Source organism: Styela clava, chromosome 9 (genome assembly GCF_964204865.1).
Source record: "Styela clava chromosome 9, kaStyClav1.hap1.2, whole genome shotgun sequence".
Taxonomy (NCBI): Eukaryota; Metazoa; Chordata; class Ascidiacea; order Stolidobranchia; family Styelidae; genus Styela; species Styela clava.
Window position 1 is genome coordinate 15,264,073 of NC_135258.1, and position 72,089 is coordinate 15,336,161.

Below are 72,089 nucleotides of genomic sequence, written 5' to 3' on the forward strand. Positions count from 1 at the left end.
TATTCTATCTATAACAAATAAAATATTAAAAAAAAAAAAGCCATGGCAAGCCGTGTTAATACTTTTCTTCTTTTGTTGGTGTCACGATATCGTTTCCAGTTGAAAATATCTCAAAAATAGAAGAGAAAATATTGATTATAACAAATAAAATAGGTAAGTATGGATACAGCATATTACTATAAAAAGCTTTATTAATAAATATTAAATGCCAGCAATAAACATAATACTTGGTGCATTATTGTATCAGTAATAATATAATTAGAAAAATATTATATTGAATTAAAATCAGAATGAACACTAAATGGAAAAAGTCAGCCTGTCTAATGGAACAAATGGAACATATTTACCGGTATTTGTCTCTGGTTTCGTCTTCTTTCAATTTCTTCAGTGCCCTCAAAATTCTGTGCCTAAGAAGCTAAGAAAATATTAACAACATCAAAGCCTAATAAAATTTGTAAAAATATTTACATTTAATTTGTAGATTTTCCTTGTTTCAGTCATTTCCTAATTTCTTCATTGTTTCCTTGTATCAGTCTTTTTTCTTACTTCTTCATAACTCTGTGCCTGAGAAGCTAGAATACCATTAAAAATATCTAAGCCTCATAAAATTCGAAAAATATTTACATGTAATTTGTAGATTTTCCTTCTATTCGTCTTTTCTTGGTTTTTCCAGTGTCTTCATAGTTGTGTGCCTGAGAAACTAGAATAACATTAAAATATCTAAGCCTATTAAAAACCCTATTATTCCTAATGGAGGGATTGGGACTAATCTATCTATAACAAATGAAATATTAAAAACAAAAAATCCATGGCGAGCCCTGTTAATACTTTTCTTCTTTTGTTGGTGTCACGATATCGTTTCCAGTTGAAAATATCTCAAAAATAGAAGAGAAAATATTGGTTATAACAAATAAAATAGGTAAGTATGGATACAGCATATTACTATAAAAAGCTTTATTAATAAATATTAAATGCCAGCAATAAACATAATACTTGGTGCATTATTGTATCAGTAATAATATAATTAGAAAAATATTATATTGAATTAAAATCAAAATGAACACTAAATGGAAAAAGTCAGCCTGTCTAATGGAACAAATGGAACATATTTACCGGTATTTTAGATTTTTCTCTGGTTTCGTCTTCTTTCAATTTCTTCAGTGCCCTCAAAATTCTGTGCCTAAGAAGCTAAGAAAATATTAACAACATCAAAGCCTAATAAAATTTGTAAAAATATTTACATTCAATTTGTAGATTTTCCTTGTTTCAGTCTTTTCCTAATTTCTTCATTGTTTCCTTGTATCAGTATTTTTTCTTACTTCTTCATAATTCTGTGCCTGAGAAGCTAGAATACCATTAAAAATATCTAAGCCTCATAAAATTCGAAAAATATTTACATGTAATTTGTAGATTTTCCTTCTATTCGTCTTTTCTTGGTTTTTCCAGTGTCTTCATAGTTGTGTGCCTGAGAAACTAGAATAACATTAAAAATATCTAAGCCTATTAAAAACCTTATTATTCCTAATGGAGGGATTGGGACCAATCTATCTATAACAAATGAAATATTAAAAACAAAAAATCCATGGCGAGCCCTGTTAATACTTTTCTTCTTTTGTTGGTGTAACGATATCGTTTCCAGTTGAAAATATCTCAAAAACAGAAGAGAAAATAATGATTATAACAAATAAGATAGGCAAGTATGGATACAGCATACTACTAAAAAGCTTTATTAATAAATATTAAATGCCAGCAATAAATATAATACTTGGTGCATTATTGTATCAGTAATAATATAATTAGAAAAATTTTATATCGAAATAAAATCAAAATGAACACTAAATGGAAAAAGTCAGCCTGTCTAATGAAACAAATGTAACATATTTACCGGTATTTTAGATCTGTCTCTGGTTTCGTCCTCTTTCAATTTCTTCAGTGCCTTCAAAATTCTGTGCCTGAGAAGCTAAGAAAATATTAACAACATCAAAGCCTAATAAAATTTGTAAAAATATTTACATTCAATTTGTAGATTTTCCTTGTTTCAGTCTTTTCCTAATTTCTTCATTGTTTCCTTGTATAAGTCTTTTCTTTACTTCTTCATAATTCTGTGCCCGAGAAGCTAGATTACCATTTAAAAGATCTAAGCCTCATACATGCAATTTGTAGATTTTCCTTCTATTCGTCTTTTCTTGATTTTTTCAGTGTCTTCATAGTTGTGTGCCTGAGATGCCAGAATAACATTAAAAATATCTAAGCCTATTAAAAACCCTATTATTCCTAATGGAGGGATTGGGACTATTCTATCTATAACAAATAAAATATTAAAAACAAAAAAGCCATGGCGAGCCGTGTTAATACTTTTCTTCTTTTGTTGGTGTCACGATATCGTTTCCGGTTGAAAATATCTCAAAAATAGAAGAGAAAATATTGATTATAACAAAGAAGATAGGTAAGTATGGATACAGCATATTACCAAAAAAATCTTTCTTAATAAATGGAATGCCAGCAATAAACATAATACTTGGTGCATTATTGTATCAGTAATAATATAATCAAAAAAATATTATATCGAATTAAAATGGAAAAGAACACTAAATGGAAATAGTAAGTCTGCCTAATGAAACAAATGTAACATATTTACCGGTATTTGTCTCTGGTTCCGTCTTCTTTCAATTACTTCAGTACCTTTAAAATTCTGTGCCTGAGAAGCTAAAATATTATTAACAATATCAAAGCCTAATAAAATTTGTAAAAATATTTACATTCAATTTGTAGATTTTCCTAGTTTCAGTTCTTTCCTAATTTCTTCATTGTTTCCTTGTATCAGTCTTTTTTCTTACTGCTTCATAATTCTGTGCCTGAGAAGCTAGATTACCATTAAAATTATCTAAGCCTCATAAAATTCGAAAAATATTTACATGTAATTTGTAGATTTTCCTTCTATTCGTCTTTTCTTGATTTTTCCAGTGTCTTCATAGATGTGTGCCTGAGAAGCTGGAATAACAATAAAAATATCTAAGCCTAAATCTAAGCCCTATCTAAAATATTATATGGAATTAAAATGGAAATGAACACTAAATGGAAATAGTAAGTCTGCCTAATGAAACAAATGTAACATATTTTCCGGTATTTGTCTCTGATTCCGTCTTCTTTCAATTTCTTCAGTACCTTTTAAATTCTGTGTCTGAGAAGCTAAAATATTATTAACAATATCTAAGCCTAATAAAATTTGTAAAAATATTTACATTCAATTTGTAGATTTTCCTTGTTTCAGTTTTTTCCTAATTTCTTCATTGTTTCCTTGTATCAGTCTTTTTTTTTACTTCTTCATAATTCTGTGCCTGAGAATCTAGAATACCATTAAAAATATCTAAGCCTCATAAAATTCGAAAAATATTTACATGTAATTTGTAGATTTTCCTTCTATTCGTCTTTTCTTGATTTTTCCAGTGTCTTCATAGTTGTGTGCCTGAGAAGCTGGAATAACATTAAAAATATCTAAGCCTATTAAAAACCCTATTATTTTTAATGGAGGGATTGGGACTAATCTATCTATAACAAATAAAATATTAAAAACAAAAAAGCCATAGCGAGCCCTGTTAATACTTTTCTTCTTTTGTTGGTGTCACGATATCTTTTCCAGTTGAAAATATCTCAAAAATAGAAGAGAAAATATTGATTATAACAAATAAGATAGGTAAGTATGGATACAGCATATTACTAAAAAAAGCTTCATTAAATAAATATTGAATGCCAGCAATAAACATAATACTTTGTGCATTATTGTGTCAGTAATAATATAATCAGAAAAATATTATATCGAATTAAAATGGAAATGAACACTAAATGGAAATAGTAAGTCTGCCTAATGAAACAAATGTAACATATTTACCAGTATTTGTCTCTGGTTCCGTCTTCTTTCAATTTCTTCAGTACCTTTAAAATTCTGTGCCTGAGAAGCTAAAATAATATTAACAATATCTAAGCCTAATAAAATTTGTAAAAAATATTTACATTCAATTTGTAGATTTTCCTTGTTTCAGTTTTCTCCTAATTTCTTCATTGTTTCCTTGTATCAGTCGTTTTCTTACTTCTTCATAATTCTGGGCCTGAGAAGCTAGAATACCATTAAAAATACCTAAGTCTCCTAAAATTTAAAAAATATTTACATGTAATTTGTAGATTTTCCTTCTATTCGTATTTTCTTGATTTTTCCAGTGTCTTCATAGTTCTGTGCCTGAGAAGCTAGAATAACATTAAAAATATCTAAGCCTAATAAAATCCCTATTATTCCTAAAGGCGGGGATGGGTCTAAATCTATCTACAATGAAAAAATATTCAAAAAAAGCTATGGCAAGCCCTGTTAATACTTTTCTTCCATTGTCGTTGGCACGATATCTTGTTTTCCTGTTGAAAATATCTCAAAAAATACAATAGAAAATAATGACTACAGCAAATAAGATAGATATAAATAAGATATGGAAACTGCATATTACAAAAAAGCTCATTAAAAATATACAATATCAGTAATAAACAATATTATAATTCACAAATCAGTAACATATAATAACAGCAATAAAAATATAAGAATAACGTAAATCGAAAGAATTATTTTAAATTTTTCATAACAGGACATCAAATACAGGATTACATTGCAGGGTGTCAAAATACAAATACCAATTGTATTTAGTTTTCTGAGCTATGATTCAATTCATTGATAAATATACAATCAAGAATCCGTTTGCAATTGTTCAAATTATACAAATAGTTAATTCCTCACGGGTTGACCCATGTTAAACTTCCGCATATAATCCTTTTACATTGTGTATGGCATTTTGGTATAGCTTTAAACAACAGTCTTATTTGATATGAAGGCATTTGTGTGTGCTGCCCAATGCATTTGTTTGCTACCACATATTGGTAATCAGTGCACATGCATACGAGCTTAAAGTACGTATGGCAATGGGATACAGTCTCAAACAAAGGGTGACTTTTTCTATATCAAAGTCTTTTGTGTGGACTCAATGCATTTGTTGGCTAGCACATCTTGATTATCTTTAATAAAACTCTTCTTCATATTTGAATAATTGAGTTCTATTTTTTTTTTTTTGAAAAACAGAAAGAGTCGTCAAGTTCCATAACTGAGGAACCTGTAAAATATATATATACATTGAGTTATCATGTCTTTTTATAATAGAGGAAGTAAATTAAGAGCAACTTATTACGTATGATGAGACTCTACGAGACGCCTATAACGTGTTGGGCGGTGACGTTGCGCGTCATCAACTAACTACCTTAGACTTATAACCTGCCAGTTTTCTCGATATTAACAACTCCACAACTTTGAATATGATTGAAGTCTATCGCTGGCAATGAAATATCCAGTCTACATGAACAAAGTACGAAAAAACAAATAGTATGTGCAAAACGCAATAATGTAGAAGCCAAAACTATTATTGTATAGGGTTGCTAAAGTTTACGACCAACCTAAGTAGGTCGACAACATACTTAATTCCGAAAGATGCAAACAATAGCAACATTAATTTATGCAATATAATTTAACCCATTTAACCAAAATATAATACAAGCCAACAATCAGTTTATTACGGCAATTGAATTGACACTACTTAAACGACAAACTTCTAATGCGAATTAACTCTTAAATAGCCGACTCGCAATGATCCGAAATACCAAAATAATAATAAACAAACAAGAATATGAGAAGACAAGACCGATATAAGATTTTGTTTACGTCAACATGACTATTTTCTTCCCACGAACAGAAGATGAAATTGCCTCAAAGAGAGTAGTCTATGAGCGGTCATTCACCAAAAGTACAATTCCCGATAACTTTCGAAATAACACCGGGTCAAATTCATATACGGAACAAAACAATTAAACTTTGTCTGTAGATGAGAAAATGAATCTTGGTAGTAGTATGTGTATCCAATTACACGCTTAAGATGGCTTAATAAGAGATGCTATTTAATATCATACGAGTTTTAATGTTTGCAGAAAGAGAGTACATTGTTTTACAACGTATCATTTGATACAAAACGCATGCGGTGGATATCAATTTTAAACATTACATTAACGTCCATTACATTATACTAGAGATTCCAACATGAGAGATGTACCAATACTACTTGTCGCCGATACCGATTCGACAACAACGATAAAACGCCGATATCAATATTTTGAAGCAGAAATTGCCGACGTTTACATGCTATGTAAATATTATCTCAAGAGTGCAGTCCAGACTATAGGTAAAGTAACAGTTTGCAAGCATTATTCATGCCACACTTTTTCAGATTGAAAAAACATATTTCAGATAAAAAGATATTAATGTTTTGGGTTCAGATACGTTTTTTAGTTTAAATACATTGCACACTGACGGTAATAATATCGGTGTTTGGTTAGAAAATGCGTTAATGAGCCTTGTTGGCTGTAATTGTGACAAAATTATACTACTTTAAAATTTTGAAAAAATAAAAATAAGGATTCTACTTGCTTTCATGTAGGTACATCCTAAACATCTCATTTGTGGTGCGATGGTTTTGAATTCATATTTTTAAAATATGTTAACGTAACTATAAATATTAGAGAAAACGTATTTTTTTATTTTTATTAATGTGATACGAAATGAATAAAGCAAAGCATTCCAGTAATCTGTCGGCAAAATTTAAATTTAACCAACGCCAAAACTTTGTCTTTCCAAACACAGTTTAACACATAAAAACGTTCTGTCTCATTCTCTGTTTCCTTTCGTGTATATTTTTCAATGCACGCACAAGTTTAACCAGTGCACCGCATTTGTAGCAGAGAAATTATCTAGCCTATTGAGTGAATTTAAGCGCCTTTAGTTGACAGTTAGTTGGACGTGTTTTAACCTAAAATTATTCCAACACTCTCCAACATTAAAATTAGAAACAAGTTAAAGTAATAAAAACGCGGCTATTTGACGAACTACGTATGGTACAACGATATTACAGTGTCATGCCCTTGGCATACCAAAACAAGTTTATAAATGTCCGCTTATCAGCAGTCGATCAGCTATTATAGAAGAACAAATGATTGAGCGAGGGCTTTATTAATATGACTCGGCATGTGTGCAGTGTAAATTGGATATTTTCTGGCTTGCCAGCCTGTTTAGAACTGTTTTCTATGGAACATGGAGGAACAATAATTTTGCAGTTCATTTTCCTCACATCACCACATAGCTTAAGATTTTCGCAAAATATCATTGTGTAATACAGCATTGCTCTGCAAAAGTACTCGCAAGTCCTAATAACGAACAAACTGATCAGTATCGTTACGACAAAATCAGAAAATTCTAAAAAAATTATAAAAAGTCCTCGTGTTACGTGATTTCAAATCTATCAATTTATTACGCTTTATCAGAGAATTATAAGTGACCATTTCATTTCTTTCATAAATTCGTGGAAACGTTCAGCGCTTTTTTGTTGATACGTTTGCTTTAATTTCCCCAATATTTAGCTTAACATACTTACTTTCCATCTTTACCGTTTCACTCAAGTAAAAACAATGAACATCATTTAGCATTTCCCAATGTATTTTTGTACGGATAAGACATTCATGCGACAATGACTAAGAAATGAATTATTGTATATCAGACTTTTTTTTATTTTAATAAAAATTTAAATTTGCCAAACACAAATCTGAGTCGGGCATTTGAGTTAATGACAAATTTAAGTTCAATTCAATTGAAGCATTTTTTTCAAAAAAACAAAAAAAAATGCAGATTTCAAATTTTTAAATCATTCTCAACCCGAACCCGGGGGTGTTTTCCCAAATCTCTCATTTTTCTTAAGAAACATTCTCAATTGTGGTAATATACTTGGAACACAATAAGTTTTTTCAAAAATATTGAACTATTTCAAACTTTTCCGACCTAGCGGGGAAAAATTTGAAAATTCCATTAAATCGAACACTGATATAAAAAACTTATTCAACAAAAAGTTGCGGTGGCACAATGTGGTATTCGAAGACGGTAAATTTTACAAAAATTGATTAATTTCAGAAGAATATTCAATTATTTCGATCTAATTCCGACTTGGGGGTTAAAATTTGAATGTACCAGTAGTTTTTCGAACTATGTCATTATGTGAACTATATGAACTATGTCAAGTTTTGGGTTTATGAATGACAGAAAATATAATTCGATATGAATTGGATATATATTTCATCAAATCTATTTGTACCTGTCTGTCTATACTTTATGGCAACATCGAAAAAAATAATACTACGTAACAATGTGTGATTTTTCAAATTCTAGTTAACCTTAACCTTCTCGATCCTGTCGAACCCCTGCGCTATCATGAAAGCTCTCGCCAAACCCAATCGTACCGAACAGTTGATATTAGGTGCCCAATCCTAACTTTATAAAGGGGAAACCTAATTTCGTGCAAGGTTACAGAAAATGAAAAGATTCATCTCGAAAATCCTAGATTTTCAATAACAACCCAAGATGTTTCAAAGTCATAAGGGCACTATCATATAAGCACAAACACCCAAGCGCGCGACATCCGTGGAGATGACAGGTTAACAAAAACGTACACATGCATCACATAACTTTACAAAATTATATCAATAAAATTGGGCGAAATATTTTGGACATTTTGTGAGAATAATTCAAACATTTGCAGCTCTTCCTGACTAGCGGGATTTAACATGATATATCAGTTTATACCTGACAAAATATAAATTGAAAGATTTATAGGATTACATACTCGCTCTTTACTATGTAGGCTTCCATCTCACTCCGTGATGCACCAGACTATTAACAATGCCGATTCCGTTTGATGCAATGACTCTTTCAAGCAGTGTTTTAGAAAACTGAAAATAAATATATAGTTTCATTATCAAGTATTGGATTATTAAATCAAAGAAAAATACTGAGGTGAAGAAAAGGTAAGCTTATATTAAAAATACATAAAAAAATCAATCTAATGTCATGATTATGTCTATCTAACTTTAGGTGAAACTAAATTTCGTTGCCCTAAGACACTATCAAGTTATTCAAATCACAAAAAATGCTATTTGACAGAAATACAGAGAAGAGATATAGTTGTTCGAACTATGTCATTATCAACCTTTTGAATTGTAATTAACAGAAATACAGCGAAGCTAAGGTTATACTAGAAATTAAAAAAAAAATTATTATTAATTTTTCGTTTATTCTAAAATTATTTTTTTCAATTTTCCAAAATTTCCACGAAAATTACAATTTGTACTTAATTTGAATGATCTGTCAGTGCAATATATTGTATCTCATCATATAAATATTGACCAGTCAATTTTTTACTAGTTCAGTGGTTTCAAACGGTGGGGCGCGCCTCACAAGGAAACGTAAACATTTTAAGGTGACGTGAAGCTGATTGATGAAACTTAAAAAAAGCCTAAAATCTTGTTCGCTTTATTTTCCTAATTTATTTCATTATTTACGTTCCATCCACCTTTTTGCAACGTGCTTCTTGACAAAAACTTCCGCCTTAACTATCTGTGTTTTTGTAGCACATTGTTAACTAGTTATTTTGAGGTGGGGCGCGAGACTTGAGAAATTCCAAACTTGGGCGGCTCAAAATGTTTGTGTACCACAGCCCACAGGCATTGTGCGTTATATTTACCTTAATATTCAGGTCCTCTCTTCTTTTTCTTCCCAACAACTAAAAATATATATTTCATCAATTAATTTTCAATTAAGTTACATTAGCCACAGAGATTGTAGATATTATACATTCATTATAAGAACATAAAATATCAATACTCAAAATAAACTAGGGACTAGAGAATATATTTCTAGAAAACTTATGGACATGAAGGCATGGGGGTATAGAAACACTACCAATGAAGGTCTATACTGGTTATAAGATACTTACGGCTATAGTAAATTATGGGAAATTTAATTTTAGGACACGCACCATATTGTTAAACCAGTACCGATGGGTGTGAGATTCAAGATTATATTAATAAATTTGTATGTTATCGTTATTCGAAACACATTTCACCTTCCAACGCTCAACAGAATATCGATAACGGTATCAACATACAAGGGGTTGTACAACTACATTAACACTTTGTCAGATCCACTTACATAGTATGGTACTTCGCGTGAACTACCATTTGTGGTGAAAACGGGTTTCAAGTTTAATAAAAATGGGTATATGGTATACAGAATGATAAGGACTATGCCTGTAACGAAATTAGACATGTTAGCCTAGGTACCTCATGATAAACAATTTTAGAGTCGTAATATTCGCATTAATACAGCGTCATACATATTACATACACACATGAATATAAGATATGAATACTCGCACATTAGGAATATTGCCAGCTTCGAACACTTATCAACATGAAACATATGATTACAGCGACTACCAAGGATTACTTGCTTCTAACACTTATCAATATGAATAGTAAGGTTACTTGGACTAACAAGAATTGCCAGCTTTAAACACTTATCAATATGAACTGTATGGTTACTTGGACTATCAAGGATTGCCAGCTTCGAACACTTATCAATATGAATCGTATGGTTACTTGGACTACCATGAATTGCCAGCTTCGACCACTTATCAATATGAATTGTATGGTTACTTGGATTACCAAAGATTGCCAGTTTCGAACACTTATTAATATGAACTGTATGGTTACTTGGAATACCAAGGATTGCTAGCTTCGAACACTTATCAATATGAATCGTATGGTTACTTGGACTACCAAGGATTGCCAGCTTCGAACACTTTTCAATATGAATTGTATGGTTACTTGGATTACCAAATATTGCCAGCTTCAAACACCTATCAATATGAATTGTATGATTACTGGGAGTAACAAGGATTGCCAGCTTTGAACACATATCAACATGAAACGTATGGTTATTGATTACTGGGACTACCAACGGAAGTATAAGTCGAATGTAGGGGATTTACGCCTACATTGGTGAAATTGGCCTAATATTATCCCTATTGAAAATTTCAGTTTGGGACACGAAGTACATGATTAACCAGCACCGAAGGTAGTAAGATCCACGGTTATATTAATGTACTAGATTAGACTCACTCCAATATTACCAGTATTGAAAATTTATTGCGATTCTGGATTGGAACATGAATGGCATGGTTATTAACTGTTTACTACCAGGTGGTATAAACCAGTTAATCGTTTAACGAGCCTACAACTTAAATATAATTAGACGAATAATAACACGCAAAAAAGTTGACGCTGAGTCCACTGTGCAGGGGTTCAATACCGCAGAAAATATTTAAATGCTCCTTTACAATGCTTCTTGAAATGCAATGAAATGAGGAAATAAAATTCATATGTTATATTCGAGAGATGCATCAATGCGTGATTTTTATAAAGAAAATTTCTCATAATTTGACAAACCTTGCAAAAAAGGCAGAAGGCAGAAACCTGGATTCCTTTACTTACGACCTGTTTTATGGTGAAGAAGGGGTTTGTAACAAAACAAGTGCTGTCAAAACAAAGAAATCGAATTCGATCAGTAAACGGGGTGATTTGAGATTGTGGCTTACGAAAATGTCACCAAAAATTTAAAAAAAAAACTCGCTGGAAGACCACTAAGCTAATATATCTCATTAAAAACACAATAAACTATGATTTATCTTGTTTATTTGTTCTGTATTATATTCGTTTCTGACCTCAAATGTTTTTGTAAACGGGGAGGCGATGAAATTGTATATTTACCCTATATATTACTGCGACTAAAAAGTTTGGAAACCACTGGTATAGACCATGATAATTTACAATTACATTTCTGATCTTAGTCGGATTCTTTTTTTATAGTATGATATTATTTTGTGGTAAAAACAAGTTTTGCTCATAAGATTAAACAAGTAAATTCTACACAGAATATTAATGACCATTTTATCAATAACGTAATACCTGTATAAATAAAACATAAGAAATATAGACATGCTTGTATCCGTGAAACCCGTGTATTTATTCTATTTTACCATTTATTTAGATGTACTCGTATACCCATAATAACCTAACATATTAGTACCAGCATTCAACGATATAGCAATACGAAATACATTTCTAAATGCAGACAATTATGAACATGAACGGACTATTACCAATAGAATTTATGGCTATATTGATACGTTACAGCAGTGGTTGACAAAGTGGGCGTCGTTTCAATTTTGCTCGGGCATCGCGAAATTTTTTTTCTTTTTTTGCAGAATCTCTTTTGGGCGCATAGAAAAAAGTAATATTACAAGCGTGAAAACGATACTATACAAGAAGTCTAAAAACGCAAGTATGACGTAGGCTACATTGACTTTGAATCGTTCAAGTAAAAAGGCTCCGTGGTTTTTGTTGCATATGGGGATGCATTAGATAACATGTTTCACTGGCCAAAATCTTGCCTCAACAATACCGCTTTCTTCGCCGTTTTTGAACGGAATCGTTTTAAAAAGAAATTTTAATTCTGAAAATGTATTGAGTTATTGGATTTCCTTCAATAAGGATTATCCCTCCTTGGTAGAAAATGCGTTGTGCACTCTGATCCCTTTTGGGACTCCGTATTCATGTAAAGCAGGTTTTTCGACCATGGCTGTAATACACACAAAATATTGATCTCGAGTAAATGTTGAGAGGGAAATGCGTGCGGCTCTCACAATTCTTACCAAAGTTCAGACAGTGACAATTGTAAAAAGACGAAAGTATTCCCATCCCATTGAATGCAATTTTACTGACTTTAAAAACTCATCGCAAAAATGGCACGGTTAACTGGTTAGTACCAACGGCCGGCAACTAACTTGCCTAATGTTAAACAAGTTCATGGACGCCATCTTGTGCCATATTTGGGAAACGCGAAACAATGGAGTCTTATGGGAAATTTTCGTCGTGTTGTTGTACCGAATCGAATAAGTCCGCTGCTATAAGGGCTAGAATGAAACTGAAGGGTGGGCTTTGAACTTTAAGATATATGCTATCTAAATATATAAATAAATTAAGAATAAAAAAACTATCTAATGCGTTAAATTTGACCCCAAACACAGCTTAGATCCATTTTTGGTCATTTTTTCAAAGATTTTATAGTGATACGCTAATTTGAGGCAGTAAAATGTCTCCGCAACAATCCTACAATGTCATTTGTTCTTCTAGCGCAGCTTGGAGCCGAGCAGTAAGGCATTATGTAGCTTGATAGACGAAAAATGTTAACCATAAAATAAAAACGGCCATTGAAGCAAAGTTGGGTCGGCCGGTAATTTCGACGAATAAATACAACTTTTCATCTGTGACATCATAAGGAACGCCATCGTCAAATGGTTAATTATGACGATTAGAATGGCCAATTTACTTCGGAAGCAACTCGGAACCGGTATACCTGTCTTCAAAGACAATTTAATGTACTATAAATGTAATTTGGCCAACATGAAAGGATATAAGCATGTTCGGCTAAGATTCTACTTCAAAACGCGACCTTCACAAAATTTTTCTACCTAAAATATTAGTGAAAATAATAGGTATGTTTCAATAATTGTGTTGGAACTTCTCATAAGGCGCCGTGTTAAATTGCCGAGAACAATAGGCACAAAATGGCGTCCATTGTCTGAGCGTTGCCTCGCTTATATTATAATATTATATACACGCTTTGGTTAGTACCATGATCACACACCATGATAATTTCAAATTACATATATAAGATTATCCAGATTGGCTCATAAAATTAAATCAATAAATCCTATGCAGGATAACAATGACTATGCTATCAATGAAGAAGGCAATATACGTATAAATATGACACAGGATATATAGACATCCTTGTATCTGCAAAACTCAGTGTGTACTCAATTTAATTCATTAATCATAGACATGAGTTGCCATGTTTTAGAATTTATGATTTCTCCTATATATTATTATTGATACAATGCTGTTTTAGCAGTTAGCTAGACGTTAGCTAGAGGATTCAATGGAGAAAACAATAAAGAAGTACTGATACTTATTTCTTAAGAAGAAAAAAAAACATTTCATAAGTATAATATAGCTATGAAAATATTTTTACGAATTGTGGTGATTTCAATGTAACTCTTGTTATGAGAATGCTCGCCACACTTCAAAAATAACGAGCTAGCAATAAGCTACAAATAACAAATAGTATGTTTCATTCAAAAATACCTTAAAAATACGGGGATGGAATATAAATATCCAAAATATCCACGATTAAGTCCAACAAACAAAAAATAGATTTAATTAGCTACATGCTCCCTCAAAAATTGTCCACGCCCCCTTTGCAAGGCGCGCCCCGCCGTTTGAGAACCATTGCCCCAGTGAAGAATTGCTGATACATTTTTAATGCTAAATTACAGTTTTTTGGGTAGAATATTAAATTTCATGCGGACGAAGAAATGAACACGGGTCCGGTTCCAAAAGCTTTGCCATATAAAATTATGAGCGCGCATTGGTGCCTAAACTAACAGCATTACTGCAAACACAAGGGAAAAAGTTCCTTCTCAGGAATGACAAAAATCTAACAGAATTTGGAACAAAGTAATGCAATTTTTAACCCGAATATTGGGCGGTAATATGACAAAAACACGATTTTTTATTGCTAAAATTTATTTTTGTCTTTTTCGCTTATTAGCCAGAAAAAAACGGTAGTGGTGCTCATCATGATATTATAAAGTAATTAAGGGATTTTCCATAGATAATTTCTTATGACCGACAAACCAAAGCTGAGTGTTTACTCAATATGATAAATATAATACTCTGTCTGCAGGTTTCCCGAAAAAATTACAAATAATATTTGTTGATAGATATACATACAACTTACAAGTATAGTTCACACGATTGGAAAAAACAAATTAGTTTCAAATTGCATTTAACAAAATAAATAACATTATATGATTATGCGACACATGCTAATAAATATAGACATAAGCACCCTGTTCATAGATTATATTTTTCCGTCCCATTCTCCTCCCATCCCATAGCAATTATCCTTGTCCCATCCCATCCCATGGAATTCCCATTGTAATAAAATTCAATAAAAATTGTTAGGTTTTGCTTCCAATAAATAGGACTACATGTAAAAAGAGAAAAGCGAAACAACAACATTTACGGACTTTGTTAACTTTATATTCATAACTATTATACATGTGTCCATCAGCCCTTTCACGAGGTATATTGTTAATGCTGAATATGTTTTGCTGTTTATAACTAATAAGAGGGCTATGCTCAAATATAGGGACACGGAATCCATAATGAAATTTTTTACCATCATTTTCCCGAAAATCATACGGATTTCGTGTCCCACGTGTCCCATGGGAAATACAAATGTGTGTTGTCCCATCCCATACCATGGGACGTTCCCATGGACAAGCATGGACATAAGGTAACTATCGCGATAATGCGTATCCATATTAAGTTTTTGGCCATTTGGAAGCGTTGCCACAAAATCTTAATATGGCAAGCTGGAGTGAATATTTAAATATTAGATGCAAACAGCTAATTTTCAAAGAGATGCTAGAATTGTACAATATTCTGCCTAAAACTCAGCTATTAAACATGTACAACGATACTTCAAACACTCTTACAAAAATTTCTCCCTTGGTCTATTTGTGCATAGGTTCTCAAAGTGCTCAGTGAGTAAAACCTATGCGCTTCGTGAGCCATTCGATTACTTATTAAAATAATGGTTTGGCTAATTTTGTGACTGTCAAAAGAAGTAATAACATCAATAATAATATTTGACATCAGTAGCGTCGAAATATGACAACGAGCGTAAATTCAAATGTGACATTATCTATAAGTAGGATCGCAGTGGATAAAAAATTTTTTCTCGAGTAAAATATTCAATTCATAGCCGGTGCAAGCATTTAAAATGTCTTGTCATAGTAATTTCATAGAAATTTAATGGTGTTCTTCGTTACTCGAATTTTAGTCGAGAAAACTTTTACGAATATTAAAATGAAAAATCACTATTTAAAAACTGCATAAAATACGTCCCAAACTGCCAACTACAAGTAGACCGGAATCGTATTTTAAGGTTAGTCAAATTTGATTTGCTTTTTCAGCACTCAAAATTATTTTAAAGATATGGACAAAATACAAACGATTGTAATTTAAAATATTGCAAAAAAAATTGATCGATATATTTTGCATTAATTATCTTATATATCGTCACATACCAAGAAAAAGACGCATTGGGCTCCATCGTTAGTTTTAAAATAGACAAAAGGTACATCGTGCGAACAATTTACTGTGTTTCGATTTTAGTTACTATATTGTATAGTTGTACACATTTTAAAGAAATCCCAACATAACACAAAATTACAATGTCTAAAAACGGGACTGCTAAAACAAAACTTATGGTGAAATCTTCCGTTTTAGATTTTAGTTTTAATATTTTATAATGCCGCTTTTTAACAAGAAATTAAGTTGCGGATTCACCTCTTTATTATTTATTCCTAGCTTCTCTTCACCGATTTTTATAATATAGTATTCTAACTTGTTTCGCACACTGGAATTTTAATTCTGCACAGGAAAAAAAAATTATCGTTGGCTTCGTAGAACAATACAGACAAATGCCAAAAAAAGTTTGTGATTCAGAGAGAATAAATAAGTTGTTTAATAAAAAACACGTCACGATGACAAAAACTATCGGCGATTCTAACAAAATGTCATCGCGTACGTTATTTTTCAGTATTCCAAAAACACCAAAAGGGTTTTCATGTTTTTTGAGTTTACAGCCTTATATTTAATTTATCTATAAAATTTAGATTTATTTATGCCTGGTATTAAGCATGTTAAAAATGTTTAGCATTTAAATTAGGTAAAATAATTTTAACTTAAAAATAGTAATAGATAACAATTTCAAAATTTATTGTGGGGATCCGTGAATAATGGTGATGAGTGTAAATTAGGAAGATTCAAAAGATTTTAATAACATACTTGCTCTTTAGATTCGAAGTAGCCATTTCTCTCAGTGATGCATAATCGGACAAATAACTCCGCATGTCTTTAGATATAATGATAAATTGCCTTTCCCGCTTTCAAGAGGTGTTTCAGAAAGCTGAAATTTATATGAGATAATGAAATGTAGGTAAATTTTGTATCATATGGATTTGAAATAAATAAAGCTGTTTGAACTATGTCATTATTAAGTTTTGAGTTACAGAAAATGTAACTTGACAGGAGCACAGAGAAGCTATGCTTATACTTTAGATCAGTGGTCGGCAACCACCGGGCCGCGGCCCATCGCCGGTCCGCGGAGAGGTTACTGCCGGTCCGCAGAGAGGTGACACAAAAACGGACAAGGCCGAAATAAAACCTCTACAATCTAACCACAAACCCTACAATTAAAAAACAGCATTTAACAGTAAATCAGACAAACACAACACCAGGGGTCGGAAAAAATGCGGCCCGTGAGCTAATTTGTTGCGGCTCATAAACGACTCGACATTTATTAAATAAAACAAAAATTAATCCCAAATTTATTATTGTTTCTACACGGATTTATTTGCGGAGCGACGCGGGTCGAGCATTCCAAAATGCTTGAACGGGAAAATATTTTTCGTTCTTGCGCATTCCAAAACCGGTTTGCTCGATATGCCCAGTCAGCATCGCAGTTGTTAGGTTTCAACGACAAACTTGTTATGAAACGAGTCGTCGAAAGTTCGACCCCGAGACCCGGGACTGCGCCACAGCTCATCTGTGCGACAGTGCAAAAGGTGTAATGTGCACGTTTGGAAGAACATATGGCCTTGAGCAGCTTTATCTAAAATGAATTACACTTAGATTAAATTTCGTATACTCGCTTGTCGAAATATCATCATTGGAACGACGATTTGCCACAAAAACATCAACTTTTACATTGATAATAAGGCCTGGCTTGAGGCCTGGTTTTCAATATTGATACCTACAAAAACGAAATGGGCTGGAAGTAAGAAACACGTTACGTGTGTCAATGTCGACCATATCTCGAATATGGGAACAGTTAATGGCCATCAAACAAATACAGACATCACATTAAATAGCATCACCGACGTTTTTAGTATATTGTCAAAATAAATTTCCTAAAGCGTATAATTTGAGGCATTGGCTTAGTTCGTTTATATAAAGGTTGTCCGCCAAAAGTTTGGTCAAACTTTACCGGTCCATCACTTGAAAAAGGTTGCCAATCACTGCTTTAGATCAGTGTTTCGCAACCCAAGTCCGCGGTTTCAAATGAGTCGGAGCATTGGAATGAGTCCGCAACGAGCCAGAAATTCACTGCGGTCTGCAAACGTTTTCGCGAAACTTAACTGTCAGCCTAGTTACGATTTACGTTAGAGTTTACATAAAACATAAAAGGCAAGTTTATTCACATACCATTATTCGAGTCAATAATTACTGGTTAATGAGTAGAACTTGGCATATATTCGAATATTCAACTATTAGAATAGCAATTTACTATTCGAAAATTTGGTAACAGCTGACGCGTCGCTTAATCAAACGATTGGATTTCCCAACTCACTTGCGGATTTCCAACGAAAACACACGCTTCGAGAGAGTTTGCAGGTTCGAACAACGAGGAATAATTTTTTTTTCTGGTAGGTGTCAATAGTGGCAACTCAAATTTTCTAAATTGAAAAGCGGCAATACAAAATACTAAAAATAAAACGGATTACAACATAAGTTTTGTTTTATGATTGTCCGCGACCGATTAAAAACGCTTTTTTAGACATTACAAATTGCAAAATTTCGGATGCTACCGTAGTGTACGTACCATGGCATCTTTTCTTAGGATTCTTTTCCTTACTGTCTCCACATTGGAACGTACAGTAATGGATCGCCGTAGGTGTTGTACAAACAGCTCAGATTTAACGAATTCACGAAAACACAAATCAAAACAAAATATAATCGGGCACTTGACCACTTTGATATTTTCTGAGTAGTATTATTTCGTCAGCACAATTGCAGATTAAAATCATCACAATTACTTAATAGCAAAGCATGACGATGAATATGTATTTTTGAATTTACTCATAAACTTTAAATATATTTTTAATATGTATCAAAACTAAATATAATCGGGCAATATATTCACACATTATCATGTTCGCAGATTGCCGTGGCATTTTAAAGAAGTAATGCTTTCATCTTGTTGTAAGTCGACGCAACAGCGAGTTACCATGAACACAATTTAATTAAAATAGAAAGACATTTAATTTCTTGTCGTTGTCATGAACTGAATATTGTGCGACAGAAACGGCCATTATACACTATACACTAAAAAATAGGCGGGAAAGATAAAGTCCAACAAATATTTCTATTCCTAATTACCTCTACGCCACTTGAAAAATTGTCCACGCCCTTCTAAAGATACAAAGACGACAACTTGTAGCCTATTGTTATCCATTTACATCCATTCTTAAATTATTTGCAGATTTTCAATATTATAAATATTACTTATTTGGAATCATCTGCCAGTGTGCTATATTTATATCTCATTATCTAAATCGTAACTAGTTAATTACCTATCGATCTTAAGATCGGTAAGTATGTTGATAGGTATTTGTTTGTTTGTCTGTTAGATGCACGCGATATCTCACGAAAGAGAGATTCAATCTGCTCTAAATTTTGCATGTGCTTTCATCGTAGCTCGGATCAGAAGCCTATTTTGAATGGATTATGTCGTATAATTAGCGAGGTATTAATTAATTAATGATGGGACACACGGTGTCACTATGGAGTAAGACCACTGTTTTGGGGGATCCCCTAACCTTCGATCGATAAGTCTTCGGTTTCGAACCGAATTCTAGTTATTTATTAGTGTTTTATATTTTACCTTCAAGTTCTCTATAGTCTTTCCTTCCCAGCGACTTCCTGAAAATATACGTATATAAAAAACTTCAGCTACAGACATTGTAGACATTATATACATATATATATAAATAAGATCATGACAGATCATTACTACGAAATAAACGATAGGGAAATATGGAATATATTTCCAGATTCAAACGTTTATGAACATGGGACGGTATGATTACTGAGGCTACTAGCATATAGGCTGACTATAGTAGATTTACAATTTGGTGGGATCTCATGTATATAGTAACCTTCAAACTGGTTATCAAGCAGCGACGCCCAAGTTTCTAATGTCTAATTAAAAAGCAAGAATTCTGAGTTTTGAAAATACTATATCTTATATTGACGGTGAGTGCCGTCAGTGACACAAGTTCTTCAAGATGTAAGATTAACGGATTTCATACACTTAGTATGACTCACTCTTATAATATCATCACTGGAAATTTGGAGCGTTACCAGTTTGAACTACTTGGTAACATAAAAGGCATGATTATCAACTGTTCATTACCAGAGCGAGCAGGTCACACGATGAGCTACAGTTACACTTGAGGAATCAGCCTGATTAAATTATAATATATAGTATGGTAGTTAGTGTGAACTACGATTTGTGGTAAAAACGCTTATCAGATTAATAAAAAAGACCAGGACAACGATTTCAACAAATTAGGCATATTAGCGTATATATAGGCACTCTATAATAACCAAAAGTTAAACAATAAGTTTTAATATTCGCATGGTTATTAAGTTGGGGTTGTGTTTTAAATGAATTGCACTTAACGAGGCATAGTTCAAATCTTTCAGTATATCTGCAGATATACACTGCTGGATTAACTTAAGTATCACTATGAAAAAAATTCACTGTTTGTCGTAATCACAACCTGACGCCCTATTGCGATGAAACGTCTTTTATTTATGCTGGCCTAATGACCTTCAAATAAACTGACATTACAAGATAGTAGATAATAAACGAAGCACAACTGGTGTTAGCAAAACGCAAATTACATCGTTTTGTTAACACCGGTTGTTGGCTTCATTTATTATCAACATGAGTTTACCTGGTGGCAATCATGCATTACAAGATAGTAATTGGCCTTTCGGTTTGGACGATTGAACGAAACAACAGCAGATGAGCAGTTAGCCCATGAAGGTGCAGCGCTGTACTGACTACGCCATTATTCACCGGATATTGCTACAGTTAATTTGTAGTACAGAATAGTTAATTCCGCGATTCTACGAAATGAACATGGTATGGTTTTAACAGATTTTGCCATACACAATTATGAGCGCGCATCGGTGCCCAAACTGACAAAATGAAGATCAATGTAATGCATTCTTGTGTCTCGAATATTGGGCGGGAACGAAAAAAGTCTAATTATTTTTTCTAAAAAATGACCCCCGCCTTTTATCACTGGGCTGACTCAATAGCCAGAATAAAACGGTAGTTGTGCGAATCATAATATTATGAAATTTTGAGGTTGTAATTTATAGAAAATTTCATTTGACAGACGAAACAAAACTAAGCTTATACTCAATATATATATATATTGAAAGTAATAATTTGTCTGTAGATTTCCCGAAAATAATACAATATATCATTTATCTATAGACATGTAAATTGAAAGATTTCAAATGATTTGGTTACGTACTTGCTCTTCAAACTTGATAGGCCTCCATCTCACTCTCAGTGATGAAAACCTAGCACTTGACGAATTTCTTTTAGTCCAACGATGAATTGTCCCGCCGACTTTCGAGCAGGGCTTTAAAAAGCTGAAAATCAATATATATGTCAGGATTTTGTGTAAGCCAATTCTAAATTTGAATTAAACTAAATTTTGTTGAGCCAACTATGCAATTATTCATCATTTTCAACTATGTCGCTGATTTTCCAAAATTACATCCTTTAGTTAAAATGATATGATAGTGCATTATATTGTACCTCATTTTGTATTCTTAATTAAAGTAAGACTCTTTTCTGAATATTTTCTTCTAAAAATATACGTAAGTTTCAATAAAATACGTAAATACGTAAAATTTATTCAGCTATTGCCATTAAATTTCAAATATATACTTTATAACATATCAGGTGTAGTTTTCAAACTGCACAAATTGCAAATATTACAATAACAATAAAATACCCAATGACGTTTTATACTTGTTTCATGGAGTATATGACTAATTACTTCTGATCAGTAACTTGTAGCATTATCACATTGTTCACGGTTGGGATCGCAAATTGGGGATCGATATCCAGCAGAGGAGCGTGCAACAAATTTTAGGGGTCGCAAAGAGTACACCAATTTGATACAAGGTACTATATTTATAGTACTTTTTTGGACTCTGCTTCGAAACACAATTATTAAAACTTGTGCAAAATCTAAATCTTACAATTTCGATAGAATGCACAGGATCAAATAAGCGTAATAACAATGTTGGCTTGCATCGAACTATTTAGCATTCTAAACGTTAACGGTGGTCTTATATTTTTGAACTTTTGAATCGAAAGACAATTATTGAAACTTATTATTGAAAATATAAGTCTTACAATTTCGAGAGAAAGCACACAATCAAATAAATAAGTGGCATAACAATGCTGACTCTGATCGCAAGACCCGAGACGCGGTGCGCTCGCATCGAATTGTTTAGCATTTTAAACAAAAACAGTGGTATACAGGAATCAATAGGCGTCGAAAGTCAAATAAAATGTTCAAATAATATTTACTTGCAATATTACCCGTTCGTTACTTTGTTGTGTCTTTGAATCTTTAACCTTTAATATTTCTGCACCTGAAAAAAAGTTAAGATATTGATAAATAAACTATCGCAGAACTGTAGCTAGCATATTCAATGGACAGTGGGACTGAATCTATCGGATCTTTTGCACAAAGATCCCGCCACGTTTTAAAATGACATACCGTTAGTAATTATCCATTTGGGGTTAGGAATGATTTAAAAATTTGAATTTCCCGCGCAATCTGCATTCCTAACTTACTAATTCTCTTATTTTGAACGTTGGTAGGGTCTTTGTACAAAGATCCAATCTATACACAATAATATATCAAGGTAAAAAGGCTACGGCGAATCTCTATTAAACCATGGATTTTGCGCTACATTTGCGAAAGTTTTGAAAGTTATGCATTACATTCATGTAAAGCGTACCATGTTGAATGCAGCTTACGTAGTTACGTAAATCAGTGTATTACGTTTAAGTTTCTTATTATGATAAGTTTATGTATTGCCATATAGCATTTAAGTTTGGCCTATTTGTGAGAAAACGATGAAACCCGCTGTTAGTGAGTTCGATACAAGAGAGAATCATCCATCAATCTAGACTTCTGTATTTGGATAATAATTCCAATTCGTAAAGACCCGAAAATCTCTAATTTACCACTTATACAATAGTAAAATGAAATCAATATAATAGCAATGAAAACAATAGGTATAAAGAACATTTAGCTCACCTGAATATTAGTTCGAACTCACTGTCATAATCCACAGTCAGCCTATCCATAAATCCTACACAAAATCATCTTAACACGGACATTTGTGACTGACTAAAAGCGATGTCGCTTGTGGCTTCCCGCGCAAAAATATTTGACGAAAAAAGCTAACTAATTGTTTGATTACATTAATTACTCCAGGTTGTTGTTACGAGGCGATCACGCTTCTGAAGCGTGATCTCAAAGATACAAAATGCAAATGACGGTTGGGATTTGCTTCATACATCGTATAATACCTAGTTCACAGTAATATTCTCAGGATCTTTTGTACCAAGCCCCACCCCAAAACAACACCCCGCCAACGCTCGAATTAAATAGAAATAGTAATTATTCAGTTAAGGTGAGGGATGCAGATTCAGCCGGAAATTCAAATTTTCAAATCGTTCCTAACCCAAAACCCTAACTGCATATTTACTTATTTTTTATTTTAAAACGTGACAGGGGTGTTTATCTCAGATCACACATTTTTGCATCAGTGACGGGAGCTTAGTACAAAGAATCCAGCAATTCCATTATATTTGTCTGTTTATATTTGTAGTGTAAACGCGCACGTGAATACCATCAAAAATGCAACCCTCCCACAACTCAATAAAAGAATAACGGCGTATACAAGTTTAGCGTTATATCAATGCATTCTCTGCATTGGCGTACAAATCTTAGCTCATAAGGTCTAGCGCTTAGGTCATAATGTGACGTTGTTCCGATGCCTACTGTATAGTAATTTCTTCGCCCAAACCAAACGGCGGAGACATAACATCAGCAACAGCATTAATCACGGTTCTATGTGAAGTAATTAATTGACTGCTTAATACAAGAGCATACCGACGACAACAACTGATAACATATAGATCATCTATTCGAGACCATTCAAATATTTGGTGTTATGGAGCTCGTGACGAGGTAGACGTAACCCCATAATAAGGACGTAACAAAAACAAATTGTTACTTACCGATCATTATTAATGAGTGAATTGGAATTACTATATTCTATAACTCGAATGTATTTGCTGCTTCTTGAATGTTAATAATGCCATTTTGAGTAAACGAATAGATCGCGGAGACCCTATGTCCGTATGAAACACTTTATTAATCATGGAATATCCCAAGAAACGTAAAGTTGACAGAGGGTGTCGAGCATTTGACAAAGATTGGATACCGAAGTATTTTTTGTAATAATCAGTCCCACCGAGGACTTCATTTTCTCACATCTGGCCCGTCGACTAGATAAGTTGTCCCCCTCTGATCCAGGCTAAGGATATACACGTATTTTAATGTATTCAGTATCTGTGACAGTCAGTGCACTGCAGCTGACTACGTTTGCGTTGAGTGGCGCATCGTGCTAAGCCTTAGGAATACGCTCGATTTCTTACTCCGCTTGGATTCGCAGGTTCAAATATCGTAGGGGACAATTTAGTACCAGAGGATTGCTGGCGGCTTCCTCCCGCCACCCCTACCCTAAGCCAGCGTTTCCCAAACTTTTTTCGCCACAGAACACTTGCACTTTTTATGTCGCCTCGCGGAACACCAAAAATGAAATTGATAAAGAAAAATGATGTAATTCAGCGAGTTGCCAAATGCGCCGTGAAAACTAACAGAATTGTGTTAAACATACCTAAAATATGATTGGATAATATTATTATTATTTTTTAATTCAAATGCTGGGTATATGAATCAATAAATTCATTTTACCTTTCTATGTCGATTACTTTTCATTGCGTAGTGTTTGCCTTTAATGTTACGTAACAATGAAGTACTTTATTTTTATTTATCTGCACTATCTATTATTATTTATCTGCTGAATCGAGTTTAGCGAACAGGAGTAATTTTTTTTCCCATTTTAAAGTAATACCAGGCAGAGGTGGAGGAAGAAAAGTTGACCTTTTGCCATTATCTCTCAGGCCTGTTTGACATGGCGACCAATTCGGCCCTAAGCGAACGCCATATCAAAGAGATGTCTTTTTTGTAGGCTTTCCCACTACCGCCGGAAAAAATCTCGTGGTATATCATTTTTGCAGCCATAGATTAAACATTTACATAAGCTTCATCAGCTTCACAAAACTAGTAAGGAATTTAGAGTTCAAGCAGTGTGGTGGACAAGAGACAGGGTCAGTGGCAGAACGCAGACATAGTGGTCGAAACACACGAAGGAGGTTGTAAACCATGTAGAGCAGACCAGGGTCGGACATAGTGGCTAAAACCCAGCAAGGTAGTCAGGAACAAGGTACAGTGGGTGCAGGGGCGGAATATGCCCCTTTGGTGCCCTAAGCACTGAAGACTTTGGTGCCCCCTTATGTGTAATTTAATTATAAAAAACAATAAACCAAATAAGTTATTATCCATTGAAAATAATCACAAACAACAGTAAATAAAACGATTTTTACGAACATTTTTAGATTTTTTAACTGTTATATATAGCCGATATAAATATCGATATATCGGTTGAGCTCTAATCCTGATGGAGTGTGACAATAAAAATTCCTGCCTCCAATCTCAACGTGAATCGGAATACCAAATGATCACAACTGTAGTTTGAAATTTTACCGGTACCATGTAATCTACCTCAGTGTGGTTCAAGGTTGCTAGGTTGAAGGGCCGCAACAACTTTTGAGAAGGTCTCGCGGGCGCAAGTCGGAGAAAACCCAAAAGTGATCGAAAGATCGCGAGTTTACTTACTTTAAATTTAATTTAACTTTAAATTTAACGAGAGTTTACCGTTCTAATCATACTAATATTATGTTGCATTGGTGGCGTTCTTTTAAAAAAGATATATAAAGCCTTCAGGTATTTAAAAATTAATTCCCGGGAATTACCGTTGTATTTTCCGCATCTCGCGTTTAATGTCGCTTCAAATTATATTTTTTCGTGACAGATATTACCTGAAATCAAACCAGACACTGTGTGAGGGGCAAGGACATAGTTTCCGCCGTGTTTTCCTTGTGTCACTCATTTTATTACGAATTGTTATATTTGAGTAATTTAAAAACTTGCAGCGTGAGCAAGCTTAGTGCCATCGTCAAATAACAACCAAGTCCGTCTAAGTTGGTATTTCGGGACCTAGCTATAAAAAAACTGGATTGCGCGGCGTTAAGTCGGCTCTGCGTTTCGTCACTACTGGCACATGGCCCACGCTTGAAAACAGAGGAGTATTTTTACTAAAATAAAGGCACAAAGCGTTAGAAAAAAGGGTTTGAATCTCGGAATCCCAACCCCAGTTGCAATAGCTGAAAAAACTCAAAAGCGTTCTGCTATTAGATACAAATATACGCTAAAATTGTTCTGTGGGCAGCACAAAATGTGTCAGCATGACATGGTTTGGACCACCCTGGTCTACCTTAACAAAAAAGTCCCGACTTCGCTGACCAAAATGTGAGATTTGATAGAAACAATCCTGCCATGTTTTAAATAAAAAATTAACAATTATCCAGTTGGTTCGGAAATGAATAAAAATTGTCGTGTTCGGCGCAATATGCATTCTTAACTGGATAATTACTAATTTTCTCATTTAAAGCGTTGGTGGAAACTTTGTACAAAACATCCCTTTTATAGCCTATCTATTGTTTATGCCTAGTTTCTACAATAAATAAATGTGTGAACTTTTTCTATTTTTTATCCCCAATTTTGAAATCCCAATCTTATACTTCCAAGTATCGATAAGAATTGATGTTTCCGTAATAATCGACTTCTTTATTTACATCGGTAAAGGCGTAGCCAGCCCAAAATTTGGCAATCCAATTTTTTTTTTTTTGATATGACGTAATACGGATTCTTATTCGCCCGATTTTGCTACGAACAAGGCAGGATTTAAGCAGCCACTGATATCTAATGTTACGTTAAAATCCCCTTTATAGACTTACTTCACGCCGAGTTCTCCAGGCTATACAATCGCGCATTTTTGCCAAATCGGATTATTAATTTGGAGTATGAATTGATAGTAAGCCCCAAACGGCCAATTATCAGTGAATAGCTCTTGAATAGAGCAAAATAGTGTTGAAAACGACGCCCTTACAACTTTGTGTCTTACTTTAAATGCCATGAAATCGTTCGTTTCAAAATTTCGGATTTTTCCTGAAGCAATGGCAAAAAATAAACACCCTCTCTACCGCTCAAAATAAAAAAGGAGATTGAAAAGAAAGAAGAAATTTCAATTTTCAAATCATTCCTAACATTAACTATAGATAAATACTAATTTCAAAACGATGCGAACCGTTTGCGTATAATGCGGACGTGATGACCACTACACTGCAGAAACGTATACGCCGGTGGGTCATATTATAATGAACAATACTCTTGGGAGACTTAACAATAATCTTTCGCGTGTTAGGCGAACGTGATGACTTCTACATATGTGAAACGCATACATCCGTGGTTGGTCGAATCGGCTTGGAACCGACCCTGATGTCATTCCGTAGTGTAGTAGTCATCGCGTTTGCAAACGGTCCCTATAAAGTGGTTCGGGCTCAGGCAGAAACTGGGTTTCCTGTTAACATTTCGCTCAAGCCTAAAATCTTTGACGGATCTCGTTCATCGCCGTGAAAAATAGGGCATATTATGGACTGAGGTATCCTTTCTGACGTATGAATTAACCCTTCGTGGTTGATTTTTACTTTCTCCTATAATATCTTAGAATACTTTTGAAATGAAATGAATTTTTGCTCAAACAATCGATAATAACCTAATGCGTTTCTATCATAATTATCAGACATTTAAGAAAAATGGGTTAAAATGCTGAAATGAATTAGTTGTTAACACGTCTACAAATACAATGAGTAAATAAAGTGTAACTTTAGTAGAAAGTATTGTCTGCGGTAAACTTAAAAATCAAAATTTGTGCTTAAAACTTAACGTTTATTGAAGTTTTAAATCAACATTGTTATTTGAAAGTTCTTGCAAATTTGTAAAATGTATACCACGGTTAAAAAGGTTGAAGAACACTGATCTAGAGCTAGACCGTTAGGGCTTGATATCAAACTTTTGGGTGTTTACTTTTTCTTGTCATTTATTTTGCCGTCGTATCCATCGTGCATATCTGCATTCTGTATTATTGGACACGTTAGTGGGCATAACGATCATTTTGTTATTATGCTGTTGCTTGTTAATTGTAACAGAAAAAATCGCCTTTCTCTTTGATTACTGGACCAATCGCTTTGAAATTGTCAGTGCTCAAAGACTAAATTTTTCGCTAAAAAGCTATTACTTTTATTTATTTCAAATATTCCAGTGAGCTGTATGGGAATCGTTTCCTCGTGTGATATGACGTCATCATAATTTTGCCACTATGTGGCGCTACGTGCTCATATATTTGAACATGGATCTCTTGTTTATCTCCATTTGATTGTTCACAGCGTACTCGATTAGTAATTTTTACCCACTGTCTGATGAACACAATTGCTGCGACACCATCACTCCCACCACTTCAAGGCCAGCCATATGCCTATTCTGTCTCATATTCTTTTGAACGATGTACAGGACTGAAACTAGTGCAGAAACGAAACATTTCGTAAATTTGCAAATAGCTGTGAGGATTATATCTCATATTCGGTAAACAATGTGTTAGAATTCGAAGTTTTGTAAATATTTTCATATTCAGCAAACGAATAATTCGAATTTTACATTCGTGGAGATAAATTTTGCATTCAACAAACAAACATTTCAAAATCTAAGTTTTGTGATGAAGTTTTTATTTCGTGTTGCAGTCCTAACGAATAACTATTCTTATTTCTATGCCATGATTATTTAAAGTATCAGTAGTTCTCTCAACTTCATTTGCCTCCTGTAACTTTGCTCAGAGATTATTGTTTTATATTTTTGAGTAATGCGCGTAACCTTGCTTTCAGTAAATTTGCTTATACAAACACGCACTCTTTGCTCTGACTGCATATAGAAGGAATGCACAAACTTCATGTGCGGCGAGCACCCTAATAATTTTATGAGCTTTCACGATTAACAGACGTAACATAAACTCTTCGCTCTATTTATCTCGGAAACTGAATGCCAAGCCCTGTATTATCCCCAAGATTACCAACTGAATAAAAAAATAGGTCCATGTGCTGGTTTATATTATTCGAGTAAAGTTGTAAATTGATGATGTTTTAGCTTTTCTTGATATAATTCGTACACTTTACCACAATTTTCTCATTATATGAATTTTGAATACAATATATTGGAATGGTCATGATCACAAATGTACTGATTGACTTGACATGGTTTGCAATACGTTAATCATTGTTATTAGATTTCCTTATTCCAGAGGTGAATAGTATCTTATGCTACTAATATTGCGATCCTGAAAGAATCCATGTGCACTGCAATTAACACTTCAGCCTTCTCTTCTTATGAAATTAGTTTGAAACAAGCACGCCAAAACCGACTGGCAAAAATAGTACGTGGTGGCTCAGTATTCTAAAATATCAAAATTATGTTAAAGCCAATGCACCCATTGAATATATTTATAACGTTCGGTTGTAAAATGGCAAATATGCAATTCATATATATATATTATATTTTGTAAAAGGTATTTAAAACTATTTGCTAATTTCATCGTTAGGATTTTGTAATCAGTATTTATTAACGATATCGGCCCACAATTTTTCATTTTATCCAGTTCACCTTTTTATGGATCAAAGAGAGATTCCGTAACAAGAGAGCAAGGCTCAAATAAATTATATAAAAATATGGCTCAATTAAAATACACTACATTGCTGACTAACATGACAAAGAACATTGTAAGTTCCTACATACCGTGCCCAGCAGCAAGCCGTTGACTACAAAACTATTGTTTTATAGGAATATACCCAACAAGTCGTTCACGCAGTTTATGATGTTTACACCAGTCAGCTAACGACACGGCACAATAATATGACACGACTACTCGGCTATGAAAAAGATTTTGCATGTGACTAGAGGGTTAGGTTAAAAAGATTAATATTTTCATTTATCCGAAGAATTAATTACATTTATACCGATTCGTTGATTAGTACTAGGGATTTGTTCAGAGAGAATTGTTTTAAAGATCTCGATTGTACCTTTCCAGCAAAACACTTGAATCAGTGATAAGAGGATGTACACATTAATTTAAACACACTGAATTTTAATAAAATAAAAAATTGACAATGACTCAACCGTGTGATTATATGAGTAATTTTAATTGCAAAAAATTCACACTTTTTATATTTTACACCACGTATTATAAATAATCAACATTTACAAGGCTAGTATTCAAAACTGGTATAAAAAACCATGTATAGACCTTCTTTTGTATTACTAATGAGAAATAACAAACCGAAAAAAAGCAATGCAGTTCAGGCATTTACACAAAATAAATCATAATCATAATTACAGCTTGTAAACTTCATAATTCAACCAATTACAATTAGTCTTTTTTTTCAAATATTCGTTTCCTTTTACGTTGCGGATTTCCTGGCCCTCGAGACTGCCCCTGATATGTTGTATGAAGATTGTAGTTTCTTGTTTCTACCCCCGACTGGGGCAAGTTTCTTTTTAGAGAAGAGCTGTTTTGTGGCCTTCATCAATGTACTAATAAATCAAGAATGAACTAGTTTCAATGGTGATTAGAATATATAACCATCTCATTTCGTTATACCTAACTCATTTCTTGTACATTGATTTACCTTTCATTATTACCAAATGTAGGACTCTTTATTTTGTGTGATTGAAACGGTCAATTATCTAATCGCTTAAAAACAATCTTTGCTTAACAGTTAACAGTCAGTTTATTTCGCACTTCAAGTCCGTAAAAATTTACTTACTCAGAACCAAGGCTGTAGAAAACCGGATTCAGACATTCACTCAATCTCAGTAGCAGGTAACAAGTAAATGTAAACCAACTCCTTGAGACCAGAGGAATCGTGTAATATATGGGCAACGATACAAGTACTCTGTTCACTAAAAATTAAATGCGATAGTCAAATTAGCTATCTGCTCGTAACTCGAATGAGATATTGAATCAAGCCTTAATGTAAGCAGATTATGCTCAACAATCACATACACTTGAAACATGATATATATATATATTTAGTGAATTTTCGAACTATCAATAAAATTATTCCAAAGAATTCATCTATATAATAAATGTACATAAACATCGACGCGTGAGATAAGTAAACAGTAAACAAAATTGCAATGCGGCTCTAAATCTATGTTAATGAAACCTGTGTGTCTGTATTACTTTTTACTCAATGTTTATGGGTTGTAGTAAGCGAATGAAGAAACTGAATTAACTTTCTACATTTCATAATTCCTCCCAGTCAATCACTCTTAACACATTCGTGTTGAAGCGGAAGGTTAATACCAACCAGCGTTTCCTAGGTATCCCAGTATAAATGAGAGAACAATGAGCGACACCTGAAGGATAGCTTTGTTTTCATTCCGTATTCTGTCGGGACTTGGTGTTCTTGGAACTGAAATTAGTTGTAGTGTATTAAATCGGGAAAGACCATTTTATATTTAGAAAATGCCATGTTCTATATACATAGAAGACTATTACGATCAACGTTTTACATGAATAGACTCACTATCACAATGGCGCATTCTGTAAATTGTTACAGCAAGATACACTGCACAACCTATTATTCCGGACATCGGTAGGAAAAACATGAACGGTACCGTAAATTTGTGCAGTTTCAAAGCTTCTTTCCTGTGAATAGATATTAGAGGATTACAGACAAGTGGATAACCATGTTTCCAAAACGTATTTCTCAATTAAAGACAGGGGGAAATTGAGATATCGAGGAAAGTATGCTGTGTTTTGTAAACAATACTGAAGTGTTTACAAACTGAAATTGTATCCAGCCTCGACTCATTATTGATATTTATTCCACATTTATCAATTTTACCCTGTAAAACTAACATACACAGTTTTGCGTCTGATTTTCAAACTGGAAAGATCAGACATGGTATTACGTTTCATTTTTTCGAAAATTGCAAACGTATTTCATTAATACAAAAGCGGAGTTATAAGACAGCACCTATCAGTACTCTATTGAAACAAAATGAATTGATGATTCATTTAATTTTGAATTGGAAATAATTTTGTGCTTTCAGAAAACCAATATTTTGACTGGAAAATCAGATTATCGAGCATAATTGGAAATTAAAATATATACATACATATCCAAAATTCTTGGAATTAAACTGGTGCGGCAATAATATTAAACGATATATATAAATTGATTTTACGAAATCAGATTTATAAAATAGTTTCTTGCCACAAGGGATCTCATCAGAATTTAGGTATTTGTGAAATTGTTTAAATCCCCAAACCCAAAATAATATGTAGAAAATATAATTGTACAGAAAATTACATTGCATTATTACCATTCCAGTGGCACTGCAATGCAGCCCGAGTATTCTGCATCTGGTTGGACTGGATAAACAGTCGGAAATTTATAGCGAAATATTGCTGCTGTTAAGAACACTTCCAACCAAATAACAGCAGCCGTAATCTGAAAATATAAAGATAGTAATATTCCTATGAAAATAGGTTTACGATTTAAACAAATTGACTAATTTATCTGTCTCAAATTGTGAGAAAATCAAATCCATATAAAATAAATAGATATACCGTTGCCATGCTTGGTGTAAACACACGTTTGACACGCATTGGACACTTCATCGCATACAGACGAACAATGCTGAATATTAGAATATGTTGTACTGTAACGTATTCTGTCCAAACACGAACACTATGAGACAACTGAAACAAATATAAAACAAATATAAAAATCGTTAGGCTGATGCAGTTGTGCCTACAGGCTCGGTACTGTTCCCGTAGTAGCTGATGATACAGCAGTACCGCTTGTATCTACCCTGTCAAACTCCAATAAAAGATAATAATAAAAAAAAAATAAAAGATATGTAGTTCTCCGTGTGACATGGGATATTCTGCCAGAATACATGCTTGCGTTGAGATATCAAGGTGTAAAGAATTCCACGATTCACAAACCAAATTTTGACCAGCGCCTATTGCACTTACAGTTGTTTCACCAGTGTGCCTGATTTAGGAAAGAAATTTATCTCCACCAAAATCTAATAAAATAACATTCTGAAATTCTATCATTGGAAGAAATTAGTCAAAACTCACGCCCATCCTACACAGTCCGACGACATCGTGTTACGGCTCATGTGGTTCGTCCTTAACGCGGGAGTTTCCATTACAGTAATTTTCGCACAGTTACCATAATATAGATATTCCGAGTTTCCGACGCGACTTCACGAGAACTCACTCAGAAACTAAAGAGAATGATCCATAAGCAATGCTACGAGCGACCTCTAAAATGCCAGGAGGTACTAACACTTTGAAGAATTATAATGTGAGGTTGCGCATTAGTGTATACCAATTTGTCGCGAGACTTGAAGCAGTTCGCGTCAATACGATCAGGAAAACATCTATAGTGTACTAAATTTATCTGATAGGTACACTGATCGTAAACGAACGTCAGTTCACATACAACCGAGTTTGGCGGCTGAAATCATTTTTCGGAAGAACAAGTTCCGGAAGTTCAGACGAACACAATTGATGTGTTCCAACCAGACGGAATTTGAGTGATTCTGGTAGACTTTTCTTCTATATTTCGAAATCAAACCGGTTTAAAATTAAAAAAAAAATGATAATTTTTTATTCAGATTAAGACCTTTACTAATCATTGGGACATACCTACCCCCACTCAAAAGTAAAAAAGGTTTTCATTACATCGGGATTTTCTGGTGCCATGAAGTTTAATTTCAGCTCCGGGTTTTTTGAAGTGTTGTCAAATTCAACTTAATATCCAGACAGAAGTTTGAGAAACGATGATATCATATGACCAGATTTCGCATTGATCAAGACCCTGATAACCTAATATATTCTCAAAAAATGACCTACTAGTTAGTACAGTATAACATGGCTCTTCGAGTAGCATTTCTGTAGGTTTCCAATCGCAGTACCATTGTGATGGATAAAATAATATTGGAATCTTCACTGGTTTATTCGGCAATTGCAAAACTCGATTAATCGACTGATTCTGTCTAAATTATTTTTGTTAATGTCTTTCCTTAATTTTGTTCAAACATTTCTGAATCTACTTTTACTGACTGCATGAAATGTGCCATCATTCCGTCAGAAAAACTCTTGTGCCAAACATTTAGACCCGAAAGAATATTAATTAATGTATACAATTTATTTGACGTATATTACAAATTATTTGTATCACATGTATACCAAAACAGCCTAATAATCTTATCTAATTATCATCATCATCCATTAATTGATTGTGTTTCCTCAGTGATATTATACAGTACTGAATTGTTCACCTAAACCATAGGTTCTCAAAGTGCTCCGTACGGAGCCCCAGGGCTCCGCGAGAGAAACCCAGGGGCTCGGGGAGCTATTCGATTACTTTTCAAAATATTGACTTGGCTAATTTTGTAACTGTTCAAAGAAGCAATAACAGCTTTGATAAAATCTGACAACAATATAGCCTCGAAATATGGCAAAGAGGCGGAATTAAAAAGTGACATTATTTATAAGCAGGAGCGCAGCCAGGATTCTTAGGAGGGAGGGGGTTCAAAATTGGAATAGGAAATTTCCGCGCAACATCCTTCGCGATTAAAAAGGATAACGAGATTTCTGTTGGGTAAAATATTCAATCCATGACCGATGCGAGCATTTAAAGTGTATTGTCGTTATAATTTATTTGTGCTCATCGTTACTCACGTTTGATTCGAGATTACTATTAGGATTACTAAAATGAAAGAATACTATTCTAAAATACCATAAAATACGTGATAAACTGCCAGCTATAAACAAAACTGGAGTCTTATTTTTGCGATCTCGGGATTTGTCATACTTGATTTCTTCTTTCGCACTCGAGATTATTTTTAAGCAAGATATCGCGTTTAAAAAATCACAAGGTCTGGGCAAAATACGAACGATTGAAATTTATTTTATCGCATGCGACTCCGTTGGTAGTTTCAGAATGAAAAAAAGGTAGCCTACATCGCGCGCACAATTGACTGTGTTTCGATTTCTCATGTTACTACGATGAATAACCAAAGAAAACCTAACATAACACCAAATTTTGTGATTAACAATGTTTATGAAAGCGTTTTAAGGTCTGATGAAACCAAACTTATAGTGTTATCTTCCATTTTAGGTTTTAGTTTTAATATTTTAGAATGCCGCTTTTCAATCAAAAAATTTGAGTTGCGGATTTACCTCTTTATTAATTATGATTTTTAGCATTTCGTCGCCGTTGACCATAATATGTTTTTCACATTGAACACATAATTTCCCACGAGAACAAATAAGCAATTATTGTCGTCATTGTGGAACAATACATGTATATGCCAAAGGAAATTTTCGATTTAGGGAGAATAAACACCGGCGTAAAGATGTTTAAGGTTTAAAAACACGCCATGCTGACGAAAACAATCGTCAATTATAACAAAATGCAATCGCGCATGTTATTAGCGGCTCTTTAAGTCTTCCAAAAATGTCAAACGGGAAAAGAATCGACCCCTAATTATCAATATGTTTGCCAAGTGTCAAATTTACAGTTTGAATTAAGTAAAGTACTTTTAACTTACTCGGGAATATTAATCGGAAAGTAACAATTTTAACATTTATTTTGGGGCTCCGTGAATAATAGTCAACCTTTTCAAGGGCTCCGCAACACAAAAAGTTTGAGAACCCCTGACCTAAACAACCGAAAATTATATGTGCCCCGGATTGTCTTTATACAGTGATTCAAAATTAACTTTCCCAAAAACATCTTTAATACGTATGGCGTATTTCATTGGACTGGACGATAACCAATAAAGTCACAGCTATAACCAATACGACCTGGTCTTATCTAAGTGATCGGGATATCGATGCTTAACAATACATATATTTTGTATGATGATAATTATATACCATTAACATTACCATTATTTGGACGAGTTAATGCTGACCAGATCGAACACAAAATTTTAGAATCGTCAGTGACCTAATTAATATTGTTCCATCACAATAGAGCTAAATGTTAAATGAAGAAATCAAAAGATGCATCTGCGAATTTTCTTACCTTGCAAAAGAATTCTGGTCCAGTGTATGCCCTCAAAGACCATAACAAACTATAGGACTGAATAGAACTATTAGAAGCAGAAAGGAAATCTGAGATGCAAAGACTCACAAGAAGAATGTTGAACGGAGATCTGATAAACATTGAAAAAATCGAAAATCAGCTTTTTTTTTTATAAATACAATAGAAAATAAACATAAAGCATATAAGTAGGCTAATCTACTTTTGCCACATAAAAAACAACTTTGAATAAAGTTTGTGTTATCTTACTTGGACAAGAGATAACATTTCGTTGAAAATTATCTTTTTCGAAAGTAACTGAAAGTAGGCTTGCACGTAATTGACAAAAATCAATTCCGTAATTACGGCAAAATCAATTACGTAATGACCCCGTAATTGCGATATTTTTCCACGCATTTAAACCTATCGTAACAACCCATTGAATCCACTTTTTTTCCGAATGGGACATTGAAGTTGGGTTTTTCTATTCTTGGCAGTACTACACGCCGGCGGCAGATGTTAAAGACAACTATCAAGGAGTGAATTCAAATTAATTTTATTCTGATTTTTATCTTTTGTGTTAGCTTTGGTTTTTCTTTATCACCTTCGCAAATTAACCGTCCCATTTTTATGCGATCAATTTTATTTTATCATTACCGACACTGGTATACGGGTATTTATGGAAACGATAGTGTTTTAAAACCACCTTAGTACTGAATAAAAATTACGGGTTTCTAATTTATTAACCAACGACGAGCGTATTCTCTCATTTGATTATACTTGCGATTTCCTCGCGACGAAGACTTATTTTTGCAGCGTTTTCTGCATTATCCGACATTAATGCCTTGTTAGCATTTTATAATAATAATTATTGATGTCGACTTATTGACGATATTCCGATTACCATGCTTCATTTTACATTCAATCATATCGCGGACTGAATGTTTATAACATTATTTGCGATAAATTTAGATCAAATATTATTTATTTGCGTATAATTTAAATACCGAACTTATATGACATGCCTTCTCCGAAAATACAAAGTTTATTTTACACTCACAACATTTATTTGCTAACTCAAGTCGGCGATCCTATCGGCCAAGATTGACAAAAGTTTGGTCGAGTGCCGGTGGTATTCAAGTCGACGATAAATCAAAATAAGTTGCCGCATTTGGTAAGACAGTTAATCATTTATGGCCGAAATATTGAGAGGAATTGTGAAAAACATCATGAGCAAGGCCAAGTCCGGACTGATATATAAGATAAAACCGTTAACAGAACATTAAGATTTTGTAATAGAAAATGGATCTCGCACAGAATAAACACACAGGCTCATATTTGATTATATATGATAGCAGTTAAATTTTCAACGGTCCGCGAGGAATCCGTCGTTTTGGTTCATTACGCAATCTCTCTTTTGTCGTCAAATTGCTATTTGATAAGCGCGACATTAATTATCACGGCGAGGTATTGGCGCGAGTGATCAATCGCTCTTTTCGCTTATTTGGTTCCAATTCGTCGCGAAAGCTCTTCGTTAAATTTCACAAGATCGTCGTGTTGAAAGGTTATGGATATTTTCCTGTTTATAAGTCTGAAATGAAACAGCCAAAAACAATATGATATTCCATGTTCATATATCAAGTGTTGATATTAAAAATAAAGAATGGTTAAGCATTGCTAATCCACACTTGGCGGGGAATTCCCACTATTCAAACGCGTGAATATAAAATAGAAACGGAACATATATACCATAAGTAACGGAAAACTGGAACAAGTAAATAATAAATAAAAGTAAAATGGATACAAATGTTTGATAGGCCATGTTTGATAGATTGATCTCCTGCGTTCATTAGTCATTCACCCGAAGAAGTTGAAACCGGGCGTGTTAGCGTCCATCGGTCTTAACACAATTCTATCCCTTATCTATGGTTAAGTTGCGGGAGAAGTTAAAACCAGGTGTGTTGACATCAAACGACCCTACTCAGTTCTTCCCCCATCAACTAACTAATAATTTACATTGGCCACGCCAGATAAGTTGATAATAGGTTAGTAAATGGCAACGCGGCATGCCTTCCTTCACATACGTAACAAGAGAGAGAAAAACGGCTGCGAATACCGGAACTCTAACTTCTTCTACTTGTTGAGCTTTCATTTTTCGCAATCGACGAAATTGACTGCTTTGAAGAAAGCTCGTTTCAATGCAATAATTACGACTTTACGTAATTCGTAACTTCCCTTCCGTAACTCCAAATAATTACGTAATTCCGTAAATCCGTAAATTACGTGCAAGCCTAACTGAAAGAGCATGTTACATGCCCCGAAATGAATCGTTGCTATGTATTAAAAACCGTAATGTTTTCTGTAATCTCCTGTTCCTGCCGAGGTTATCTATTGCACTCATCCGTGACGGTATGAGCGACCCAAAATATCTTAATCTGAATTCATAAATTTTTAATTACTTCTTCGAAAATGAAGAAAAAAACACTTGAACTTCTGTTTACTCATGATTGCGCCAAAAAGTTTCTGTCATCTATGACGCTTAGCACAAAAGTTGTGTATGTTCTCTCTAGAATATATATGTCCCATTTGACCTGGGTTCTGTTTATTTTTGTTGGGGGGATGGGGAGAGGCTGTATTATCGTCGATTGTATTATACCATGCTCGAGAAAGCGGGAAATCATTGTCGCGAAAGCTTCTAAAAGAAGTAAGCCAGTAGTAAACTTATGGCATTTTCGTATACTATTGATAGAAAAAAACTTAAATTCTCGCCATAACTTACTTTTTAAGCTCTTTATTCTTCATGATCACAAAAATTGTCAACCCGTTTGCAAATACTCCGAACAGCCCCAAAATGAGAAATACAGAAAAGAATATAATACGTTGTGTGGGAGTAAATATCTGCGTTGAATACCTGAAAATTTCAACTTAAACTATAAAAGTGGAGTTTATTATACCTTAGTCAACAGATATAAAATTCGACTTGTTCTAAGAAGTTGCTTGTCTAGAAATACTAGAAGTTGGATGTTAAAAAGTATCCAACCCCACATTCACAAGGGAATCATCTCTAAAAAATTATATTCATTGAAAATATATACCTAATAAAATTAAACCTATATACAATTTCGTTCCATGGAATATTATATTTCATTTCTCAATCAAAAAGAATAGTGATACATACCAAATGAACGTATCTGAATCTTTTGTATTGGATTCTAGACTGCTTTCGAAAGTGTTCACACTTTCGTATGTACCGGTGGTATTCATGTTTCGGATGTTTTCTTCAATCTTTGTTCACCAACAGCTTATTTTATTTTTATTATATCGTTGTGGGTTACGCTATATTTATCACTTATTTAAAACAAAATAAATATCAAACATTTCAATTCCAACTGTTTCATAATAAAAATCTGTATTGAAATATTATAGAATGTGCGTTTGGAATTAGTAGCACTTTTGTAAAGTACAAGTCAAACATTTTCATTTCATTTATCTTTTTGATTTTAAGCCAAATATGGAGAAACATTAACGTTTTTGAATGGTGTTTAAGCGTTCGATTCATATATTTTCAGTCATGATGATTTGTCAGAACCGCAATATATTACAAACAAATTTAAATGCACACTCAAAGAGAACTTTCTATATTTCCATTGGGATTTTCAACTTACCTTCACCTTAGTTTCAGGCGATTTAATAAGTATCACCCACTCTCCACATAGCCACGTTGCTCAAAAGCTACCTACCATGCTACTAATACAACATTATATCGCGAATTCCGACGCCAGAAATATATATGCCAATTTTATTAGAACCTGTAAAAATTTCTTCCTATCTTAATATTACGTAGCGAGAACAGCCCCTCGACCTCTAATCGTGGATACCAATATTTAATAATGCCTCAAAGATTCTTCTTGTAAGAAATTTTGGCGTTGAGCGGTGTAGAAACATGCGAAAAATCTTGACGCAGTGAGTGATGCAGATTTCTTCACAAAGCTATATTTGGAAACACCAGTTTCGGATCCAAATTACCAAGGGTAATTTTCGGATAAAGATTGTCATTTTTTTCTATTTTGTTGAAAGGCGTTGTTATGATAATAAAAATTTATCAATCAATCTAAATTATCATACTTTGTTTTTAAGATAGAAGGAGTAGCTTTTTCAAATTTAGACAAATTCGCTTATTCTATCGTATTCATTTTTTTTCAATATTAAACAGTTCAATATTTGGTAATATATATACATGAAATAAAAATTGAACAAATACTTATTTCAAATTTTTTTGAAGTGGTTTTGTTTTTGAAACAAGCCTCTTCAGTTCAAAAACGACCTAATAACGAATAATAGCTACAAATTGTATGTGATGCCCTCAGGGTTCAGCCTGCATTGCCTAATGGCAAATCCAGCACTAGTCCAGCCATTGCGACAAACTAAATTTTATTGTGATCCGGATAATCCAACCCTAGTTGTTGCTACGCTCGCTAACGAGATTGGATATTGTTCTTTCGCTTACAGTACGTTTTTTCCAAACGACAGCGAATTATAATATGACAAGTTACTTATCACAACTGCAAGATAAATGTAAAAAAATGCTATGAACCTAGCATCTAATTGATATGTTAAGGTAAACGATACATACAGAATAATGCGTTCTAACATGAATTGTTCCAATATCGTTTATGTCTTGGCCGTTAGTATATTTCTTATGAATTCAGCGATCAGCTATTGTTGGGTATATGACATATCACTCACTAACGGCTGAATCTGTATGCATCATTGAGATTTAAGCGATTGATTCCACACGTTAAGTTTGGGTAATAATACATACAAATTTAGCAGTTCGCAGCGCTTAGGAATGTATGTACAGTTCAATACAAAATTAGTTTATTCAAGAAAGAGTTCCAATATCCTTTTCGTTACTAACACCCTACTAGCGGAATTTGTTGTGGGGAATTATAGAATAAGTTAATTATTGCGGCTGTATGAATTAACTTATCAATTTCGACTAACCTGGTGCGGCTTTACCGGTACTAACGTGAATGAATGTTTCCCCGAGCATCGACTTCCTTGGTTATATTCGTAACAATTGCCGCATCGAACCTACGAAATATCGTAAGTGTAATATGTCATTATTTGTATCGATACTATTTAATACAAACACATTAATTTCAATGTTATTGTTTATGGTGTAACCAGAAAAAATCGATGAGACGACTAAAATTGATATTACGAAATTTTCTGAAATCTGAATCACCAATGATTGGTGTCAAGGTGCAATTTATTTTGTGTATTTTTTATTTTTTTGAAAACAAAGTGTACATATGGATCGTTTTGTTGTTGTTCTTGTTGTTGGTATTTTACTTCTTATTGTTATGAAAAAAATCGATTTTCTCCTCAACTACTGGACCTATTGATTTGAAATGTTTAGTGGTTGAAGGTTTTCTTTTGTGCTTTAAGGTATTACTTTAATTGCTATCAAAAATTTCTGTGGTTTTTATAGATTTCGTTTTTTCTATGCGACGACGTCATCAAAATTGCGCACTTTGCCGTGGTTCCGTGATCACACCTCAGGGATCCTGTGACATGATGCCGGTACTGTGAATCAGCGGTTCCCAAACTTTTTTCTGCTAACCCAATTTTCATGAAATCGAAGGCTACAGATACTCGCGACCCCACAATAGGAATAATACACTAATTTCAAAAATCAGTATTCTCTATTTAATTATTTTAATGAAAACAATGTGTCTGTATATCACTTGTAGGTTAGAGCAGGGCTCCGCAACTACTTTGACCCCCCAAAAAATTCTCTAATTTCTCGCGACCCAAGCATCTGGTAAGCAAGTAATAGTTATCGATTTCAAGACTATTATTGACACTGTAGCAATTTTCTTACACAAAATTATATCAAACATGGCACATAAAATCTCGGTATCTATCTTATCATCAATTCTTTACTGCAATTAAAATGAAACACCTACGAGGACAAAATGAACATTTAGTTGTTCGATTTAGACTTATATTTACCAAAACACAACTCAAAACTAACAAAAAGCGATAATATTCACAACCATGAAAATATGTCTAAGTGACACAAAAGTGCCCTAACGGCTCCTAAAACTTTTATTGTTACGTCACATTTTGCACTTATGCTGATTGGCCACTGTTTGGAAGTCGATGATCGGAGAAACAACCATGATTCTAATTAGAGGTTTATAAAGTTGTAGTGCATAAATACGCTACACAGTCGCGATGCTTATATTTATGGCAAATTTGAATTGTTTTGCGACCCAGTGAGGAGGGTTTCCTGACCCAAATGTGGGTCGCAACCCTGTATTTGCGGAACCCTGGGTTAGGGGAACGTTGGTGTGACGTTGCTGTACGTAACCTCTCAGCACAGTCCCAAACAAAATGTAAAAAACACCAAAAACAGTTCGAAAAACAAATGGTCGATTGGACTCAAATGTTAACCTTTATATTCACGTGAACGGTGAACATTTTCCCAATATTTAAAAATATTTGAACACGTCCGGCGATACGCCAGAAACATGGAGAAACACTCAGAAGATTTGTTGACACAACGCATTCTATGAAAAACACGATGTAAAAATCTCTGAGATTTGAAACAGTAAAGAACGCCGAGTTCTTTGGCAAAACGTAGACCTTGACTATTTTAGTCCAGCGTCAAAAAATTACAGATTGCTCCATCACTTGAAGGTAAAACAGAGTATGAAAGTAAAGTGAGGAAAAAGAGTAGCCTGCAGGGTCTCATCTTTTTCAGATGCCTTTTTATTTACTTGAATTTTATGTCGTTTTATTTTTGGATCTGCTATGATATCATGTGTAACGTAGCAGGGTTTTAAGGCGGTGGCGTTCGACTGTAATATACTGTGTAGAAAAGACCGTATTCTTCCTCGCTAAATGACAATTTAATTGACTCTTGAAAACTGGCCAATACTCAGCTTATAGGTATTCTGTTGCTCCAGTACAGAGGTTCACAAGATAAGCAGTCAAGAAATATTAACACCGCTCCAACGGTGCACTTGCAACGAACACGGACTTAAAAAGGAACAAGCTATTGAAAACACGAACCACACGGTGGAATGAACCTAAGATATACGTATATCACGTTACACACGTATAAAATATAACATGCTTCTTTTTTTGTTTTGCAATATTGCAATACGAAAATGCAACATTGTTCACTTTTATTCGAAGGTGTTGTGGACAAAAACACGTAGGCCTGTGTGTTCAGTATAGATTTTAGACACGCGCGAGAAAAACCAAAGCGCTTTCGCAAAGGATAGAAACCTGTAAATATGTTTACTCGGCAAAGACACTACCAGCAATCAATAAAATACATCGAATTTTGGACCAATCGCTTAATAAAGCAACGTTACTTTGTATATTCGGTTATCAAGCGGTTACACTGGTATCAAAACAACATAATTTCTGCACAGACCGGTAAAAACAGGTTCGCGGACCAGTGGCCACTGGTTTAGCCTGCAGGTACTCATGAGAATTATTACTGTAAGGTCAACTGCTTATTCGAATGTAACATTATCAAAAAAGGTATAAACGGGGACTATTATTGACGCTCACTCAGGTTATCATTCAGTCGCATTTACTATTACCCGTGACCAGCACAAATTTCACTTTTCAACTTTTAAATTCTTGTGACTTGTGTGCATTTTCAACAGAAGTCGGGCGACGCGGGTCGCGACCCACAGTTTAAAAACCACTGCTGTAAATGATTTGATACTACTTAGTTTTGGTCTTCGTGTCCCTATATTTGTGCAATGCTCTCTTGATCTTGTTGGACACGAAGTGAACCTATAGATTGTTTCAATATTATCATGTTGTTAGAATTCTTTGTCACGTTCTTGTTCTCATTGTTATAACGCATTTCTCTTTAAATCTGATTTGAAATAATTGTGTAATGCTTTTTATGGCCGAACAAACTTAAAAAGCCAATATAATGTAAGTTAAAATGAATTAAAATTAAAACACATCTTTTATCGAATAATTTTCAACAAAATGAAAAAAAATCGCTTTTCTTTTTATATACTGGACTAATCCCTTTGTAATCGCAAGTGATTAAAGATTGGTGTATTTTGCCAAAAGACTATTACTTTTATTTATTTCAAAACTGTCTGTGGGCTCTACGGGATTCGTTTTTTGTGTGCAATGACGTCATCAAATTTAATAAATTGCGCACCAAACGGCGGATCCGGCATCGAGTTGGTTGCTTTCCGGTGATCAGTCGAAGTCATATGACCTGCGGCACCGGTAGTCTACCGTGGAAGATTGCATACTCATAATACTTCGTTTTGGCCACCGTATTCGTATATTTGAGCATTGCTTCTTTTTAAATTTATAATCAAAACACAGAAGAGGAAACTCATTTATGTATCATGGTCATCTTCGATCAAAAACTAGTACAGCAAACTGGTACAAAAACGTAATTTCCCAAAATATGATTATTAATCCACGATTCAACCTGGTCACAGAGTGACATGCCACGGGACGAGAGCGAGCTTAATAAAGGTCCAAATTTAAAGTTTATGGCTCGTACCACGGGGCTGTGGAGTGCCATTCCATTGAGCTGAACAACTACAAGTGATGTGATGAAGATTCTTTTGGTGAATTCATCGGCGGAATATTGTAAAAATATTTTCTCTGCCTGTTGGGTCCAGCTTCTCGGAGACCAATGGTTTTGAATTGGTATTGGTTGTTAATTCTTCCTTACCAGCGCCAGTTAAATCCATACTTTTGGAAATGTTTTCTCAAATTGTTTTCTTCAATAACTTCAATGTTATTTTGAATATTGATAAATTTCTTGATTCTCTCAACATTATTCCATAGTGACGATTTAATAACACATCGCTTTCGATTTCTGTAAAATTTGAAGTTCACGCGCAAACAAAACTAAATAATTTTCGTTTTTTATTTCGCTTTTTCTTGGGAGGGGGGGGGGGGGGGGGTCACCCTGTATAGGCATACAAATTAACAGCATAAAATATTGATTATGAAGGGCAATGAAAATATAAATACATCCGTCGGCATAAATTTGAGATTATTGAAATAACGTATTTACAAAGCATAATAAATATTTGATACGGTTAAATGTTTATTTTTTTCGTCGATTTTAATTTCAATTTCTGCCAAATGTGACCGATCGCGCATACTTCTTTAGTTAAATACACACTACTACATTAAGTAATCTATTGATACATTCAACAAAATATGTATTTGGTATGTTATTAACAAAATTATGCACGTATCGATTCTAAATACATATTTAATGAGTATGCAAAATCGACTCAATTCACCTGTTGAAGGGAATAAACATGACCTACGTCAATGCACCTGATAGCTTCCGTAATTTATAACCTAATCATAACAGGATTGTTGATAGTTTAATTGAAACCCCACATAGTATTTTTATATCGATACCATGTAGTCGAATTACACGGTTGAGCTGACATCACCCATATTTAATAGCACGACATGAGAACAACTGATTAGTCAAACAAGCCACTCGTGAAGTATTCGTGGTAGGTTTTTAATTAATCGAACTAGTCAACAAACAGATATGAATTCGAGCTCATATTTTGGTAATTTTGGTAACAATGTTACCCAAATTGGAACGGTGAATAATACCCGCCCACAGCACGGAATGTAAGTATTTTTGTACCAGTATTATGAGTACTGCATGTATATAATATAATATATATTTTTTTTTTTCAGTCAATTTGTGGAAAAGAAAACCCAAGCCATGACTAGAAATTAAAAACTAAAAATAAAAAAGAGGGAAATAATATCAGTTTCAATTTATCCAATATATCAAATCAGAAACATTTTATGGAAAGTCTTCTGCGTTATATATTTGTGAATCGATTGAAAATTTTTTTGATAAATCATTGTAAAAGTGTTAATGAAAAAATGAAAATTACCTGAACTAAACCTTAAAATTAAAACCCGATTTACGAACGGATTCACTAAGACAGCGGTCTCTAAGGCGGTGGCGGTTTTAAGGCGGTGGCGTTCGACTGTAATATACTGTGTAGAAAAGACCGTATTCTTCCTCGCTAAATGACAATTTAATTGACTCTTGAAAACTGGCCAATACTCAGCTTATAGGTATTCTGTTGCTCCAGTACAGAGGTTCACAAGATAAGCAGTCAAGAAATATTAACACCGCTCCAACGGTGCACTTGCAACGAACACGGACTTAAAAAGGAACAAGCTATTGAAAACACGAACCACACGGTGGAATGAACCTAAGATATACGTATATCACGTTACACACGTATAAAATATAACATGCTTCTTTTTTTGTTTTGCAATATTGCAATACGAAAATGCAACATTGTTCACTTTTATTCGAAGGTGTTGTGGACAAAAACACGTAGGCCTGTGTGTTCAGTATAGATTTTAGACACGCGCGAGAAAAACCAAAGCGCTTTCGCAAAGGATAGAAACCTGTAAATATGTTTACTCGGCAAAGACACTACCAGCAATCAATAAAATACATCGAATTTTGGACCAATCGCTTAATAAAGCAACGTTACTTTGTATATTCGGTTATCAAGCGGTTACACTGGTATCAAAACAACATAATTTCTGCACAGACCGGTAAAAACAGGTTCGCGGACCAGTGGCCACTGGTTTAGCCTGCAGGTACTCATGAGAATTATTACTGTAAGGTCAACTGCTTATTCGAATGTAACATTATCAAAAAAGGTATAAACGGGGACTATTATTGACGCTCACTCAGGTTATCATTCAGTCGCATTTACTATTACCGGTGACCAGCACAAATTTCACTTTTCAACTTTTAAATTCTTGTGACTTGTGTGCATTTTCAACAGAAGTCGGGCGACGCGGGTCGCGACCCACAGTTTAAGAACCACTGCTGTAAATGATTTGATACTACTTAGTTTTGGTCTTCGTGTCCCTATATTTGTGCAATGCTCTCTTGATCTTGTTGGACACGAAGTGAACCTATAGATTGTTTCAATATTATCATGTTGTTAGAATTCTTTGTCACGTTCTTGTTCTCATTGTTATAACGCATTTCTCTTTAAATCTGATTTGAAATAATTGTGTAATGCTTTTTATGGCCGAACAAACTTAAAAAGCCAATATAATGTAAGTTAAAATGAATTAAAATTAAAACACATCTTTTATCGAATAATTTTCAACAAAATGAAAAAAAATCGCTTTTCTTTTTATATACTGGACTAATCCCTTTGTAATCGCAAGTGATTAAAGATTGGTGTATTTTGCCAAAAGACTATTACTTTTATTTATTTCAAAACTGTCTGTGGGCTCTACGGGATTCGTTTTTTGTGTGCAATGACGTCATCAAATTTAATAAATTGCGCACCAAACGGCGGATCCGGCATCGAGTTGGTTGCTTTCCGGTGATCAGTCGAAGTCATATGACCTGCGGCACCGGTAGTCTACCGTGGAAGATTGCATACTCATAATACTTCGTTTTGGCCACCGTATTCGTATATTTGAGCATTGCTTCTTTTTAAATTTATAATCAAAACACAGAAGAGGAAACTCATTTATGTATCATGGTCATCTTCGATCAAAAACTAGTACAGCAAACTGGTACAAAAACGTAATTTCCCAAAATATGATTATTAATCCACGATTCAACCTGGTCACAGAGTGACATGCCACGGGACGAGAGCGAGCTTAATAAAGGTCCAAATTTAAAGTTTATGGCTCGTACCACGGGGCTGTGGAGTGCCATTCCATTGAGCTGAACAACTACAAGTGATGTGATGAAGATTCTTTTGGTGAATTCATCGGCGGAATATTGTAAAAATATTTTCTCTGCCTGTTGGGTCCAGCTTCTCGGAGACCAATGGTTTTGAATTGGTATTGGTTGTTAATTCTTCCTTACCAGCGCCAGTTAAATCCATACTTTTGGAAATGTTTTCTCAAATTGTTTTCTTCAATAACTTCAATGTTATTTTGAATATTGATAAATTTCTTGATTCTCTCAACATTATTCCATAGTGACGATTTAATAACACATCGCTTTCGATTTCTGTAAAATTTGAAGTTCACGCGCAAACAAAACTAAATAATTTTCGTTTTTTATTTCGCTTTTTCTTGGGAGGGGGGGGGGGGGTCACCCTGTATAGGCATACAAATTAACAGCATAAAATATTGATTATGAAGGGCAATGAAAATATAAATACATCCGTCGGCATAAATTTGAGATTATTGAAATAACGTATTTACAAAGCATAATAAATATTTGATACGGTTAAATGTTTATTTTTTTCGTCGATTTTAATTTCAATTTCTGCCAAATGTGACCGATCGCGCATACTTCTTTAGTTAAATACACACTACTACATTAAGTAATCTATTGATACATTCAACAAAATATGTATTTGGTATGTTATTAACAAAATTATGCACGTATCGATTCTAAATACATATTTAATGAGTATGCAAAATCGACTCAATTCACCTGTTGAAGGGAATAAACATGACCTACGTCAATGCACCTGATAGCTTCCGTAATTTATAACCTAATCATAACAGGATTGTTGATAGTTTAATTGAAACCCCACATAGTATTTTTATATCGATACCATGTAGTCGAATTACACGGTTGAGCTGACATCACCCATATTTAATAGCACGACATGAGAACAACTGATTAGTCAAACAAGCCACTCGTGAAGTATTCGTGGTAGGTTTTTAATTAATCGAACTAGTCAACAAACAGATATGAATTCGAGCTCATATTTTGGTAATTTTGGTAACAATGTTACCCAAATTGGAACGGTGAATAATACCCGCCCACAGCACGGAATGTAAGTATTTTTGTACCAGTATTATGAGTACTGCATGTATATAATATAATATATATTTTTTTTTTTCAGTCAATTTGTGGAAAAGAAAACCCAAGCCATGACTAGAAATTAAAAACTAAAAATAAAAAAGAGGGAAATAATATCAGTTTCAATTTATCCAATATATCAAATCAGAAACATTTTATGGAAAGTCTTCTGCGTTATATATTTGTGAATCGATTGAAAATTTTTTTGATAAATCATTGTAAAAGTGTTAATGAAAAAATGAAAATTACCTGAACTAAACCTTAAAATTAAAACCCGATTTACGAACGGATTCACTAAGACAGCGGTCTCTAAACATTTGTGTGCGCACAGCGCCAAATTACCCGGGAGAAAACTCACCGCGTTTTTACTCGAAGAAACATTGCTGCCTGTAAACAAAACTCAATTTTGCGATCGTTAATGTGTTCTCTTTCAAAATTTGTGAACATGTATATATGCCCAATGAATGAAACAAAAGGTCAATGTTCTTCCTCATCCCTGCCTGATGTTCCTTTAGAATGCTAAATGAATCACCCACAACCGCTAAACTCGGTTCAGAAGAGAAATAAACTGCAGCTAGCGTAATTGCAGCATGTAGTGTTTACCATATTGTTACCTATCAATAGAGGCAGACATTACGTAACAGTTAATTTAATTTCTGTTAATTTCTGTCGCGCACCTTTTGAGAACCGCAAAATCCCTCATCCTCGCTAACTTGAATATATAACACATTCAACATAGCCATCTTGGATGTAAAATAGTTCATGTAAATTCTTATTTTTAGATTTGATCCAAGTATATTCAGTAATGTGGAAAGAGGTATATTCTCTGCGATAATAGTCATCCTAGGAATTTTTGGAGTAGTTGCGAATGTGGTTACATTTATTGTGATTTTCACATCTCCTAAACTAAGCAAGTATGTACAATAACTTTATAACATCAATGTACAACAATGCTATTTTTATGAGCATTTATGTTTTTCACTGTTCATTGATTTCATTCATGTCTTTCATTTGTTTTATCTTTCTATTTGCTTCTTTTTCACTTAGTATTTTCAAAGAGTGGTATTGTAGAATGAGCCAATGTAACGTGTATAACAAGATCTAACTGTTCCATTACATTTGAACCCACGTACATTTGAACCCACGACGATTGCACCTGCACACTATTGCACCTATGAAAATTTTTGTTGTTCTACGGATATTTGAACCCCTACTAACCCTAACCCATGGGTTTAGCACCCGCATATAGATTGACCTCGCGAATATACACATGGGTTCAAATGTACGGTCACCAGATCTAACATAACAAAAAGTATCGAAGGTAGCGTGAATACAAAAGCTAAACTGACCCCCAAAATAACATACACATCTTATATCATATTCGACTTGATATTGGTATTAAAAGAGTATACCGGTTTTGTAACCACGGCTGTGGTGGTTATCTTTAGTGTAATGACTTAAAATTGAAAAGCGAGTTTTTTAAACTCAAGACGGTATGGAACGGTATTGGTGATAGCTAACCTCCAGCCACCTTCATTTACTGTCAAGTCCAACCAGAACAGCAAACATATTCAAAAAATACAATTTTAGGTCCCCGTTCAATGTTCTCCTCATGAGTTTATGCGTCTCTGATTTTCTGTCCGCCTGTAATAGTGGAATGCAACTATATCATTACATGTGGGGATTGCAAGAATTCACAAATGAGTTTTTATGCAAGGTAAGTATTTTCAGTGGTATTCTAATCAGTGTACCATTCTGCAATCTTCTTTCTTTTCATAGAAATGTCTAAAACTCCACCCTGGTTTACTGTTAAAAATTTGTAATTCAATTCAATGTCTTATTCAATGTATTGCACACTGGTTTTAGAATATTATTAGTATACCAGCTAGCTACATCGTAGTGTGATCGTTAGACAATTAGGATGTCCAGCGCCAATTACCATGTATAGAACATTTTGTTACTTCGATTATTTCCAATTTCACCCATATCTGGAGATATTTGTCAACCAAAAGATGTTACTCGCTCTGTTCTTGTATTGCGATATTTAACATAAAAAGTGTTGTGCATACATAGTGATTCTTGCTCATTATAAACAATTTTTAGTCACAAATGTAACAAAAATTATATTTTTTTACCTAGGCAACTTCCGGTATCCGCGTTTTGACAGAGTATGTGACAATACAGCATATTCTCGTATTTAGCATCGTTCGACTGTTTGTCATCCAGTTCCCGTTGAAAGCCAGCTCTTTCAAAAAGAACCATGCAAGGGTATTAAGATTATCTCTTTACTTTCAATATATAAAGTATGGATAATATTTTAGGTGGTCGAATGACAAATTGAATAAAAATGCATCCAGTACCTAATCGAATATTTGAACATTTTTTTTTTTTTACCTATATATCTAATGTAAACTAGTCAATCTTTTAAAGCCAACTGTTGCTAAAAAATATAAATTGGGAAGATAAATTTATGTGGTAAGGATAAAAGAAGGGAGCATTTTATTTTGAAGGTAAATTTTGCTTTCCTCGTTTAATATTTGTAACAAACAAAAAATCTCATATCTGCTACGTTTTATAAATTTCGTCAATTTTTTTTCCTTCACAGATTATTGCTGTAATTATTTGGATCGAAGTCTTCTTTGCCGCTGCAATATTTCGCATCATATTTCCAACAGTTTATCCCGTCAGACCTGATGAAAAATATTCAGGATGTACATCTGTTGGAGAACATTGGTAATGGCAAATAAGTACTGTGAATAAATTGTGATAATATTTGAAAAAAATTAATAAGATAGGATCAGATGCTAATATGGCTACAGCTTGTATCGGTGTAGACTCTGTCAAAAATACTGTTGGGTTTTAAATTATAGAAATCCTGTAAAATATTTGTTTTGCAAGAATGACTGGGTATGGTTTGAAATTGCATGATTAAGTTTGTTCATTCTTTGGTGATCCCGCAAAAACATTATATCTTCCTTTCGTTAATTACCAAATTAATGTTTTCATGATCTTCCAAATTAAGTATCAAAACTTGCGGATGAGAAAATTGGGGAAATCTGTTTTGTGAAATATTACTCAATTTGAGTGATTTAGTCACATGTTTATAAATAAGTGGTATGTTAATACACAATTAATTTTTAAATTATTCTGGATTTTGATGGCATATTACAGGTTAAATTATACGACATAAGTTTTGCTTTCTGGTATATTCCTTTATCGCTAGATAAAAAAAAACTAGGTAAAGTCTGAAAATCAAACCACATCCGGATTTTTATCAGAATTTTTCGTTTGAAAAAATATTCTACCAGGGGAATAGTAATACTATATGCGTTATACAAGTTATGCTCGAGAATCTTCCAAAAAAAATAATACATTTTTAGGCGCGACACAGCAATACTGTTCCAGAGCTTTGCTGTACCAATTATGCTCTTTCTTCCGATGGGCGGCATTGTCATTTGTACAATTGGTATAATCACGAAACTCATATCAGTACAAAAGCAACGGGGTAAGTACTAGTTTTATAATTCAGCTAAAACAGACGCGAGCATACAATACATACAACATGCGTATCATTTTTAGGCGGTCGCCACCTGCATGTATTTTGCTTGCGTCGAAATTTCAATTCTCGTCACAAAAAACAAAAAAAAGTAGGATACTTTAATCGAAGAGAGCGGTGGCAGAGTATTTTTTGTCGAGAGCTTTCAACAAAAAATTGCTCAGCTTTCATGCTAAATGTTATTAATAGATATTTTTTATATTTTGTTGTATATTTCAGCCACACTCGGCCAAGCAGTTTCACGTCAAGATAATAAACAAAGAGCTGCATTGATTCAAACCATCCTTATAGTATTCTCCTTTCTAATTGGATACTCTGGAGGTGCAGGTAAAGTGTCCTATCGATTTCTACCAGTGCTATCTAGAACAGAAAATCGTAAATTATGGACACAAAGAACCGTATCGAATCGGTCCATCTTCAAGGCTCATGAACGGACACGGTTAGTTGAGCACGAGCCCACCGAAAAACGATCAAAATTCATATGGTGGCGTGTTTTAAAATAGCAATGTTTGAGGTGAAACGGAACCCCGGTAGAAGTTTGCACGTAGGTCGACGTTTCTTTTCGATAGCTGATTCCATCTCACACTTTACCGTTTTTACGTTTGTACGGTGCTTTGATAGCTTGTATGATATTTGGACTCGGATACTAAATAAGAAATTTTTATCGAAAAATGAAATGAAACAAATTGAAAAGTTCAATATTAAGCTTTATTAGCTGAGTAACTAATTCTCTATATTTGTTGCCTAAGACAACTCAAAGTGCTGATATATCGATCAAAAATGCTCTTCTTGAAATATTCATTAAACAATCTCCAATGCGATAATAAATCTCATGAAAAACGATCATACAATTATTTCCGATTCAATCGAATGACCTCAAATACTGTACAGTAATATTTTCTTGGATACCTTTTCTTTATTTCTCTCATATATTCACACTATCATGTCAATGAACCTCGACGTCGTTTCGACTTATTTTCCAATATTCATTGGGCAAATATGGTAACTTAAATATTTTTATAGCGTTCAGATTTACTATCACGACCAAAGCTTTATTCAAGTTTACAGCGAGAACTAAAAGGATGTTTGCTTTGACTGCATACACTGTGTTACGAACGAGTGAATGTCTCAACCCCGTTTTCTATAATCTTTCATCCAGGTATTTTTATCAAAGTTTTTCAATTCCACGTTAAAATAAATCACCTAAAAATTAACAGTTTGTTTTATAAAAATGTTTTTAGTCAACTTCGTGATGCTACGAAAGCACTTCTTGGAAAAAATTCCAGCAAGGCTTCTCTTCCGAACGCTAGACACAAAGCAACAATAAGCTCAAAGATTCAACCTCCTACCTAAAACTTGAGACATCAATGCATCGATTCAGTCTGAATAATCAAAATGAACATTATTTATTATGTGTTATATAGGATTCTAGGAAAGTTTCATACATATGAAGTACTTTTAGATTGACTCTTGTTCTGTACATCTATTTAAAAGTAATGTTAACGGTAAGCTGTTTTTGAGTGTTTCCACAGGCGAAAAAATAGGCATATTGTGCACTGACCAACAGACGCTTTTTCACTATTCTATACCGCGTAAACTCACAAAATTGTAGATATGACAGTTTTACAGAAATGTGAATATATTCATGTATATATATATTTTCTGGTTTTCAAATACGCCTCAGACGTCGGTGTCCGTTTCTTTGAACATTATTCATTTTGTAAAGTTATATTGTTATCTTGCCATTTACATCTGATGATGTTACTTAACATTTTTGAAATTTAGTTTTCCAATTTCTGTTGTCGTGATTAGTGTTTTGTTAGGAGAATGGAATGATGATTTGTTGGTATGTCGATAAATGAACAAAATAAAAGGATCAAAGCACAATGTCATTGCGCGTTTTGCTATCAATACATAAACTGCTATGGCAAGAATGAGAAAAAGGTCATGAAAAAAAACAGGCCAACCAATATCCCCGTTGTCGACGTTCACGTGGATTGTGTTTGGGAGAGTATATGTAAATAATCATTGTAGTGTAGCAAATGTGGATCGTAACTATGGATTATAATGTTATTAAACCCCTTCATATTAATAGTATCTTACATCTTCTAAAAATAGTCCACTTTGTGATTCGCGACAGCGATAAGCCTTCGTCTATATAGCCTTCTTTGTAAGCGACCAATTTGATGACGTATCGTTTCCGGCCACGCCGAGAGTACTGAAATATATTGTGCTTGTGATTTATTTTGTTTTTGACTTTGTTAAGATTTAAGTGTTTTCAATATATCTGTATTCGTATTGGATTGTGTAACTTTCAATATAACAATTGGCATGCAATACATTGTGTGCTTTATTGACCTCTGAAGGAGTACAGATTGTACTTGCACATTCGGAGTACAGGCCGAACAATTCCCTATAGTAGAGTTTATTTTAATTGCCCATTCGACTTCGTATACATTGACAGTTAGAAAATGTCTAAATTCAACCACCTACATATTTTGTTGCAAGCCACCAATGATTCCAAAACCGACATTTTCAAGCATGATAATTTATATAAGCTTTTCATTATTCACTGTTTAATTAATTATCGTTTGGTATCGTATGGTACGTTGGAGTTGAGAATAAAGACATTGTCTCGTGGAAGTGTCTGACAAAGACTTGGGGGATTGGTCAGTCGAGGCGCTACCGTTGCTATTCGTCGTCGTCTGACGACAGAGGAAGCGAAGCCTCTTTCTCAATATCTTTATTTAGGAAGTGGTGTATATTTTTCCATTAGCGATACAACTATTTCCAAATTATAGACATGGGTTTATAGGTATATAAATATATATATAGATATATACAGTAGTGTAGATAGACGCTCATTTTATATTCAATTCACGAAACAATATATTCAGAGAGTCACTGCACAAGTGGAACAAAAACAGTTTAATAGCCTTGACCTGAACAAGCACATGATAATTTTCAATCTAAATGTCCATCTCGAAATATAGCGCATTTTTGCTGACCAGTGACCGTCGTTTTTCACAGTAAACTAAAACTAGAATAACGATAGAATAGAACATATATGATCTGTAAACTTGTTGCCTAGGATGCTCACTATTTCCCAGCAGAAAGCACACTAGCTCACGCAACTTTGAACTATTTTTCATTAGAAACAACAAAATCAAGGTTTTGTCATATTGGTAATAATGAGAACAAAAATAATTACTTGAAATAAGCAATTTGAGTGGGTTAAAATCATGGCTATATTACACTCGCAGCCACGTCGAAGTAGTAAACAACATCAATCATGGATTGTATTCATAAAGACAATCATCAAGTCATTATAGGTAAAAGAAGCTCCAGATGTCGAAGACAGATTTCGAGTTTGATTCTTCATGATCTATCTGACCTGTCGCACCTGCATTTTTTTTTTTGATTCTTTCAAATTAACAAGAGATCAATGTTGAAATACAAGCGAGCTATGCTCAAATTTACACGTCACGCTGAAATTCACTGTGGTACGATACGGTAGCTTACCAGTAGGCTTGACCACGGAACCTGTTCGCTGATCACGTGATCAATATGTGTTTGCGGAATCGCCACGTGATGGAAATTCTGATGACGTCATAGCTCAAAATAAAAACGAATCCCATAAAGCTCACAGGAATATTTGAAAATAATAAAAGTAATAGCCTTCTAGGAAAAAAATCAATTTTTAATTACTGAAAATGTCAAAGCAATTGGTCCTGTAATCAAAGGAAAAAACAACTTTTTAAAAACGTGTCAAAGAACAAGAACAACAATAATATAATATTGAAACGATCGTTATGTCCACAGACGTGTTCAAATAGATGAACAAGAAGATCGAAGGACAACGTCAAAGAGACAGATTTCACGAGGCTGATCTTCATGACATGCCGTATGCACATTTCACATCGGTTCATATATATTGGTTATGAAAAGCAATGAATTATAAATACATCCGTCGGTATAAATTGGATAATGTTGAAATGACGTATTTACAAAGCAGAACGCATATATATATGATACAGTTGAATATCTGAGATTTTTCTCGATTTTAATTCAAAATTGTGTCAAAATGTGTGTGACATAATGCCTAAATAAGTGGTTGAGCAACCTAGTTAATTGATGAACTATTTCATGATCAATCAATAAAATCAATTTTGGTTTTATAATAACTGATAGAGGATTTCAGCATAGGAAAGCGTAAGTAGCAGATACATTGATGCTTTTAAAACCTAGAATTTAACACTATGTAACCGATCGCGCACAATAATTCAGTTATAAACACTATTATTACAAGAATCAATTAACAAAATATGGATTTGGTATGTTATCAATGATTATGCCCTTATCGATTCTAAATACATATTTAATGAATATGCAAAATTCACTCAATTCACCTGTTAAATGGATTTGCCAGTCTTGCTTCTCTTTCACTCAGTATTTTCAAAGAGTGTCATTGCAGAATGAGGGTAACATGTATATATATATATATAAAAAGACGAGAACAATGTTACCCAAATTGAAAAGGTCAATAACGCCCGCCCACAGCACGGAAGGTATTTTTGTACCGGTATTATGGGTACTTCAAGTATTTATTGTATTATTATTTTTCAATCAATCTGTGAAAAAGAAAGTGACTAGAAGTTAAAAACTATAAACAGTAAGATGGAAATAATTTCAATTGACCCAATATTTATACCAAATTAGAGACATTTTATAAAAGGTCTACTGCGTTAGATATTTGTCAATCGGTTAAAATTGTGTTAACAGGAGCATGGAAATTAATTAATCTAAAAACCGATCCATGAGTTGATTCCCTAAGAAATACTTCCTTCTCGCCAACTTGAATATACACATTTATCATAGTCATTCTATATAGAAGATACCCCAAGTAAATTCTTATTTCAAGATTTGATCCAAGTATATTCAGTAATGTGTGAACAGAAATATTCTGTACAATAATTGTCATCCTAAGAATTATTGGAGTTGTTATGTGCTAACATTCATCGTGATTTTCTCATCTCCAAAACAGAGCAAGTATATACAACCTTGTAATATCAACGCCTAACGATGCTATTCTTATGCTCATTTTTATTTTTCACTGTTCATTCATGTCTTATATTTTTTTTATCTTTTTTTTGCCTCACTCTCAATTATTAATATTGGTAAAAAGTGGTATTGTAGAATGAGCCAATGTAACTTGTATATATATATCAAATAACAAGATCTAACAGAACCAAAAAGTATCGAACGTAGTGTACAAAAATCAAATTGACCCCTAAAATAACCTAAAAACCATATCGTATTCAACTAGATATTGTTATTAAAAGGATATTCCGGTTATGTAAGCGCGGCTGTGATGGTGGAACGGTATTGGTAATGGCCAACCTCTAGTCACCTCATTTACTGTACAAATTCAACGAGAACAGTAAAAATATCTAAAAAAAAAAATACAATTTCAGGTCCTCGTTAAATGTTCTCCTCGTGGTCATAAGTCTCTAATTTTCAGCCATCGTGATTTTTTTTCATTCTTATAGCGTTCATATTTCCCATTGAGACCATTGATCAAAGCTTTATTCGAGTTTACATAGAGAACCAAAAAAGATGTTTTCTCTGACTTCAGACACTGTGTTACAAAAAAATAAATGTCTTAACCCCGTTTTCTATAACCTTTCCTACAGGTATTTTCATTTTTTTTTTGTCAAATTTTTTTTTTTTTTGTTCATGCGAAGAAAACTTTTTTCAATTCCACGTTGAAATCTCACTCAAAAACCAACAGTTAATTTTTAGTCACTTGCTACAAGGACACTTTTTGGGTGAAATTTCAGCAAGGCTTCTCCGCCAAACAACAGACACAAAGCAGCAATGAGCTCAAAAGTTCAACCTTCTACCTGAAACTTGAACACCAATGCATTGATTCAACTTGAATAATCAATCTGAACATTATTTTTTATATATTATATATGATTCTAGGTAAGCTTCATACATATGAAGTATTTATAGATTTACTCTTGTTCTGCCCGTCTATTTTAAAAGTAATATTATAGTTAATTCGAGAAAAAAAGATATGACAAACCCCAATTTTATTTTCCCCATAAGCGGTTTTTTAGGGGTTTCCACAGGCGAAAAATAGACTTGATGTGCACCTACCAACTAACGCTTTTCACCCTTCGATAGTACACACATAAACTTACGATATTGTAGATATGACAGCTTTACATAAATATGAATATATTAATGTAGATATATATTTTCTGATTCCTAATTGCGCCTCAGACGTCGGTGTCCTTTTCTGCGAACGCTTTTCACTTTTTAGTAGAACGTCATGATGACTAATGAGACAATGTTACATATATTTAAAATAAACATATTACAGATATAGAATTATTGTCAATAAATGCACAAAATAAAAATAAAATCAACTTTAAGAAGTCTTGAGATTTATTTTAAGTCAGATTATTCGATTCGGAACAATTGCTGTCAGGTCTCTGATTCATTTACATGAATTGTTTTAAACTATTATTAGTCGTTTGAGAAACTTCGATGTCGTGTGTGTGTTATGAGATAAACGTATTTCTCCGTAAATTTTACGCTGAAGGTTGACCTGCAGCTACGTCTTTAAATCTATCATAGTTTGAAGACCATGGTCCGTTCCGGGCGGGATCAAAGCACAATGTCATTGTGCGTTTTGCTACCAATACAGCAACTGCTATGGCAAGAATGAGAAAGAGGTCATGAAAAATCAGGCCAACCATTATTCCTCCAACACTCGTCCATAAATAGGATGAAGTGTCACTGTTGTCGACGTTCACGTGGATCGTGTCTGGAAGAGTATTATCTGTAAAATAATCATTGTGCGATTCTTTGTAATACTATTTTTTTTTTTGTGAAATGCATTGGAATTTGCTAAACATCACTCATGGTAATGAATAGAGTCTTGCGAAAAGGGTAAATGCTAAATTCGATCCTATATGTCAAACGTTATAGAATTTGTTCTATTTTCCTATTTGACTTCGTATGCATTGAAAGTTGGAAATGGAAAAGGTTATAACTCAACCACATACCTCCTCCATTTTGTTGCGAGCCACCGCCACCAATGATTCCAAAATCGTTGCATCCACCAGCGCAAGCACATGCTGATTTCAAAATAAATTCCTGCAGAAAACCCGAGTTTACAAATGAGAATAATAGAGTATTGACTAAATACACATCGTTGATGGCTAACTTCGTTAAAAGCTACGCCATATTTTAACGCCTAAACGTAGATCAACGACGATGAAGAATAGTTGAAACTGTTAAAAAGTTTACTCAGAAGAAATGGACTCATACATGCCTAATGTATCACTTACATATTCCAATGTAACGAGCTCTCCCACGAAATCGAACACAGCTTCTGTAGTCGCAGGGTCGCAAATAAGTAGAACGCGCGATTCCCTAGAGATATTTAAGCATTACATTGATAATAAATTAATAGATTAAATTCCCACTGCATTTAAAAGAGAATAAATGGAATCACTGACATTTTGTGATCACGTTTATCTCTTGACCAAGCAGCGCAAATGTTGATTTTAGAATATACTTGTTGTGTATTAATGAAAACTTCAACTCAGTTTATAACTAACTTGGACGAAAATATGAAATTTTTTACTCTAACGTTTATTCGCATGGAATTGGCTTTAGTCACATTGATATCGGTCACAAAAACTTGGACTCAGTTTAGAACTAACTTGGATGAAATTATGAAAAAAAATTTCTAACATTAGTTCGCATGAAATTTGCTATAGTCACATTGATATCGGAGTCGAGCTTTTTCGGAATTAGTATTTTACTTGAATCATATCATTGAAAGGTATCATCATAGTAATAAAAGTCAGTATGCTACCCACTTTTTCATTTTGGAATGGTATTTCTTAATTGACGGAGTGGTGTATATTTTTCTATTAGCGATACAACTATTTGTATGTTATAAGCATGCGTTATGTATTTCAGCGGCCATTCGTACTGGCATATATTCACTTTCTGGATATTCAAATACAATTATATTGAAGATGGGCATTAAAATATGATATCAAACTTCAAAATTAGAGAGGGGGGGGGGGGGGGGTATTTAGGGAGTGTTATAGGGGGGACTCGCTGGTACAAATAGTCATGCGATGTGTGATTAACAGGCTTGTCCATGGGTCATATTTTTCTGTCCCATTCCCATTCCATCTCATAGCAATTATGCCTGTCCTATCCCATCCCATCCCATGGGATTCCGATTGGAATAAAATTCAATAAAAATTGTTAAATTTAGGTTTAGCATCTACTAAATAGGACTACATGTACGAATAGACATGTAAAACAACAAAATTTACGGACTTTGGTAACTTTATATTCTATTACATGTATACCTATTATACATGTGTCCCTCAGCCCCTTCACAAAGTATATTGTTAATGCTGAATGTATATTTTGCTCTTTATAACTAACAAGAGAGCTATGTTTAAATATATGGACACGAAATCCATAACGAAATGTTTTACCATCATTTCCGCGAAAATCCTACGGTTTTATGTCCCACGTGTTCCATGGGAAATACAAATGTGTGCTGTCCCATCCCTTCCCGTAGGACGTTTCCCATGGGATTCTTATGGGAATCCCATTCCCATGGACAAGCCTGGTTGTTATGTTTGTTGGGTTATTATAGTGTTCGATTTTGCTTCACAGAATATTAGAAGTTCTGCGATATTTTTGATACCTCGTGCGATCATCTGATACATAATGAAGAGATAAACCAGCACTTTCACTGTATTGAAACTTTGCTGAATCTTGGGATCCAAGATCATGCCCCGAAGTTCCATGAATATTGACTTGTGCAACCTGAAACAGTAATATGGATAGACGCTAATTTTATTTTTTACTTACGGAACAATATATTCAGGGAGTTACTACACAAGGAAAAACGAAATCTGTTGAATAAACTCGACATAAACAGGCACATGATCATTTTCAATAAAAATGTCCACATGGAATCATCGCGCAAATATTGCTGACCGTCGTGTTTCACAGTAAAGTAAAACTAGGATAAAAATAGAATAAAATTTATATCTACAATAAAATACAAAATATATGATCTGTACCTGCTGCCTAGTTTGAGTACCAAACATGATGTGGAGTGAGTGCTAACGCCACTGTAATGATGCTCACTATTTTCCAGCCTAAAGGCACATTAGAGCACGCAAATTTGAACTATTATTCAGTTAAAACAACAAAATCACGGCTTTTGTCAGATATTTTTCACATCTTGGCAACAATAGGAACACAAATAATGACTTGAAATAGGCAAAACGAAAAGCTGACAAATGTGGGTAAAAATCTCATACTCACTGCTACATCGTAGTAGTAAACAACATCAAAGCCGTTACATGGGTTGTATTTATAAAGCCAACCATCAAGTCCATCAGATGTAAAAGCAGCTCCAGATGTCAAAGCCAGACTTTTGAGATTGATTCTTCCTGATCCATCGGACATGTCGCACCTGAATGTTTTTTAAATTCGATCGAAATTAACAAGAGATCAATGTTATATGGACACGAAAATCTACTACGAATTACTACGTCTACTACAGATCAATTTCGTGAGGCTCACGGACGTTGCTACTTGAAGTAAATGGCTAGCAGACATACCGCATACACACCGGTGCCGGTAACTGGTAAGGTCGGAATATCGGATCTAATAAGGATAAGAGGAATTAGAAAAAATAAAAGTTACCGTAAATCTTTCTGCGACTACTTCCATTTTCAAGTACTGAACACTTGAAATTGAATGGTTGATTAGTCATTCATTCATCAAAAATGATTTTGCCCCACAAAAAGGTCGTCTTACAGCAACAACGATTCAATAAACGTTTCGTATACTATAAACTCTTCATTTACAATAATGTACTACAAGGAGTATATACACAATCAAAAGACTTTAATTTTTGATACTCATAAATTTGCAAATTGCAAAAATATACTGACGTGCAGCTGTCTACGGCGTTGCAGTATGTCCCTTCAGGTGCTTGTACTAAGCCATAATCATCGCATCCGCCAGGACAAGCACAAGGTGTTGTGAGAGTAAAGTCCTGTTAAAGTAAATTAGGCATCAAAACAAATTCAGGCTTCTGAATTAAAGTAATACCAAAAAAAGCAGATCTTTTTTTGAATTATTACGTCGTTATTGAACACGAAAAATATATAGTATATAGAATATATAGAAATTTATGAACTAAATATCGTTTTGTTATTACACATTGTTGTTGTTCTTGTTATTGAACCATTTATTGGAACCGTTTATTGGAAAAAAAAATCTGGAAGCTTTATGGGATCCGTTTTTTGTGTGCCATAACGTCATCAAAAATTGAGCATCTTGTGGCGGTTCCGCCTTCGCGTTAGTCGTGAAACTTGCGGTACTGGTGGTCTACTGTGACAGATTGCATTCACCCTACCAATTTGCCCATCGTTTCGATATTCCGAATTCGTGCTACGCGACTAGGTACGGTAAGTTATTGTGGAAGCTAAAGTACTCGAAGACGGGAGAAGCAGAAGGTAGGCTACCCGTAATTTAAAAGATTTGCTTTGGTTTTCGTGTCCATATATTTAAGCACTGTTCTCTTGTTGAATCAAGTAGTACATTAGAACAGTAGATATAAATGTGAAAAATCATAGAACAAGAAGAATAAACGTGACTAAAACAACATTATTCACAAAAATAAAATATACAATAACTTACGTATTCATACCAAACCAACTCTCCGATAAATTGAAACTTATGTTGGTCTGTATTGGGTTCACAAATGAGTAGAACGCGAGAAGAACTGTTTGTGGAGATATAAAAAATTTTTTATTATATGTATATATATATATATATATATATACAGTATATAAATAAATTCGAGAAAACTATGGTAAAGCTGTAGGGATTATTATTAGTTAATTAGACCATAATTTTAACAGTAAGAATACAAACAACCAATTTACTACAACTAAAAACAAAGTTGAAGACAACTTTGTAAACGCTTTATCATTTATCAGTCATCCAATTTTGTCGGCTTTCTACATGCTAGCATGGCATTTAGGAATGTTTTGGGGTATTGTATTGACCATACTCGTCATAAAGCGTATGATACCAATGCTCAAAACCTCGTCAACGCCTGTATATAACAGAGCTAGACAATTTTGGATAAATTTTAGAAACCCCGCTCAGGAACTTAATCCTGTAGAACCTTTGCCAAACGTAAATAGAACAAATAGAGAAGACACTGAGACTGCTGTACCTATACATGCCCCCCATAATTCCAATAACCTACCCAATCTATACCCCAATCTTCCTTCTTGAAATTTTCACCTCTCTTGGTGACATGTTTTTCTTATTTACATTGTATTGTATCACATATTTTGTTTGGTGAATATACACTTAAATAAATATTTCAAAAAAAAAAAAAAAAAAAAAAATAATATGAAAAAAAAAAAAAAAAAAAAAAAAAATAGAAAATTGGTTTATTGATATCATTTTATTATGTTTTTCGTTATTTAAATTTAAATTAATATTTCATCATCAGGGATAACTTTAAATCACTCAATTTATGACGTTATATTTTCAATTTTACGATATATTTTCAATTTCACTTACAATTTTATGTTTTTCTCTTTGTTATTTTTTTAGAAATCTATACAATTTTTGACACGTTTGTTATGCCGAAACCCCGAACTCCGTTCTTTAGGGCCGAATTATTATGTAGGGATTATTATTAGTTAATTAGACCATAATTTTAACAGTAAGAAAAAAAGTAATTCCAGTTAGGACAAGTTTTCTTCTGAATTTGAAAAAGGTAGAAAAAATGAAATTTACGTTAAATACTTAATTGGCTTTCATAGGAATAACCCGTTAGTTAAAAACACGTTATCTTGCCCTTGAGCAAGACAAACTAGTACAAGCCAGTTTTAATCACTCGACCACTTATAGCTAACTATTTAATTGGCTACAGACATCCTTCTAAATCGTTTTACAAGAATTGCCGAGACTTAATTACGGCATTCTTACTTTATTTATTATAAACGATATCCACGTAAAAGCCAAACCCTAAAGGCATAACAGGCGTCTCGACTATTGTATATAAACGGACAATAATTCTTTAAAATTAACTCACTGGTTTTGATCTTGATCTATATTCTGCTCTGTGTTGTCAATACAAGAATTATAAGGTTGGTGACTTTGTATTATATTCGTTGTCTGCTGGGTTAAGCTCTGCCCTAACTGAGTCAGAGGGAATTTGGAAGTCTGGTTTAAACTCTAGTTAACCGAGAGTTTATGCTTTTCACTAAGCTCTGTTTAGGATTGCTTTAAGATAACAAGCATCCTATAAAGCTAATTATGAATCGCAAACGTTTCGATGACGAGTCTGCACAGTATTTTAATCTAGGAATCAATGCTCGGCTTACAAACACATTTATCGAGCTATATTTCCGGGCGATTATACATGTTATTCTCTCAGTAACTTAGTGTCTTTCTACAGCAAAAATCAGTTTGGTTCCAACATTGGAGTTGACCTTTTGATGCAAATGCAAATGCGAAGATGAAAATTATCATCTCACCTATACTGATCTGATGATCTGTAGTTTATTGCAAGTCCACTCCCCTCTGTGTAATTGAAAAACGCCGAACTTTGTGTTCCTAGTTCCACTCCATGCGACCCATAAAAATCATACGACTGTGCCAGCTGTACAAAATTTGCATCGGCAATAACTTTAAGTTCACGAAGACATATTTTAAACACTGCGCGTTGGCAGATTGAGAAGTGATATTTATCGATCATTTACCTAATTCCGCAAACTACTTTGGCATAGATCCATAGAAGTTAGTATTTTCAACCATTTCTAGCTTAACCTGTACCATATTGCCAAGTACTGTTCACATTTGTATGCCGGTACTGAATACCAACAATGTCACTTCTCAATCTGCCAACGCTAACTTTCAGATTGCCAATTAAACCAACATTCGAAGTTATGCATTATGGCTACAAACAAATATGAAACATGAAGTGGTTGCCCAAGAATATTATTCAACACTTACTGCAGTATCACCGTAATAATAATTGAAGTAGAATCCGTAACAAGGGTTATATTTGTAATAAAAACCATCTGATCCGTATTCTGTGAATGCTGAGTCGTACAAATAATCATCCTGGAGAGATAAAGACTTCAAATTTATCATTCCAGAACCGTCCGCCATATCGCACCTGGAATAAATATCTCAATGTAAATTGGTTCAAATGCAAGATCAATTGCAAAGCATGTATTCAATTCTATTGGAAACACAAGTCAGGTTTAATACTTCACATTTCTTAGGTACGGTAATGTTTACATATAAAGCGTCTAGCTAGCGGAATCGTTCCTTGTCTTTTATTTTGACGTAATAAGCATTATGCAAAACAGTGTAATCCCGTTTTAGCGATTAACTGGGGAAATTAAGAAACTGGAGTCGTGCTGTCTTTTTGCAGGTAACAGACAGTGATATTTGGCGGCTCGTTTTATTTTTACAATTTGCAAGCTTGCGGTTAAAGTTATTACAGCTATCATGATTTAGTTTTTAGGAATGCATTATAGTGAAGTTGTGGAAGTAACTTTTCGTAACTGCTTTTTTCTAGTTATTTAAGTATATTTTACTTGCATATTGAACACTGATTCATTTGAAAGCTGTTTTTCCGAATACTGGTACTCTATGTGGATTTCATACCAGGATTGCTATATAAGCACTTTATATCTTGAATTAGTTTTAATATGTATTATTAGTAATGTTTGTAGATTTATCTGCTAATCATGAAGAAGTTTGGCTAATATGTTAATAATATTGATCTGGTGGCGGTTTTCTGCACTGCTATATATAAGTAATATTTAGTTTTATAGCTGATACCCGTTCCTGGTTGTTGGGTTTCTTGTTTCATTCCAAAATTGTCGGCTAATTGCACCAACTTCAAGTTGAATTTCATTGGGCAGCACTGGAGGGCGCAGAAAAAAACTTTACCCGCAGTTTACAATTTTGAATTACTTGGAAGCACGGCCAGGTTCTGGGAAGAATCCCATTTAAAGTTAGGACGAGGGCTTTAAACTTAACGCATTAAGGCTGAAAAGCGTATGCATTTTTTCACGAGAGCTTAGCAATGTTATCCGACATATAAATTTTTCAAATATCTTAATCATCTATAATATATAAAGTATCACTAACGTGCATGAATCGATATATGTACAAGTGCCATCGCCCTCACCAGTGCCAGGAGGTGGAGTTGGCAAATCAATGGTTGGTCCATTATTGTCACACATACCAGGACATGCACAAGGTGTTGTAAGAATAAATTCCTAAAATAAAAAGATGTTAAAACTGCAATTGGCAAATTGAACCCAAATAACTAGAGTAAGTGTAGCATAGTTAGTTGTGCTGGGCATCTCGAATCGAATAGTATATTATTCGAATCGGTTCACAAGGAAATTTTGAATTGCCTCCATCTTGTTATTTGATTAGCCGCACAGAGATCAAGGTTGATTACTCAGTTTTTTATTGAAGCCATATTTCTACAGTGTAATTTTGACATATGACAATTTTCTTTATTGTGAGGTATTAATTAAGGAAACATGTTTCTTATTGTGTGTGAACGCTCAGCAAACTATCTGAGTGATGTTTTCAATAACTTATGTGCTTGGAGGACCCATCACAATGAAAAAGTCACATACATTTGAATATTTTCTAGATATTCAAGAAGTGATTCGAAAAAAATCTCGATTCGATTCTGAAATCCTCATGTATTCGAAAAGTATCAGCCCTAATCATTAGTCTTTTGACATTTATGAAAACAAATCTAAACGGATTGTGATGGATTTTATAGATATAAAACACTGAATTCAAACTCACGTATTCCAAAATAATAAGTTCTCCCACGTATTCAAATTTATGTGCATTTATTCCAGGCTCGCATATGAGCAGTACTTTTGATGACCTGATATGAAAATTTATAAAATAATCATCTGGTCATAATAATAACGTGTGTGGGGGGTTGACAATATCTATTAAAAAACCTTACCTAACGTTTTCGCCCGATTTGTAGTGAATTGAGAGACCATCGGTATCTGAGTAAATGAATTTCGCGCTGCTTTGTACTCCAAGATCGTATCCATATGATTCGTATACATCGGTCTGGTATAGCTGTGATTAAAAAAAGAAACCAGGTGAAACATATGACATGGGTCTCACAAAGTCCATAGAATATTTGTAAACAAATAAAGCATTTCCTTCTATGAGACATTACCGTATTTCAATTGAACATTTGGAGGCAATGAGCCCAGTAGTTGGAAAAAACGCTTATTTTTACCCTAGCCTAGAGCAACAGCAATATACCAAAAATGATGCATAAGTGACTTTGTCTCCATTACAGTTGTAATGCAATCGATCCACCTATATTGCGACTGCAGTCAATGAATCCAACGATTCAGGACCAGTTTACTGCTTAGTCTGAGTCTAGTCCCTCAACCAATATGCGTTATCTAATTTAGAGATTGATTAGGCAGATCCCACTTTCTAACTGATTTTTGTACAAAGTTTTGAGACGATGTAATGTTATAGAATATATATAAAACGATAATTTTCTGAAAGTCAGCAAGCTAGCATTTGATCATACAATAATACTTTTCATTCATTATTACAAAAACTCATACCGCCAAATCCGTGTAGGAATGCATGGAAAATCCATTACACGGATTATATTTATAATACCATCCATCGTATGCGAGTAAGGTATATTGGGAATCGTAAAGTGCCGGTCCTGACAATGCCAAAGCGTGAAGATTTATTTGACCGCTTCCGTCGGACATATCACACCTATAATAATAAATAAGACATTGTTGTTATGGAAATCGTACATGTAGTGCTAGTGAAAGCAGTGTGTAAATGGAATTTCAAAACAAAGCTGATCAAGGTATTATTGTCATTCCGTCTTATAAACCTATTCTTCGTTCAATAGATAATTTATTGGTTTGTGAGAGATACACGGCATGAATTATGGTCCTTTCATATTATAGAAGCAGTATATATAAATTGCAAATATGATGTTTCTATATCAGAAAGCGTCGTGTGCACATCTTTTCACGCGTTCTCTCACAAATACACTTCCCTGCTTTGTCCTATATAATACATAATTACTCACGTGCAAGAATCTACAAAGTTGCATGTTGTATCTGAAACACTAGGTGGTGGAGTAGTTTGTGTTGCAATAATACCATTGTTATTACATGCTCCCGGACAGGCGCACGGCGATGTCATTACAAAATCCTAAACGCAAATACGTTTACAAGATGTTTCTCTGAATCGACGGTCAAAACTTGGTTCTTATAATTAGCAACGCAAATCGAAGAAAAGCACAAAGTTAGATACAATTTAAACATATGTATAAACTAATTTCAGCCTCGATATTTCCTCGATTGTGTAAACATAATACTTACATACTCCGTTATGACCAATTCGCCCAAAAATTCAACGGTATGGTCGGTTCCACCTGACTGACAAATCAACAATACACGGGAAGTTCTGAATAAAAATAAATAGGCTGCATTTTGTCTTTGTTTCTAATTACTTCAAAGTGAAGAATAAAGCAAATGAATATTGGCGCAGAAGAGACTGATAATATGCAAAACGGAATATATTTTGTGAAAATGTTGTTCCGACTCCGACTGATTTAGTGTTTATACGGGTTAGCTGCTCTGAAGCACTGTGGTTAGATAAGATGTGGTCATTGTGAAATCATGGATGCTTCTCCGACTCCTGTTTGTTTCTTCACAATGGATATTCAGCTACGTAACAAACGAAGTAGCTATCACTTTTTCACTCTAACAGATTTTCGAGCATAGTTGTCGACATTTACGAATTTTAAGTGCTAATTCTCTGTTTTAGTGATGTGTTGAGTTATTTAGTTAAAAATAAATGAAATAACTCAGTGGTCATTTATTCTTTGGCATATTTTAACCTTGATCAAAAATGGCCGCGGAAAAAGCTGAGATAAATCAGATTAGAATTTTGCCGAATGAACCCATTGAACCCCTGTCAGTCGTGGTTATGAAATTGCAACACTAAGTAAGAAAAATGTGTTATATAAAGAGTTTGATATTTCATCGATTGTATTGGTGTTAATAAGTTAGCTAATGATCAATATTTGAACGTCAGATTCAAAGTCTGATATGATGCTCCGCACTTGTTCGCTAATTCGCCGAATATGCGCATCACGCATCTGATAAGCTATCTATGGACATAGTAGAAATATACGCATCTGAACGGTCGGCCTGAATCTTAAAACACTCCACACCAAATCCATGCTGGTCCGCTTTCAAACGGTTTTCATGTCTATTTATTGGTTCTTCAAAACTATGAGTAACCTTATATTTACCTACGTATCAAAGGTATGGTATTTTTTTACTTAAATCAAAGGCTGACTAAAGTATCAGCTGTACACTTGGGTGGTCGATAATAAAAAATAGCCAATGGTACATTACACATGTCATATACCTGGCACCATCGTACGCAGTGTAATGTATTGAAAGACCATTCCCTTCTGTATAGTTAAAATACGATCCAGTTTGAACTCCTAAATCATATCCCCAAGTAGGATATTGATCCGACGATTGAAATATCTAGAAAATAGAAGAAACAATGCTAACAATAAAATTTTTTAGAAGTAAATGCATAGCTAATTAAAACAAATAGTGCTCTGAGAGCAATACAGTTGGGCGATACATTGTAGATTAGCAAAATATACAAACTTCACAAAATGGCTAGAGACGTGTAATCAAGAGGAAATTTTAATTTTTTCATACCAGAAATATAAGAAAAACATACTTTCGAAATCATAATTGAAACAAAAATCTACAATACTATTTTGGTATTGAACCTACCGCAAGGTCCGAATAGCCACCAAGGCTGTACCCGTTACATGGGTTGTATTTGTAGTACCATCCACCCGAATACACCATGAAAGCTGCATCGTACAAGCTTGTTCCTTCTAGTGCTGGTCCATGTAAGTTTATTCTTCCTGATCCGTCAGACATCTCGCACCTTTAGAAATTCCAGATACAAACAAATCAATGGTGCTATCGCGATTTCAGTCAGGTTTTATAAATTAATTTGGGCGCTTCCGTAGTATTCGTACCAAGATGGCGCACAACCTGCTAACCCTAATCTGGTACACATACTATGTTCAGGTTGTGCACCATCTTGGTACGAATACTACGGGAGCACCTTATTTTGATGTCAGTATAATTCTATAAATGAATACAACTTTGTAAGATACTGTATTGTAAAATTTTAAAAATATATAAGAAAGAATTGTGTTTGTGGACAAATCATTAAAGTTTGAACTTGTATGAAAATATATATATAAGTCCTCTCACGTGCACGAATCAATTTTGTTGCAGGAGACACCGGGCACAACCGGAGCGAGTGTGGACAGATCAGGGATAACACCGTTTTCGTCACATAATCCCGGACAAGCACACGTTGAAGTTAAAATGAAATCCTGAATATTAAACAATATAATAAAATATATATAGACAATCAAATTGAAATGAAAATGACTTGTTGTCCATAGGTAAACATCGAACAACGCACTTATAAAGATGTGAAAATCGGGAACATTCAAGTCTTCGTCGATACATTGCATAATCAGGGGTGCAAGTTTGCCGTTATTCCGAATACCTTGGGAAACGTCATGAGTTAGTAACAACGATTCCACAGACGGTTTAGTTTTCCGATGCAGAATGATATTATATAATTGTAGTGGCACGTGAGATAACATGTTTTGTTTGATTAATCTCCATACAAATATATTTATTCCATAACACTGAAACGACTATCGGTTGTAGACGCAACCGTCTTTACTGAAATCCTACCAACTTTTGAGTTGTGCTGTCGATTAGAATATGAGGGGGATGCTAGGGAATTGCGTAAGAAACTTCAGGCCATTTGTCTATTTCGTATATGTGTCCGCTGATGCTTGCATGAGAAGGTTTACATTAAAAAGATAAATAAAAATAACATAATCTCTTTCCACGAAATAGCAAATATATAACATATTGAATAAAAATCAAATGCTAGCTACTATATCACTCACGTATTCTGTTATAATCAATTCTCCAACAACTTCAAACCTATGATATTCTACGTTAGGTTCGCATATAAGTTTCACTCTTGATTTT

At 33.9% G+C, this 72,089-nt stretch overlaps 3 protein-coding genes and 1 long non-coding RNA gene across 5 annotated transcripts in view; 1 reads left to right on the forward strand and 3 right to left on the reverse strand.

The window, feature by feature from the left end:
* Nucleotides 1–3,991: 3,991 nt before the first annotated feature.
* Nucleotides 3,992–23,381, reverse strand: LOC120336157 (uncharacterized). 2 transcript variants are annotated; one of them, XR_013477872.1, is made up of 8 exons: nucleotides 23,304–23,381; nucleotides 22,577–22,629; nucleotides 21,492–21,612; nucleotides 19,823–19,860; nucleotides 16,945–17,065; nucleotides 9,645–9,683; nucleotides 8,748–8,853; nucleotides 3,992–5,147 (listed from the first exon to the last, which is right to left on the reverse strand). It is a non-coding gene; the product is annotated as an uncharacterized LOC120336157 (long non-coding RNA). The 2 variants fall into 2 exon arrangements; XR_013477873.1 differs by having other exon boundaries at nucleotides 22,565–22,629; nucleotides 23,304–23,351.
* Nucleotides 23,382–30,735: 7,354 nt separating this feature from the next.
* LOC120339826 (galanin receptor 2b-like) lies at nucleotides 30,736–39,927 on the reverse strand. The gene is made up of 9 exons (XM_039408029.2): nucleotides 39,579–39,927; nucleotides 39,180–39,311; nucleotides 36,404–36,533; nucleotides 32,923–33,054; nucleotides 32,676–32,803; nucleotides 31,874–31,995; nucleotides 31,655–31,759; nucleotides 31,109–31,244; nucleotides 30,736–30,875 (listed from the first exon to the last, which is right to left on the reverse strand). The coding sequence occupies exons 1-9, from the start codon at nucleotides 39,662–39,664 to the stop codon at nucleotides 30,743–30,745; spliced, it is 1,104 nt and encodes a 367-aa protein (XP_039263963.2). The 5' UTR covers nucleotides 39,665–39,927; the 3' UTR covers nucleotides 30,736–30,742.
* A 9,166-nt stretch (nucleotides 39,928–49,093) lies between these two features.
* LOC120339946 (growth hormone secretagogue receptor type 1-like) lies at nucleotides 49,094–55,161 on the forward strand. Its single transcript, XM_078116112.1, has 9 exons — nucleotides 49,094–49,242; nucleotides 50,051–50,182; nucleotides 50,859–50,985; nucleotides 51,408–51,536; nucleotides 51,874–52,001; nucleotides 52,649–52,773; nucleotides 53,044–53,151; nucleotides 53,848–53,983; nucleotides 54,066–55,161. Exons 1-9 carry the CDS (start codon nucleotides 49,157–49,159, stop codon nucleotides 54,175–54,177), a joined length of 1,083 nt encoding a protein of 360 aa, XP_077972238.1. The 5' UTR covers nucleotides 49,094–49,156; the 3' UTR covers nucleotides 54,178–55,161.
* Nucleotides 55,162–59,175: 4,014 nt separating this feature from the next.
* The window catches only part of LOC120339391 (uncharacterized), a 15,229-nt gene continuing 2,315 nt past the window's right edge, over nucleotides 59,176–72,089 (reverse strand). The window contains exons 4-22 of the mRNA XM_039407504.2: nucleotides 72,005–72,089; nucleotides 71,286–71,410; nucleotides 70,791–70,950; nucleotides 70,405–70,529; nucleotides 69,348–69,432; nucleotides 69,053–69,177; nucleotides 68,565–68,727; nucleotides 67,934–68,055; nucleotides 67,765–67,849; nucleotides 67,084–67,214; nucleotides 65,932–66,097; nucleotides 65,454–65,578; nucleotides 63,592–63,676; nucleotides 62,841–62,944; nucleotides 62,206–62,356; nucleotides 61,577–61,698; nucleotides 60,186–60,270; nucleotides 59,901–59,991; nucleotides 59,176–59,674 (exon numbers count right to left, since the gene is read on the reverse strand). Coding sequence (XP_039263438.2) covers nucleotides 59,424–59,674; nucleotides 59,901–59,991; nucleotides 60,186–60,270; nucleotides 61,577–61,698; nucleotides 62,206–62,356; nucleotides 62,841–62,944; nucleotides 63,592–63,676; nucleotides 65,454–65,578; nucleotides 65,932–66,097; nucleotides 67,084–67,214; nucleotides 67,765–67,849; nucleotides 67,934–68,055; nucleotides 68,565–68,727; nucleotides 69,053–69,177; nucleotides 69,348–69,432; nucleotides 70,405–70,529; nucleotides 70,791–70,950; nucleotides 71,286–71,410; nucleotides 72,005–72,089 — 2,386 coding nt within the window. The 3' untranslated portion in view covers nucleotides 59,176–59,423. The remainder of the gene's footprint in view (nucleotides 59,675–59,900; nucleotides 59,992–60,185; nucleotides 60,271–61,576; nucleotides 61,699–62,205; nucleotides 62,357–62,840; nucleotides 62,945–63,591; nucleotides 63,677–65,453; nucleotides 65,579–65,931; nucleotides 66,098–67,083; nucleotides 67,215–67,764; nucleotides 67,850–67,933; nucleotides 68,056–68,564; nucleotides 68,728–69,052; nucleotides 69,178–69,347; nucleotides 69,433–70,404; nucleotides 70,530–70,790; nucleotides 70,951–71,285; nucleotides 71,411–72,004) is intronic.

Coding starts and splice junctions, on each gene's coding strand:
- LOC120339826 (XM_039408029.2), bottom strand. CDS start 39,664: ATGAATACCACCGGTACATACGAAAGTGTGAACACTTTCGAAAGCAGT. Junction 39,312..39,578: donor GATTCAGATACGTTCATTTG/GTATGTATCACT, acceptor TGAAATTTTCAG/GTATTCAACGCAGATATTTA. Junction 31,760..31,873: donor CAGAATGCGCCATTGTGATA/GTGAGTCTATTC, acceptor AACTAATTTCAG/TTCCAAGAACACCAAGTCCC.
- LOC120339946 (XM_078116112.1), top strand. CDS start 49,157: ATGAATTCGAGCTCATATTTTGGTAATTTTGGTAACAATGTTACCCAA. Junction 52,002..52,648: donor ACATCTGTTGGAGAACATTG/GTAATGGCAAAT, acceptor ATACATTTTTAG/GCGCGACACAGCAATACTGT. Junction 53,984..54,065: donor TTCTATAATCTTTCATCCAG/GTATTTTTATCA, acceptor AAATGTTTTTAG/TCAACTTCGTGATGCTACGA.